The following is a 72,089-nucleotide window of genomic DNA, read 5'->3' on the forward strand; positions in this document are numbered from 1 at the left end:
GATATATAACCATTCTATCTTATATCTGCAGGAGCGTCACCACACCAAGGTCCAGTACCAGCTGAAGTCTGAGCGGATCTCCCTGGCTCAGGTGTTCAGTAAGATGGAGCAGGTGGTGGAGGTTCTGGGGATCGAGGATTACTCTGTCAGTCAGACCACTCTGGACAACGTGAGTCAACACGGACACTGACACTCTGGCTTGTTTAGATTGAAACACATTACCATAAAGTTGGTAATATACAGTGCCAGTCACAAGTGTTCACCCCCTTGGATGCTTTATCCTTTTATTGCTTTCATGAATCAATCATGGTCAATACAATCTGGCTTTTTTCACACAAAAATGTATCGGCAAAAACTCTTTAATGTCAAAGTGGAAACAGATTTCTACAAACTAATGTCCATGAAACAAAAATATATGATCAAAAATAATTGTTTGCACAATTATTCACCCCCATTACCTTTTTAAATGTAATGGTCTTATTCAAAAGAGGTCCGACCAATTGGTGCCAATAGTCTCACAGTTAGTGAAATGAGGATCACCTGAGTTTTGTGGGTGTCTCAAGTTATTGAGATATAAAGCAACTGTGTCTGGAGGGTTCAGAGACTGGTTGATCAGTATTCCTGGCTACCATTACACCATGAAGACAGAAAAACACTCTGTGCAAGTCAGGGGGTGGATACAAAAACGTGTCCAATGCATTGAACCTCCCCTGGAGTTCAGTGAAATCAATCATCAAGAAATGGAAGGAACATGGCACATGTGTGAATCTGCCTAGATCAGGCCGTCCTTGTAAACTGAGTGACCGTGCAAGGAGGAAACTAGTGAGAGAAGCCACCAAGACCACTACGACACTCTGAGGGAGTTACAAGCTCCAGCTGCTGAGATGGGAGAGACTGCATACAGCATCTGCTGCCCGGGTTCTTCACCAGTCAAAGCTTTATGGGAGAGTGGCAACGAGAAAGTCGCTGTTGAAGAATATTCATATTAGATCTCGACTAGAGTTCGCCAGAAGGCATGTGTAAGACTCCCTGGTTGAGTGGAAGAAGGTTCTTTGGTCTGAGGAGACCAAAATTGAGCTTTTTGGTGATCAGATAAAACGTTATGTTTGGCAGAAACCAAACACTGCACATCACCTAAAAAACACCATCCCCACTGTGAAGCACGGCGGTGGCAGCATCATGCTGTGGCGATGTTTCTCAGCAGCTGGCCCTGGAAGGCTAGTAAAGGTAGAGTGCAGAATAAATGCTGCAAAATACACACAAAACCTGAGTTTTTTTCCAATACATTTTTGTGTAAAAAAAAGCCAAATTGTATTGACCATGATTGATTTATGAAAGCAATAAAAGGGTCAAACATCCAAGGGGGTGAAGACTTATGATAGGCACTGCAGGTTGCACCAGTATATGAAATGCAGTCTGAGAGAAGAGGGTTTAATATGTGGAGACTTCCATTGTGTACAGCAACGTACACTTTCTATGCAGATGAAACCGTACGTTGGTCCTTTGTTGTACCTTATGTTTGTCCTGCATGGCTTTGTTAGCTGTGAGGTACGGACAGATCCACTGCCCAATAAGCAGGGACTCCCTCCGTCCCCCTCTGACCTGGTCTGCCTTGCTTTGTATCCAGCATGCTTGGCGAAGCAAAACCACTGCACCAAAAGAGTCCCTCTCTGCGTTTCATACTTGTGCATTGGTCACATGGGTGTACAGGATGCAGCTCACTTCTTAGTTGAATAAAGAGGTATTTCAATAACCTTGCACCCTCATACCTTACTGACTTCCTCAAACGTCACTCCCCATCTCGCCGCCTCAGATCATCAGATGCCAATCTCCTGTCCCCTATCCCCAAGACCAAGCACAGCACTTTGGGGGACAGAGCCTTTGCCATCGCTGCCCCCAACAACATTTAAAAACTACAACACACGACCTCTACACCCGCCCCACCTCTGTCTTTGTTCTGTTTTATTTATTTCCTTTTTTTTTAAATTTAAATTTAAATTTTATATGTATTTATTTCTGTTTATTTGTTTATTTCTTTTTATTTCTTTTATTTATTTATTTATTCATTTTTGTCTATTATTTATTTATGTTATGTTATTTTATTTATTTATTTATTTATTTATTTATTGATTGATTTTCTGTAAAGCGGCAGGTTGAGTACCATGAAAGCTGTATACAAATCCGATCAATTATTATTATTATTATTTAAAGTGTGTCTTTTCTTCTACACAGGTGTTTGTCAACTTTGCCAAGAAGCAGAGCGATAACCTGGAGCAGCAGGAGGCGTCGCCCCCGGGTGGTGGACAGTCACCCCTGCAGCGCATCCTCAACCTGCTGAAGTCTCGACCGGCCAACACGGAGCTGAACGCGCTGATCAGCGAGGCGCCTGAGGAGCTTGAGAGCGATGATGATGAAGGACTCATCAGCTTTGAGGAGGAGCGAGTGAGTGGATCACACCTGAATGTTTTATTTTTTATTTATGATATTAAAGATCCTGCATGAACTACTGATAAAACACAAAGGTCTTTCTTGGGAACAACATATCGTGCACAGCAGACATCAATAAAAGCAGCCGTGCGAGTGAATTACACTTTAATGTGGAAACACAATCAGGCGCCAGTTCTTGTCGGACGTCTCTCATCACTTCGGAGACGTGCTGCACAAATTGTACAAATGGAGCGAGTTGTACACTCAGACTGAGCAGGTTAACACAAAATATTCTGATGTTCAAAGACACACAATGTATCCACCTCCAGTGTGAACACAACAGCAGGATTCAAACTAGAAGGAATCATACAGGTTTTCAGTTTTTTAAACCCTCTTTGGGGTTTTTATGCATTTATTGCCAACTTTGTCACATGGTGCGAGCAGAACCACCTCCAGCTCAATGTGACAAAGACCAAAGAGCTGTTTCCATCCAGGGGGCCAGTGTGGACATTGTGGAGGACTACAAGTACCTGGGGGTGTACTTAGACAAAAAGCTGGACCGGAGCAGGAACACCGAAGCCGTCTACAAGAATGGCCTGAGCCGCCTCTACTTCCTGAGGAGGCTGAGATCCTTCAACATCTGCAGGACGATGCTGAGGATGTTTTCTGAGTCTGTGTTGGTCAGTGCTCTCCTGTTTGCTGTGGTGTGCTGGGGCAGCAGGCTGAGGGGAGCAGATCCAAACAGACTGAACAGACCTCCTCTGTAAGGCCAGTGATGTTGTCGGGGTGGAGCTTGACTCTGACGGTGGTGACAGAGAGGAGGACTCTATCAAAGCTCCACAGCATCATGGACAACACCCACCACCCTCTCTACAACGAGCTGCTGAATCACAGGAGCACATTCAGTGAGAGACTCATTTCCCCTAAATACACCACAGAATGCCACAGGAAGTCATTCCTGCCTGTGGTCATCAGACTGAACAACTCCTCCCTCTGATCACTGAACTATATTCTGTACACTGTGCAATAACCGTATAATAACCATGCAATACTCTGTGTAATAACCCTGCCACTTTAACATCCTTTTATATATCTCTTTCATTCACAGCCCTTTGTACATCGCTAACTCTAACTATTCTGCACTTCTGTATATACTTTATTATTATTTTATTTATTCTATTTTATTTGATCTTTATTTTATTTATTCTATTTTATTTGATCTTTATTTTATTCTATTTTATTTTATCTTTCTTTTATTTATTCTGTTTTATTTTATCTTTATTTCATTTTATTCTATTTGAATTGATCTTTAATTTATTTTATTCTATTTGATCTGATCTTTATTTTATTTTGTTTTATTTTATCTTTACTGTATTTTTTCTATTTTATCTAATCTTTATTGTATTTTATTTTATTTTTATTTTATTGTACTCTATTTTATCTGATCTTTATTTTATTTTGTTTTATTTTATCTTTATTGTATTTTATTCAATTTTTTCTGATCTTTATGGTATTTTATTTGATATTTATTTGATTTGATTTGATATTTTATTTTATTCCTTCTTCCATTAATATTTTGACTTTCTTACATACTGTTTAATAAGAGCTCTGTGATGACTGAGTTTCCCTTCCCGGGATAAATAAAGTATTTCTGATTCTGATTCTGACAAAGTGGTGCGTAGAACAGGAAACTGGGAAAAGAGAGTCGGGAATGACATGGCAGGAAAGCTGCAGAGCTTGGACAATGTCATTTAAAACAAACAATAAACAGTTTGTCATGTGGTTCATATATTAATATTAGGAATGCACAGTCCAGCTTTAAAAGTCCTGATCCGAGTCCAGGACCTGGGCTTTGGGTAGACTTGCTCATTTCCTCTGTAGTGTCACCATTTAAGCTCTTTGAAACCTGTTTTTGAAAAGTGACATATAAATAAAGTTGTTTGTTTACTCTTAACTTATATATATATTTTGTGTGTGTGTTTTCAGGTGCAGCTGTCCTTCAACACAGACACACTCTGCTGAAATGAGCCCCAAACAGCGAGGAGAGTGACAGAAGCGTGCGTCTGTCTGAGCTCTGAGACGCAGATCAGAGCTGCAGATTGAACCCTGAAGAAGCAGCGTGAGCAGAAGAGCAGCAGATCTGTGTTTTAGCCTCAAAACCATCACCGAGGGGGGACTGAGGGGGTTCACATCTGACTATACGGACACAGACAAAGACCTGAAAGATGCGGAAACAGAGATTTGAAGACTTTGTCTTGGAATGTTTCATACTTGTGTTTTTTAGAAGAATGTATCTCTCTGGATGTTGATGGAGACGTCTGCTTTTACCCCACAGGTAACTCTGTCATACGGCCTGATGTAACCTGAGCGGACCCTTGTTCCTGCCTTGAGAGCATGCTGTGATGAAGTAGTAATGTAAAACAGTCTATTTTTCTGTGGCAAGAAGAGTGATTTATTTTGGATATTGAAGAAGCTGCAGACGGGCGTGTGAGGTTTATTTTGCACTAACAGAGGACTCGAAGGTGTGCGAGCTGTCGGCCTTTTCTTTTCTAAATTGATGTCAGAGACAGAGAAAATGTAACAGCATGGTTATTGTCCTGATGGTGCCTCCCCTTATAACACTGTACATTTAAACTTTCTACTGAATGCTCTCTTTTGTGCGTTTAACATTTCATTCAGTCGTGGAATCTGCCAAGAAGATCCTCTTTAAACCGGACACAGTGTAAAATATGAATTACTCCTTGTAACAGTCTGAAAGTGGACTCTTCTTCCCTGACAATAACTGCACTACCATCACTGTGATACTAAAGGGAACTCTCAGATCAGGAGGAACTGTTAATTAACTCATGTTTATTCTTTTCAGATGGTTTTTAGTGCATTCAGCACGCTTTGAGTCCACTAATACTGACCCACTCTAACAGAAACCATGGATGTTTCTCCAGCCGTACGTTTGAACCTCTCTCTCTCTCTCTCTCTCTCTCTCTCTCTCTCTCTCTCTCTCTCTCTCTCTCTCTCTCTCTCATGACTTTCTGTGATGATTCAGTTGTAACTTGTCCCGTCATGTCAATGCTGTTTCACTTCTTCTTCTTTCACAGCTAACTGCAGTCATATTTTTGCTGATTATCATTGCACTGGTGAGCTGTTTTCCTACCTGAAGGGATTATCATTAAATGAGAAAAACAGACCTGATATTTGTTCTTTTTCTTCTCTGAGAAAAGCAGGATGGGGTGCTACATTTTTTTTTTTTGAACAATTTTTTATTTAAAGTTGTACACATAGTATGTTACAGAGTCTGTTTAGAAGAAATTAAATGAGAAAACATTAGAACTCGGCAGGCATTTCCAGGCAGGCAGTCATAGATAGGTTCCTAGTTTTGGTCTCATCCACACAAAGAAACAAGGAGGGAAAGACCCCCCCCTCAAGTTACTCTATCATAATTGTTTGGCAGTTGAAGGTGCTTAATTACAGGAGCCCACAAAGTTAAGAACAAATCCAATCTACAGTGAAGTTTTGCAGTTATCTTTTCCATCAGATAAACTGTCTTTAATCTCTCTTTCCATTGGTGAAGGGTGGGAGGTAGTGGTTTCAGCCAGGTCAATGTTATCATTTTCCTGGCTACTAATAAAAGGACATGCAACAATTTGACTTTCTTTTTGTCCATAGCTCCCTCTGGGACTAAACCTAATATGTAATATCGTGGATCCAATGGCAAATCAACCTTCAAAATAGATCGAACTTCTATTTGGATCCCTAACCAAAAGTTTTTTAATCTCGGGCAATCCCAGAAAATGTGGGTATGGTCTCCCACTTGCTTACAGTTTCTCCAACACAGGTTTGACCTATTTCTATCATATTTTAATGTAATCACAGGAGTTTTAAAATATCTCAATTTTAGTTTCCAATTAAATTCTTTCCATGTAGGACTGCTCGTGATTTTATGTCCTTTTTCACAGGCTTTTTCCCATTTTTCATCCTCAATGATAACGTTCATCTCAATCTCCCATCTCTCTTTTATGTCCAGAGAGTTTCCAGAAGGGTGTGTCTGTAAACATTTGTAAATATTTGAAACTATTTTCCTGGCACTCTTTTCATCTATGCATTTTATCAACAAGTGTTCTATAGGTGTGGGTGGTTGTTTCAGTGTGTTCCACTCATTATGTGACATCAAATAATTTCTTAACTGTAAATATCTATAGAGGTCATTGGATAGTAGACCAAATTTATCTTGTAATTGTGGGTGCTACATTTTTGATAGAATTTTGGGATATTTTAAGACTATCAGAAAGATTTTTGCCAACTAGTGGGAAGAATCAAGTTTAATTTAACACACATATCTTTGCTTTCTGCCTTGTGCAACATTTGAAAAAAATCAGCGTCTCTCATCACTTCAGAAATATCAAAACATTTTTGTTTGACCAACTCAAAGTCCATCCAAACTTTTTCTTAACAAACTTTTTCAAGACATTAAACGAAACAAACAAAACATTCCCTTTGTCGTCATAAGACTCCAAACAACTTCAGCTGCACAGACACTCAGCGTTACCAAGGAGCAGAAGGAACATTAGAGGTTAACAATTCAAGACTTTACTCTTCATATTGCAAAGGTAACTTGACCAGAGTATAATATATTTAAGAGATCAAAGTCGTAAATCAATGACGTAAAAGCTGGAAATAAACGAAAAGTCATAAATTAACATGATTGCCGTACATTTATGAGAATAAAGCTTTTAATTTAGAAAATACAGGGCCCGATCTACTAAAGGTTTGCGTGTATAAAAACATGTGCAAACTTGATAGCGCACACAAAGCAGATTTACTAACCAGGAGCACCGAGGATTGCGTCTTTCATATGAGCAAAATAGCACTCGCTATCCATTTAGCGTGTTTGCCTTCATGAATATGCAGAATACATGTAGATCATCAGAACGTGCAAAATACTGGGAGGAGGAGATGCAAATGTAATCATTTAGCAAACGCAATGTGATTTATCAAACCTGAAGCAGATGTATTTGCGTCTATATTAAGCACGTTTGAAAGGCATGTGCAGACTGGCACAGCGTTACGCACACATGGCTGTGGTCACTGTAACGCTCATCATAACTTTACAACATGCCTTCAACAGCGGGGCTTACAAGCATTACTACAGTTTTTACACACAGCTATGTCATTTTGAAGTCAATCAAACGGACATGAAGTCTAACAAACCAAGAGAACAACACAAATAAATAAATAAATAGAACAACACAAATTCAAAGCAGTTCAGCACCACGGATAGCGACCGCATCATTCTCAATCAATCAATCAATCTTTATTTGTATAGCGCCAAATCACAACAAACGTTATCTCAAGACGCTTTTACAAACATAGGAGGTCTAGACCACACTATGTCAAATTATGAACAGAGACCCAACACCAAGACAGGGTAAGACTCAGTCTGACCCCACCTTAATCCACCATGAGCATTGCACATCGCAGTATTTAGCTAGTTACAGTGGTGAGGAAAAACTTCCTTTTAACAGGCAGAAACCTCAGGCAGAACCAGACTCATGTTAGACAGCCATCATGCCTCGACTGAGTTGGGTCTGGAAAGACAGATAGAGGGGAGTAAGAGAGAGAAGTGATAGTGATGAGACGAGTCGTAGAAGCTGTTGCCGCTGGAGTCCAGCACGTCCGTATCAGCTGGAGTCCAGATCGTCCACAGCAGGAGGACGTCAACGGCAGCTCAGAGGAATCTACGAGACAATGGAGCTCAGGGACTCCAGAAAGGTCTATGGTTAGTAACTTTAATGGGACAGGCAGAGTTAAAGTAAGTGATGAAGGGGTTGGGGGGAAGAAGGTGAGCTATGATCCCAGTGTGTCAGTGTGCCAGTTCCCCCGGCAGTCTAGGCCTATAGCAGCATGACAAAAGCTGGTCCAAGCCTGATCCAGCTTAACTATAAGCTTTTCTGACACCCTCTTTGACTTTTTCATATAATGAGAGCACAGTAGGTCACTGTATCAACAACTATAAAGTTTAGTATAATTGGCACAGCGGCTCACATGCTCAAATACAAACAAAAAATCAATATGAAGTACTCGGCCTACTCACCACTGTTTGAAGGAGCCTTAAGCTCCGCGGACTTGTCCACGATGCACTGTATGTCCATTTTCTTTGCTCTGTCATTCTCAATAGAAAACATGACATGTCCACTCTGTCCCACCGTGCTCATCAAGGGGTTCTTAGTTAGTTTTAACTTGGAGAAGAGCGCTCAGAAGGTGCAACGTTGACGGGAAGAGTAAAAAATGAAAGCAGGGACAGGCCTCATCAAATCGCTCTCTAAACTCCATCAAAACACTGAATGCGATTTGGAGTAGAGTTGATGCGTTTAATTCATCGGCAGATCTTCTGTTTTTTCTCACAGCATTCACCTTTTCACAGATGGCCTCCCAAATCGCATTTCTAACGCTGAGATGTCTCTGCAGGAGTTCACCGATGTGTTAATTTCCCTCCTCCACCAAGACCTCCAACTCCATGGCTTCAAACTTCATTTTTTGTTTGCGGCCACTCTGCTCTCTCAAACTCTCCATGGTGACAGCCGATAGCACACACAAAATCCTCGTAAAATAGGGCAGTCCTCACCATGTTTGCACTTGTTATCATTTGCGCACGCAGTCAAAGTAGGTCACCGGCAACACGCCAAGAAATAACACGTGCAAAATTATTATTTGAACACGCAAATTAGCGCTCGTTATTTGGGATCTTAGTAGATCAGGCCCTAAGTTTAAAATTCCTCAGGTAAAAGTCATATATTTGTGAGATTAAAGTTACAAGTTTAATGAACAAAGTTGTAACTTTATTGCAATTTGGTTGTAATTTTAAAGCACTTTTAGTTGCTCTTTGCATGAATCGTGCTTTATAAATGAACTTGTCTTGCCTCGCCTCATTTTACAAGAATAAAGTAAGTTTATGAGAATTAAATAATGTATGAGCTTAAAGTCAGAAATGTATCAGATTTAAAAAAAACACATGTACAAGAGTAAAGTTATAAATCAACAAGATGAAAGTCAGATTTATCAGATTACAGTTGCAAATTCATAGAATAGAGTTGTAAATGAACAAGATTAAACTTGGTTATTTGTAAATTCATTCATTCAGTTATTATGTGGGACAATGAAAAGGGCACACTCAATCAATCAATCATTATTTGTATAGCGCCAAATCACAACAAACGTTATCTCAAGAGTCTTTTACAAACAGAGCAGGTCTAGACCACTCTATGTCAAATTATGAACAGAGACCCAACACCAAGACAGGATAAGACTCAGTCTGACCCCACCTTAATCCACCATGAGCATTGCACCTCACAGTATTTAGCTAGTTACAGCGGAGAGGACAAAGTACGGAGCCCCTAAAGTGACATGTGCAGAATTTTTTTTTTGGAAAGTATCTCGTGCGCACGAGATACTTTCCAAAAAAATAATTCTGCACATGTCACTTTAGGGGCTCCGTAATAAAGTTCCTTTAACAGGAAGAAACCTCGAGCAGAACCAGACTCATGTTAGACAGACATCTGCCTCCACCGAGTTGGGTCTGGAAAGTACAGGTGTACAGGTGCAGCTCAAAAAATTTGAATATCGTGAAAAAGTTCAATATTTTTTGTCACTCAAGTCAGAAAGTGAAACTCATATATTAATTCATTACACATAGAGTGACATTTCAAGCCTTTATTCCTTGTTATTTTGAAGATTATGACTTACAGATAATGAAAACCAAAATTCTGTGTCTCAGAAAATTAGAATATAACATAAGATCAATGAAAAAAGGGCATTTTAAACAGAAATGTCAGGCCTCTGAAATGTATTTTCATTTCTATGCACTCAATACTTGGTTGGGCTTCCTTTTGCATGAATTACTGCATCAATGTGGCGTAGCATGGAGGCGATCAGTCTGTGGCACTGATGGGGTGTAATGGAAGCCCAGGTTGCTTTGATAGCGGCCTTCAGGTCATCTGCATTGTTGGGTCTGGTGTCTCTCATCTTCCTCTTGACAGGTCAGGTGAGTTTGCTGGTCAATCAAGCACAGTAATACCATGGTCACTGAACCAGCTGTTGGCACTATTGGAAGTGTTGGCAGGTGCAAAGTCCTGCTGGAAAATGAAATCAGCATCCCCATAAAAGCTTGTCAGCAGAAGGAAGCATGAAGTGCTCTAAAATGTCCTGATAGATGGCTGCATTGAATGTGGACTTCAGATAACACAGTGGACCAACACCAGCAGATCACATGGCACCCCAAACCATCACTGACTGTCGAAACTTCATACTGGACTTCAAGAGATGTGGATTCTGTGCCTCTCCCCTCTTCCTCCAGACTCTGGGACCTTGATTTCCAAATGAAATGCTAATTTTCATCTGAAAAGAGGACTTTGGACCACTGAGCAACAGTCCATTCCTTTTTCTCCTTAGCCCAGGTAAGACGCCTCTGACGTTGTCTCTGGTTCAGGAGTGGCTTGACACGAGGAATGCAACATTTGTAGCCCATGTCCTGGATTCGTCGATGCATAGTGGCTCTTGATGCGCTGACTCCACATTCTTGAATGGATTTTGTTTGACGATCCTCTCAAGACTGCAGTTATCCCTGTTGCTTGTGCACCTTTTTATGCCACACTTTTTCCTTCCACTCAATGTTCTATGAATATGCTTGAATACAGCTCTCTGTGAACAACCAGTTTCTTTAGCAATGACCTTTTGTGTCTCCCCCTCCTTATGGAGAGTGTCAATAAAGGTCCTCGGGACATGTGTCAAGTCAGCAGTCTTCTCCATGATAGTGTCCCTACTGAACCAGACTGAGAGACCATTTGGAGTCTCAGGAAACCTTTGCAGGTGTTTTGAGTTCATTAGCTGATTGAGGTGTGACACCATGAGTTTCCAATATTGAACTTTGTCACAATATTCAAATTTTCTGAGACACTGAATTTTGGGTTTTCATTATCTGTAAGCCATAATCTTCGAAATTACAAGAATTAAGGATTGAAATATGTCGCTCTATGTGTAATGAATCAATATAATATATGAGTTTCACTTTGTGACTTGAGTGACAAAAAATATTGAACTTTTTCACAATATTCTAATTTTTTGAGCTGCACCTGAAGTAGTAGCTGTTGCCGCTGGAGTCCAGCACGTCCGTATCAGCTGGAGTCCGGAACGTCCACAGCAGGAGGACGTCTACGGCAGCTCAGAGGAACCTACGAGACAAGGGAGCTCATGGACTCCAGAAAGGTCTATGGTTAGTAACTTTAATAGGACAGGGAGAGTTAAAGTAAGTGATGAGGGGGTTGGGGGGAAGGGGGTGAGATAGGATCCCAGTGTGTCAGTGCGCCAGATCCCCCGGCAGTCTAAGCCTATAGCAGCATAACTAAGAACTGGTCCAAGCCTGATCCAGCTCTAACTATAAGCTTTATCAAAAAGGAAAGTTTGAAGCCTACTATTAAAAGTAGAGAGGGTGTCTGCCTCCCGGACCCTGACTGGTAGATGATTCCAAAGGAGAGGGGTCTGATAACTGAAGGTTCTACCTCCCATACTACTTTTAAAGACTTTAAGTACGCCCAGCAGGCCTGAACTCAGCAGCCAGGATTCTCATGCATAAAAAGCCCTGGCAGCACATCACCCCACTCTCATTCACCTCCACTGGCTCCCTGTTAGGTACCGCATCACCTATATCCTCCTCCTCCTTACCTACAAATCCCTGCATGCCCTCGCCCCCCAATACCTGGCTGACCTCCTCCACCAACACACTCCATCCAGGAACCTACGGTCTGCGGATCTGGGTCTCCTCTCCATCCCCCGGACTAAGCTGCAGACCTTTGGGGACAGAGCCTTCAGTGTGGCAGTCCCTACTCCGTGGAACTCTCTCCCTCCCGACATCTGCAGCGCCCCAACCCTGGACAGTTTTAAAGAAACAGTCAAAACGCACCTTTTCCTCCTCAAGGCCTTTCCCCGTTAGATATCCCCACCTACCCCCCAGACCCCCTACCTGACCCAGGGAAGCCACCTTGGGTTTCTTGAAAGAAGCTATATAAATATCAATCAATCAATCAATCAGTCTTTATTTGTATAGCGCCAAATCACAACAAACGTTATCTCAAGACGCTTTTACAAACATAGGAGGTCTAGACCACTCTATGTCAAATTATGAACAGAGACCCAACACCAAGACAGGATAAGACTCAGTCTGACCCCACCTTAATCCACCATGAGCATTGCACCTCACAGTATTTAGCTAGTTACAGTTGAGAGGAAAAACTTCCTTTAACAGGCAGAAACCTCGAGCAGAACCAGACTCATGTTAGACAGCCATCTGCCTCGACCGAGTTGGGTCTGGAAAGACAGATAGAGGGGAGTAAGAGAGAGAAGTGATAGTGATGAGACGAGTCGTAGAAGCTGTTGCCACTGGAGTCCAGCAAGTCCGTATCAGCTGGAGTCCAGATCGTCCGCAGCAGGAGGACGTCTACGGCAGCTCAGAGGAATCTACGAGGACAGGCAGAGTTAAAGTAAGTGATGAGGGGGTTGGGGGGAAGAAGGTGAGCTAGGATCCCAGTGTGTCAGTGTGCCAGTTCCCCCGGCAGTCTAGGCCTATAGCAGCATGACAAAAGCTGGTCCAAGCCTGATCCAGCTTAACTATAAGCTTTATCAAAAAGGAAAGTTTTAAGCCTACTCTTAAAAGTGGAGAGGGTGTCTGCCTCCCAGACCCTGACTGGTAGATGATTCCAAAGGAGAGGGGCCTGATAACTGAAGGTTCTACCTCCTATACTACTTTTAGAGATTTTAGGTACAACTAGCAAGCCCGCATGTTGGGAGCGTAGAGTTCTAGAGGGGTAATAGGGCACTATGAGCTCTTTAAGATACGAGGGTGCCTGATTTTTAAGGGCTTTGTAGGTTAAAAGAAGGATTTTAAATTCTATTCTACATTTTATTGGGAGCCAGTGTAGAGAAGCTAACACTGGAGAAATGTGCTCCCTCTTCCTAGTTTTAGTCAATACTCGAGCTGCAGCGTTTTGAACTAGCTGAAGAATCTTTAGAGACTTATTGGGGCAGCCTGATAAGAGGGAGTTAAAGTAATCTAACCTGGAGGTAACAAATGCATGGACTAGTTTTTCTGCGTCGCTCTGAGACAGGAAGTGTCTAATTTTAGAAATATTGCACAAGTGAAAATAGGCTGACCTTGAGATTTGCTGAATTTGGGAGTTGAAGGATAAATCTTGATCAAATAGGACTCCTAGATTCCTAGCAGAGGTGCTGGATGCCAGACTAAAGCCGTCTTCAGCATAACTATGAAAATTAATAGAGTGCTTCCTCATGATGTTACCTAGAGGAAGTATATATAAGGTGAAAAGAATTGGTCCTAGCACTGATCCTTGTGGAACTCCCTGACTAACCCTAGTCTGCACTGAGGACTTTTCATTAACGTGAACAAATTGAGATCGATCTGTTAGGTACGATTTAAACCAAGCTAAAGCAGTCCCTGTAATGCCAATTAGTTGCTCTAATCTCTGTAACAGGATTTGATGGTCAATCGTATCGAATGCAGCACTAAGATCTAATAAAACAAGTACGGAAAGAAGACCACTGTCTGAGGCCATTAGTAGATCATTGGTTACTTTTAACAGTGCAGTCTCTGTGCTATGGTGGGCTCTAAACCCCGACTGAAAGTCCTCAAACAAACTGTTGCTCTTAAGAAAGTCCCAGAGCTGAACTGACACCACTTTCTCCAGGACTTTAGAGATAAAGGGGAGGTTAGATATCGGCCTATAGTTAGATAAGGAGCCTGAATCAAGAGTGGGCTTTTTAAGGAGAGGTTTAATTACAGCTACTTTAAATGATTGAGGTACATAGCCTGTCAGTAAAGACATATTAATCATACTTAGTAAGGAACTGCTAACTAGTGGAATTACTTCTTTTAGCAGCTTAGTTGGGATTGGGTCTAAAAGACAGGTCTATGGTTTAGCTGAAGAAACTGTTGAAACCAGTTCAGGATGGTCAATGCGTGAAAAACAGTCTAGGTATACATCTGGCTTTAACGCCGTTTCAATGATCCCGCTGTTGGTAAAGGGTCCTACACTAGTTAAAGGTAAGAGGTTACTAATTTGATCTCTAATCTTTAAGATTTGATCATTAAAGAAGCTCATAAAGTCATCGCTGCTGAGGGCTAAAGGAATACATGGCTCAGTGGAGCTATGACTGTCTGTCAGCCTGGCTACAGTGCTGAAGAGGAACCTAGGGTTGTTTTTATTCTCTTCTATTAGAGAGGAGTAATAGGCAGCTCGAGCATGCTGCAGGGCCTTCCTATATTTATTAAGACTATCCTTCCAAAGTGAGCAGGTTTCAGTTGTTTTATTGGAGCGCCATAATCTTTCTAGTTTTCTAGAGTTTTGTTTTAGTTCACGGGTTTGAGCATTATACCACGGAGCTAGCCTCTGTCGTCTAATAGTCTTCTGTTTAAGAGGAGCGATTAGGTCTAGGGTAACCTGCAGAGAACCTGTAGTATCATCTACAAACTGATCTAGCTGAGAGCTGAAATATCAGTTATTATTATTATTATTATTATTATTATTATTATTATTATTATTATTATTATTATTATTATTATTATTTTAAATTCTATTCTAGATTTTATTGGGAGCCAGTGTAGAGAAGCTAACACTGGAGAAATGTGCTCTCTCTTCCTAGTTCTAGTCAATACTCGAGCTGCGGCGTTTTGAACTAGCTGAAGAATCTTTAGAGACTTATTGGGGCAGCCTGATAAGAGAGAGTTACAGTAATCTAACCTGGAGGTAACAAATGCATGGACTAGTTTTTCTGCGTTGCTCTGAGACAGGATGTGTCTAATTTTAGAAATATTGCGCAAGTGAAAATAGGCTGACCTTGAGATTTGCTGAATTTGGGAGTTGAAGGATAAATCTTGATCAAATAGGACTCCTAGATTCCTAGCAGAGGTGCTGGATGCCAGACTAATGCCGTCTAAGGTACTTATATTATTAGAAAAAGTCTCTCTGAGGTGTTTGGGGCCAATAACAGTCACTTCAGTTTATTCTGAGTTTAGCAGTAAGACATTTCTGGTCATCCAGGTCTTTATGTCTTTAAGACAAGCTTCTAATTTAGTTAACTGATTGGTTTCTTCTGGCTTCACTGATAAATATAGCTGACACTATGATTCATCTCCATGTAAAACAACATGAAGGCTGATATCAGAGGAGCAGCCAGCCGCCTGAAATGTGGACTGTGGATCATATTCAAATAATAAGAATAAGAATAAGAATAATACATTTTATTTATAGGTGCCTTTCTGGACACTCAAGGTCACCTTACAACAGACCAACAGTAAAAAACAACACTCAACAGTAAATAAATACATAAATACACCAGAATAACAATACAATACTAGAAAAATGAAAGTGAAGTCATGATGAAAGTGAAGATGAAGTCATCCCAGTCCCATAGAGACAGATTAAAGAGAGTAGGCTTGGTGGAAAAGGTGAGTTTTGAGGTGGGATTTGAAGGTGGTGAGAGAGGTGGACTTTTGTACATCCTGGGGGAGAGAGTTCCAGAGGCGGGGGGCCGAGCGGCTGAAGGCTCTGGACCCCATGGTGGTCAAGCGAGCAGGTGGGAGGGTGAGTTGGATGGAAAAGGAGGACCTGAGACTACCGGTGGGTATTTTGGTATGGAGGAGCTTAATAAGGTCCTGAGGAGCTCGGTTGTTGATGGCCTTGAAAGTGAGAAACAGAATCTTAAAGATGATGCGGTATTTGATGGGAAGCCAGTGGAGCTGCTGCAGGACAGGTGTGATGTGGCTGCTGGAGGGGGGTCTGGTGAAGATGTGGGTAGCAGGATTTTGAACCAGTTGAAGTTTATGGATGGATTTGTCAGGTAAACCAAAAAGAAGGGAGTTGCAGTAATCTAGGCGGGAGGTGAGAGACGGACGCAGGCGAGAGATACTGAGATGGAATTATGCTGACCGAGGGACATTATTGATGTTGGACTGGAATGACAGTGAACTGTCGAGGATGACACCCAGACTCTTAACGTGGGGGAGGGGGAGACGGAGGAGTTGTCAATGAGGATGGAGAGGTTGCTTGTTTTTGAAAGGGTGGATTTGGTGCCAATTCTGCTTTATCCAACACTTTTTGTTCACTACATACTTTCAGCTGTGTTCCTTCATAGTTAATACGTCCTCAAAATAAATCTACTGTGAAGAAGAAAATAAAGAAAAATCATTGAATGAGAAGGCGTCCAAACTTTTGATTTGTACTGAAATATGGCTTGAAATATCTTCTGAGGTCTGGCTGGAAATGCAGTTGGCTCCATCCCACTCAGACCCTGAAACAGGAACCTGCAGCTTCTGCACATAATACAAATGAATCAATGAGAACCCAAGCACACTAAAAGCCTGCTTTGTCTGATGGAGGCACAGCCACAGACTGTATAAATAATGGACGTAGTCTCTGTGATGTCACCCGTCTGTTTCTGAGTGCTGTTTTGAAGCCTATTGGTAATGCTGAACTCATCCTAACTTAGTGTGAGGTAAAGAGGCAGGGTTCGAGCCTCATAGCCAACAGTCACAGAATAACAAGAAAAGGTCCAAGGCTCATTCTTTAAAACGCCTTTATTTCCATGTGCACCTTTAAAAGAATCTTCATCACTCTTTGGCACCAAACCTTCATTAGCAAGTCAAACAGATATTAGGACAGTAATAGGCCCTTCAAGATGTTCCTCCACTAATAGGTGGTGGAATTAGGAACAAGCAACAAAGTAGCTTGAAGTAGTAAAAGTAGTAAAACAACATTAAGTTAATTTAAAATGCAATAACAGATGCTCATTTATCCAGCTTTATCATTTCATAAACACGTAAAAAGTACACCTCATTTTTATATTGTTCTTATTTAGACTCTGCCCTGAGAGGCGCCTTTAAATAACATGTATTAATGTTATTAACCAAGAGAGAAAAATAAAGAGTAATAGCTTCATCCCAATCCTACTAAAATACATTTAAAATCAGTTTTCAGGGTTTCATCGTGACAGATATCTAGGAATAAAAGTTTTTATATCATACAGCCTGTTTGAAAAAATGCTAAATTTCATAATCACATGTTGGTAGATGAAAATACATCCCTTGTTGGTTTAGCAGCAGTGATGTGAGGATTGTCTGAAGAGTCAGTCTTCATCTACATCATCGAAGGCCACGCCGGTCGCTCGCAGCTTCCTGCAAAAACACATCAACAGTATTTAGTTTACGTTGACACAGGAGGAATAGTTCCTGTCGGAGGGTTGGGACGGACTCGCGTGTACTTTTTAGCTCCTGGGTTGATGAGTGAAGCTCCTGGAAGTCGTTTCTTCAGCGTCACTGATGGAGCTCCGTTCTGCTGCCGAGGCTCGAAGTCTGAGGAGAAAGTATCAACTCTGTCAGAACTGACAACACGATCAACCATTCACAAGCTGCATCTGTACGATGGAGCCAGATTAGAAGGTCATACAGGCCTGTCGAGTCGTTGTTATACAGTGTCCTAACAGCATACAAGCACTGGATATCAAACATGAACAAACGATGGGCGGAGTTCAGGGAACAATAATGTCAGAAACATTAGAGAAAAGTTTCTCCACTATGAGGAGGGTTACGGCTTTAGATCACAAACTAATCTGGAAAAGTGGCGAAGCTACATTTTCAGGCCCTGTTTGTGTGTAAGCAACGTCTATAAATGAGACCCCTTGTCCTTGAATGAGAGTAAATATGAAGCATACAGAGACATTTAAAACAGATTGAACAGGCACTACTACTGAGCCATAACCTCACTGAAAAACAGCCTTTATATATGTTCAAGAACGTACCTGTGGGCCTCCTCTGGGGGGCTTTCACTGGACTGATGGATGGGGACACACCTGCAGGTCAGAACATTAACAGTCAGTAAAGGGACACACCTCGGTATTATTCCTAGATCAACAAACTACCTGAAGTGAACATTGCGATTAATGTGGTGGTGATCAATATTCTACTTGGACCTTTATCGTCTGCGTAACTTTACTTGTGATAACAGTGCGGGAGGCATGGGGAAAGATTCTGTGGAGGATCAGCTGCTGTACAAGTGGAGACAAACTCCAGTGTTATCTTTACACAAGAAGTCCATGAAGAGATCCCCTGAGAGCAGACAGCTCGCAGAGCTCACTGGCTGCACATAGGACTAACAAGGGACTTCCACCAGATCCGTGTCCAGTCCGTGTCTGGTCCGTGTCCAGTCTGTCTCTGATCCGCTGCGGTCCTGCTCCGTGCTCTCTCGTCCGTCAACACCCACCAGTTGCGTTTTGGCACGGAGCAGGACCTCCGGACAGCTGGAGTCATGTGACTGAGGTTTCCCCCGAGGTAATCACTGAATCAAGGATTCTCCTCCTGCTCTCCTCATCCATGTTGTCTTTCTGGTCCTCTGAAAACCTCTGACCTGTTGACTCTAGGCCTGGCTCCGCTCATCATGACTTTGGTTTGTTGTTGTAGTTAAGTGAAATACGATCTGGTGATAACACAGAGTGTTTTATTCTGAAAATTAACCGGATGTTTTCATTTTGTTTTGGTGAAACCTGACTTCCTGTCCCGCTCCATCTGCTCTGTTGAGATTGATGCGTCGTGCTCCGGCATCCGGCAGAAATAGAAGTCTTGTGTATCTGATCCGGAGGACTCCGACCTGCAGGATCAAATGTTACGTCCAGAGCAAGAAAATGTAGGTTTTGCTAAAAAAAGTTATTTGTTTTCCTAGCAATACAAAATAGATAATACATGTGAAAGTGTGAAATAAGGACCTGTGTCATTGAGTAAATAAGAACTTGCTCGTACACACATTTTTTTGTTCAATTATCTATCAGGTAGAGAAAACAATGTGTGGTCTTGGGTTATATTCAGCATTCAGGAAGGTGTTTCAAGCATGTATCAATGCAAACCAGCTGGCTACAGCCAAAGTACTTGATCGAAGTCCGGTCCATCTCCAATCCGTCACAGCACCGGATCTGATAGGTCTCTATTCTAGAAAATGTGTTAACTTCCACTGGATCCGCTCCGTTGTGTTCCAGCTGCGTCTCTGATCCAGCAGGTCTGAGTCCTCCGGATCAGATACACAAGACTTCTATTTTTCCCAGATGCCAGAGCACAACGCATCAATCTCAACAGAGCAGATAGAGCAGGACAGGAAGTCAGGCACCGAATATAACCCAAGACCACATATTGTTTTCTCTACCTGATAGATAATTGAACAAAAAAATGTGTGTACAAGCAAGTTCTTATTTACTCAATGACACAGGTCCTTATTTCACACTTTCACATGTATTATCTATTTTGTATTGCTAGGAAAACAAATAACTCCAAAAAACTGTATTATTATTTTTTTAGCAAAACCTACATTTTCTTGCTCTGGACGTAACATTTGATCCTGCAGGTCTGAGTCCTCCGGATCAGATACACAAGACTTCTATTTCTGCCGGATGCCGGAGCACGACGCATCAACCTCAACAGAGCAGATGGAGCGGGACAGGAAGCCAGGTTTCACCAAAACAAAATGAAAACATCCGGGTAATTTTCAGAATAAAACACTCTGTGTTATCAGCAGATCGTATTTCACTTAACTACAACAACAAACCAAAGTCATGATGAGCGGAGCCAGGCCTGGAGTCAACAGGTCAGAGGTTTTCAGAGGACCAGAAAGACAACATGGATGAGGAGAGCAGGAGGAGAATCCTTGATTCAGGGATTACCACGGGAAAACCTTGGTCACATGACTCCAGCTGTCCGGAGGTCCTGCTCCGTGCTGCGTTCTGAAAACACAACTGGTGGGTGTTGATGGACGAGAGAGCACGGAGTCAGGCCGCAGTGGATCAGAGACGGACCGAACACAGATCTTGTGGAAGTCCCTTGTCATCAAGGCGTTGTGCCCAGCGGAGATGCTCAGTTGGAGGCTGCACAAGGTCTCCATGATGTCCTTTTTAGCGGGAGCAATAACAGCATCTGTCACTACAGACACAGAGAACTTTTTACAGGACATGACCCCATCATTGGATACAAAGCAGACTGGAGGAAAGTCATTGCAAAATATATTTCCTAGACTCTCAAAGCTGCTTGCCAGTATGTCTGCAGACTGACAACATCAATGCCATCTGAGCATGTGTTTTCTGCTGCCCCGACCAACACAAGACCATGTGGACTTATTTTCTCAGCAAGAACAAGAAGGCAGGAGTTTGAAAAGTTGTTTAATTATTATCTAGTTCAAATTTTAGTCAATTTGTATTTATCTATTCATTTATTTATCTAATTATTTTAATTATAGCATCTAATTGTCTTTTAATGGTTTAATATTTTAATGTTTTATTGTCTTAGAAATGTATTTTATTTTGGTGAGTTTAATGTCCTGTGTTGAGTTTTAACATCTTATTTTTCCTCCAGTATTTCCTCATTAAGATATTATGAGTGTTTCCTCACTTCATTCAGCAACTTCTTTTTAGTTTTCATTTATTTTATTATTATTATTATTATTATTATTATTATTATTATTATTATTATTATTATTGTAATCACTGTTATTATAATCATTATCATTATTATTGTTATTATTATTGTTGCATATATTGTGTTCTTAACCTTGGGATTGTGGGGTGGGTTTGGGGTTGGGGCTGGGATTAGGGTTTTGAGGGGGGTGGGGTCTTTTTATCTTTATATACATCTTTTTCTTAATTGATTCTATTTTAAATTGATTTCATGTACAGCACTTTGTGTTGCAATGTCATTGTATGAAAGCACTTTATAAATAAAGTCTGATAAAGTTGTGCACACAGCAGTCTGAGTACTCCATACAACTGGTGGTGGAGAGAGGTTACACATGCTGAACAAACATTCATTTAAAAAAAGGTAAAGCTGATATAACTAGCTGAGTAGATAATGTTACTTCACAGCCATTAAAGGATCCTCTGGTTTACAGTCTTACGTACACTCACTGTCCGTCTGCGTGAGGCTATCGGCCATCCTGAACAGCAGCTCCTTCAGCTCCTCCCTGGCCTGAGGACCCTCCAGACTGTTCAAGGTCACACTGAGGTCACCTGGACCAGAACCCACGCAGAGATCTGCACTCGAGTCATGAATCACAACAGACACTTTACCACGACTACAGGCAACTCTGAGGGAACCAGAGAGGGACAATCAGCATGGATTCATCGTTAACAGTCCTGTCTGTAAGATGGGACTGGATCTTATCCTGTCTTGATGTTGGGTCTTTGTTAATAATAGAACATAAGGCGTTCTTTGACCAGAGGAACTTTACCCCGGAACTACGTGCGTTTTGACCGGTGGACCCCGGGTCTAAATTTAGTTCAGGGGTAGATAATCTCCCCCCTGAGAAGCCCCTTCTAGGGGGGTAGTACTTTTCAAAGGTCCCGGGACTTTCGGGGAGCGGGGCCTGCAATGCTGAACGTGTCTGATTGGTAGATTAATCTCAGTGTTTTTATTCCTCCCTCCGTCCACAATAACATCACACACATCTGTGATTCACTTGATTTCTCTTTCTTTCATTAGTTTTGATTTGTTCTATCTTTTTTGTATGTGTGTGTACTTTTCAAAAGAAGAAGCTGTGATTCTCTTGATTTAGCAGCTTGTAACAGTAGTCTTCTCTCAGCCCACCGTGAATGTGTCTCTCCCGGTGTTATGGTTTTAAAAGTGACCCTGTAAACTGGAGACCTTCAGCTGAACATGTCAGTGTTTGTGGAGTTTACACAGCTGTTGAAACACAGAGGGAGTTCCTGGGAATGCAAACTAGTTTAGTTTTCATTAAGATTTCAAAATATCCTCATCAGATATTTAATGATCGTCTAAAGACGTTTATGAGGGATGCATCCGGCTGAAAGTCTCCAGTTAACAGGGTCGCTGTTTGAACCAAAACACCGGTCCATCTCTGCCACGGCTTTTTGAGTTCAAAAGGATTTTAAAGCCGTGTTGAAACGTCTTTGCTACTCGCGCTTATCTCCTCTCACGTGTTGATTCAGTGAATCCATCTGTGATGAAATATAGCACCATCTAAAACAGACCAGCTGAGTCTCTTCATGCTAACAGGCTAACTGTTGTGTTGCTCATAATGATACCTGCCTGTCTGTCTGCTTCTATGGTGTCATCTGTGATGAATGGCACTCCTCTTTGTTTTACTGCCCTCTACTGGTCTGGTGGTGTAGTGCATTTACTTTTTTTTTTCTCCATACGTCACTGGCCTGATTTGCACAATCTACCCGGGACTTCAGCCCGTGGTCGAAATGCAGACAACAATGGGGGCACAGGAACCTTTTAGTTCAGGGGAAAGTAGTTCTGGGGGCTAAGAGCCTCGGAACTCTTGGTCCAAATGCACCTATAGAGTACTAGTCTAGACCTGCTCTATTTGGAAAGAGTCTTCAGATAACATTTGTTGTTATTTGGCGCTTTATAAATAAAGATTGATTGATTAGTATAAATGTGCAAGTGTTTTCCTGAGGCGCTTCACAAAGAGGGGTCTCACCTGAGGTTTAGGAGGATATCATCTGTAGATTTGAGGGCAAACTTGTGTCTCTAAAAAGAACAAGAGTAATCAGAATATGCCAATCAGAACCACCAGTGTTGCACAAAAAGAGGATGAGGATCCACAGGGGACCAGAGGAGACCAGGGAGGGGGCTCTGCAGGGTAAACTTACTAATTGGTCCAGTGTGTCTGTGGTGAACTCGGAGCTCCAAACATCTGCAGCATCCGTCAAACTGCAGCAGATAAAAACAAATACATGAAAACACAAACACGTCCATACACGTCCATACACGTCCATAAATGTCCATACACGTCCATACACGTCCATACACGTCCATAAATGTCCATACACGTCCATACACGTCCATAAATGTCCATACACGTCCATACACGTCCATACACGTCCATAAATGTCCATACACGTCCATACACGTCCATAAATGTCCATACACGTCCATACACGTCCATACAGGTAGTTGAGAAGAGGCTGAGAGAGTCCAAAAGTGGATATAACACTACCACATGGGGTGAAGGGGAAAGAGAGCAAATAACGTATGGATAAAAATGGTTTCATAACAAATAAATTCCTCACAAGGTAAGAACTACATCTTTCCTCAGTACCTGTCACCCATGTTTCAGTGACATCATGTTTAGTCTCCAGTCAGCCTGATCAGAGGAGCTGTCAGGGAGACTTGGCAGGACACAGGTCAGAGGTCTGTTTTTTCCTCCTCCATATGAAAAAGGATGACCGATTTTTGTACTGTATCTATTGAGCCTTCAGGTAAATAAACTTGTGCATATATATCTCTTTTCAAGTCCTTCTGACCACTCAGAGCGATTTGACTTCAAAGCAATTTAAAAGTTGTGGCAGAGATCGGCCGGTGTTTTAGTTTAAACAGCGACCCTGTTAACTATTTTGAAATCTTAATAAAAAACTAACCTTGTTTGCATTCCCAGGAACTCCCTGTGTGTTTCAACAGCTGTGTAAACTCCACAAACACTGGCACGTTCAGCTGAAGGTCTCCAGTTTACAGGGCAACTCTTCAGACTGTTACACACGCTGCATTTAGATTTATATTTAATATCTAGATTTATATGTAGCATTTAGATTTAGATTTAACATTTATATTTATATTTAATATCTAGATTTATATGTAGCATTTAGATTCATATTTAACATTTAGATTTATATTTAATATCTAGATTTATATGTAGCATTTAGATTGAAATTCACCATTTATGTTTATATTTAACATTTAGACTTATATTCAGCATTTGGATTTATATTTAGCATTTATATTTATATTTAGCATTTAAATGTATTTAACATTTCGACTTATGTTTAACATTTGGATTTATATTCAACATTTATATTTAGATTTCATATCTAGATTTATATTTAGCATTTATATTTATATTTAGCATTTAAATGTATTTAACATTTCGACTTATGTTTAACATTTGGATTTATATTCAACATTTATATTTAGATTTAAAATTTAGATTTAGATTTATATTTAACATTAAGACTTGTGTTTAGCATTTGGATTTATATTTAACATTTAGATTTATATTTCATATCTAGATTTATATTTAGCATTTAGATTTATATTTAACATTTAGATTAATATTTAATTTCTAGATTCCTATTTAGCATTTAGACTTATATTTAGCATTTGAATTCAACAGTGATTTTACCTTAAGACTTTTAAAAATTCACTCTACATTTTCATGACGTTTTGGAGCTAAATGTGGAGAATTTTTGCTGTTATTTTCACCGTGCTCAACTTTACAAACAGCGTCCCATACTCTTAGGCCTACTCCAAACTGCATTTGAAAAGTAGGTAATATTATGTTCTCCAGCTTAATGTTCATCGTAGGATGAATTAAAGACTACATATTGCATTGTCACTTCCGCTGTCCAATTCGGCATACATTTGACATAAAGGAAACTTTACACAAGTATACTTCTACATGTTCAGCATTGGTTCAGAGGACAGATGTCACCGGGTGTTCTAACGTTCAGTCATCCCTCCCTACCCACCTATGCGTGTAACAACAATCACGGCCGTTTATTTGATAGATATTATTGTATTGAGAGACACGCCTTCTGATATCTTTAATAAAAGAAGACTATAAAACAGGGATTCCTTATTCCTGCACGTACTCTCGTTGTTAATCAAAAGACACGAACTGCCGAGGAACAGCTGAACTGTGAGGGGCATGTTTCGACAGAGCAGCAAAAAACAACAGAACACCTACTCCGCGTTTTAACTTCAGTAGAAGTAGAGCACTGTAATGAGCCAGACTGCATCGATACTAAGCAGTAATTGAACTGACCCCAGCAGGTTTCTTCTTCTTCTTCCCCTCTAAGGAAAGCAGCACTGAGCTGTTTAACATTTATCTGAACATTTCCAAACTCTCACTCAATCACTCACCAAACATTCAATACTCCATTCTTCCTCCTCGCGCAGCAGATGAATCTGGTCTGGCTCTTTTTATCCACCACAGTGAAGTATGATGTTTGGATTACATCCATGTTTCCTCACTCTGTTTACTAACAAGGAAGGGCTTCACAACCATAGTGCACAACCTGCATTTCTTCTTCTTCTTCTTCTTATCTCAATTTAATGGCGGATCGCAACCAAATTAAAAAGGTGCATACCGCCACCTACTGCACTGGAGTGTGTAACTTCAGAGTGTAGTACTTCAAGTAACACTACACCATGCAGACACGAAAACAAAAAAACAAACAATGAACAGAAATGAAGCAACTAAGTAATATAATGTATTACTTAGTTATATTACTTTATTACTTATTATATACATATTATGTATATAATAGTAACAAATAAATAAATAACTACTACTAATAATGACAATATAAAATAATGATATTAATCTAATAAAATAATAACAAATAAAATAAAAATATACAAATAAATTACTACTAATAATGACAATATAAAATAATGATGATAATAATAAAAATACTAAAATAATAATAATATTAATATTATTATTAATAATAATAATAATAATAATAATAATAATAATAACAATAATAATAATAATAATAATAATAATAATAATAATAAATAAATAAATAATTCAATAAATAACAAAATAATTTATCCCACAATGTAAACCTGTTTCTTTCAGATAAACTAAAAGAGCCCAATAGCATTCTCCCATCACTCCTCCCCAGAATCCCCTTCAAACTCCAACGTTGCTCCAGCCCAAATACTCTACCGCGTAACCTTTTTACACTCTATAACAACATGTTTCACATTCTCCTCAACATCACACACATCACAGTTCACTGAGAAACATTTGGTCATTAAGTACAGAGTCGATTTAATCCTGTATGACCCAATCTTAATCTGGCAATCATCACCTCCTCTCTCCTACTCCTCCCTTTAAAATCAGTAACATCAATGGATTTCTGGATACTATAGAAATGCCTACCTTTTGTATCCTCATCCCAATTTTTCTGCCACACATCCCTTACTGCCCTCCTTATCAGAGATTTGGCCTCTCCTTTTCCAAAGGGAACTTTCAGGGTATTTTCATCATTTCATTTCAAAGCTCTTTTGGGAACCTCATCAGCTCGCTCGTTACCCTCTACACCTACTGTATATGAGCGGGAACCCAGTAGAGCTGTCCAATACGGAGTCTTTGTATTCCCAACAATAATAAATACAACTCCACCAATAAATCCCCTCGGATCGTTTCTGATCCATTGCATCCCTAATATAACAGCAGTGAGTTCTGCTGTAAACACAGAGAAGTTGTCAGAGATTATTTTACATATAACAACATTATATTCTGGTATAAACACACCAGTTCCTACATGTCCACTCTCTGGCTCTTTGGATCCATCAGTGAAAATAGGTATATACGTAGTTATAGTAGGTATTGTTCAAATATTCACTAACTAGATTTCTAATGTTATCCAAACTGTGTTTAGTCCATACCTGCTTCTGTTTCACAAGCTGTGAATCCACATTAGGTGCAGGGAATACCCATGGAGGAACACTACTCCAAGAAAGATTTGGTCCAAACTCTAACTTACCAATACCATAGTCTTCTGCCAACATCATCATCATCATCATCTTCTTCTTCTTCTTCTTCTTCTTCTTCTTCTTTGTAGTTTATTGGCAGTTGGCAAACCAGCTTATAGGTGCATTACCGCAGCCAACTGAACTGTGTGGAACAGGAGATTTAAAGGCAGAAAAATAATTAAACTAAACTAAACTAAATTAAACTAAACCAAACTAAACTAAACTAAACAGAACCAAACCAAACCAAACCCAATCAAACCAAACTAAACTAAAATAAAATAAAATAAAATAAACAAAAACAAAACAAACTAAACTAAACTAAACTAAACTAAACTAAACTAAACTAAACTAAACTAAACCAAACCAAACTAAACTAAACTAAACTAAACTAACCTAACCTAAACTAAACTAGACTAAACTAAACTAAACTAAACTAAACTAAACTAAACCAAACCAAACCAAACCAAACCAAACTAAACTAAACCAAACCAAACTAAACTAAACTAAACTAAACTAAACTAAACTAAACTAAACTAAACCAAACCAAACCAAACCAAACTAAACTAAACTAAACTAAACCACACCACACCACACCAAACTAACTAAACTAAAGCAAACCAAACTTAACTAAACTAAACTAAACTAAACCAAACCAAACCAAACCAAACTAAACTAAACTAAACTAAACTAGACTAAACTAAACCACACCACACTAAACCAAACTAACTAAACTAAACCAAACCAAACTAAACTAAACCAAACTAAACTAAACTAAACTAAATAAACTGAACTAAACCAAACTAAACCAAACCAAACCTAGCTAAACCAAACCAAACTAAACTAAACTAAACCAAACTAACTAAACTGAACTAAACCAAACTAAACCAAACCAAACCTAGCTAAACCAAACTAAACTAAACTAAACTAAACCAAACTAACTAAACTGAACTAAACTAAACTAAACCAAACTAAACCAAACCAAACCTAGCTAAACTAAACCAAACCAAACTAAACTAAACTACACTACACTAAACTAAACTAAACTAAACTAAACTAAACTACACTACACTAAACTAAACCAAACTAAACCAAACCAAACCTAGCTAAACTAAACCAAACCAAACCAAACTAAACTAAACTAAACTAAACTAAAGTACACTAAACTAAACTAAACTAAACTAAACCAAACCAAACCAAACCAAACCAAACTAAACTACACTACACTAAACTTAACCAAACCAAACCCCACAACACCAAACTAAACTAAACTAAACCAAACCAAACTAAACTAAACCAAGCTAAACTAAACCAAACCAAACCAAACTAAAATAAAATAAACTAAAATAAACCACACCACACCACACTAAACCAAACTAACTAAACCAAACCAAACCAAACCAAGCTAAACCAAACCAAACCAAACTAAACTAAACCAAACTAAACTAAACTAAACTAAACTAAACTAAACTAAACTAAACTAAACTAACTCAACTGAACTAAACTAAACCAAACTCACTAAACTGAACTAAACTAAACCAAACCAGACCTAACTAAACTAAACCAAACCAAACCAAACCAAACTAAACTAGACTAATATAAACTAAACTAAACTAAACCAAAATAAACCCAACTACACTAAAACAAACCAAACTATACCAAACCAAACTAAATTAAACTAAACCAAACAAACTAAACTAAACTAAACTAAACTAAACCAAACAAACTAAACTAAACTAAACTAAACTAAACTAAACTAAACCAAACCTAACTAAACTATACTAATCTAAACCAAATCAAACCAAACTAAACTAAACTAAACTCAACCAAACCAAACCAAACTAAACTAAACTAAACCAAACCAAACCAAACCACACCAAACTAAACCAAACCAAACCAAACTAAACTAAACTAAACTAAACCAAACCAAACTAAACTAAACCACACCACACCACACCACACCAAGCTAACTAAACTAAACCAAACCAAACTTAACTATACTATACTAAACTAAACCAAACTAAACTAAACTGAACTAAACTCAACCAAACTAAACTAAACTGAACTAAACCACACCACACCACACTAAACCAAACTAACTAAACTAAACCAAACCAAACTAAACTAAACTAAACTAAACCAAACCAAACCAAACTAAACTAAACCAAACTAAACCAAACTAAACTAAACTAAATTAAACCAAACTAAAGTAAAGTAAATTAAACCAAACTAAAGTAAAGTAAAGTAAACAACAAATACAACAAAAATATTTTAACTTAACCACAATCACTTCTAAACTTAAGTATCCCGTTGTAGATTTTACTTGCTGCTTTCCCTAAAAACCCTGCTAATAAAAGGTGATTATGCTTTGACCTCTTTAAACATTGACAAAAGTAATTCCTCATGTTACTACATCCGATGCAATCAAGCAAAACATGTTCAACTGTTTCAGGTTGATTACAATGTGCACATTTACCTGTTGGGTGTTTGCCTATATTCTGTGTAACGTGTGGTTGAGACCTGTGTGACCTCTTCTCATGTGAGTGATGACACTTTCTTCCCTTTCGATTCCCTCCCTCCATCCTTCTGTCACCGACTTCTTTTTGAATGTTATAGGTGCCTCCCTGTGTCCACATTATCCCAGTGCTCTTGCAATACTGACTGTGCATATTGAGTGATAAACGTTTTGGTTTCATTTTTTCTTTATATGTATTTTTATTAGGTTTTTCTGCTGTATACATCAATCAAAAAATGCATGTTACCCAGTTTATATTTTAACAGACAAACAAGAACACATCGTACAATGACAGGACAATTCAGTTGTTGCAGCAATCCAGACATAAGTACAATCAAGAATAAATTTAAATAAGTAAAATAAAATAAGTTGTCTTAAATAAGAAAACAGGAAGGACAAATGAATTAGAAAGAAGATATGGTACATGAAAAAAAAAAAAAAATATATATATATATATATGTGTGTGTGTGTATGTGTGTGTGTGTATATATATATGTAAACAAAAAATAAAATAAAATAAGAATAAAAATTAAATTGAATAAAATTCTAATTATTTCTAACAAAGAAATCTTGAAATGATTTTTTACAACTTGCCCTTTGAAAAATATATTACATTAGTCTTCAAGAGAGGAAATAGAATTTACAAATGATAGCAGGACCCCAGGCCTTTTTACAATTATCTAAACAACCTCTAGTATTATACTTTATTTTCTCTAAATAGAGGAAGGACATTAGGTCTTTTAACCAGAAATTTTCAGATGGTGTTTTTTTGCTTCATTTTTGGTCAACAGAACTTCGAGGTCTATTTGTTTCAACCTTAGGGCCTGATCTACTAACAGCCCAAAAAACGAGCGCTAATTTGCGTGTGCAAATAATAATTTTGCATGTGCTATTTCTGGGCGTGTTGCGGGTGATCTACTAAGACTGCGTGCGCAAATGTTAACAAGCAGGGTGCGATTTGTGAAAAAAACAGAGGGGGGGGGGGGGGATATCTAAAAAAAAATGTCATGAATTCTGGTAAGCCTACATATTCCTTTTTCTGAAACAACCTCTCTCCAACACATTAAAATGTAGCCATTATGTATTTTAATTAGTTAATGTATTCACATAAGTAATCAGTTATCACAAAATTACAACAGATGTCAAAACATAAATTATATTCATATGATATTAATCATTTTATTAATCTTAGAATAATGAACTTAAAGTATCTAACATTAGTTATAACATTTAGAATTAAATTAACAACTTTAGAACATACAACCCTAAACTATTCTAACAAGTGCCATGCCAGTGTAAGATGAGATTTCTCACCAAATTGTCCTTATTTAATTCTAATTTTATTTGTATCATTGAGTTCTTTAGTGAAGTTCAAAAGACGTATATTTCATATATTGCACTGCCTCTTTAAGGTTGCTCAGGGTGACATGGTTTTGAGTTGAAGTGAAGGTGTCACATGAGTTCGATGTGCTGTTGTCCTACGTTGATGAAGGGTCATTAAAGGCATCACGACCCACAGCAGAAGTTGTCCCGTGGTCTTTCTTCCCCACAGCCCTCAAGTGTGATTTAATGAAGTTTCTAGTTAACCCTGTTGAAGTTGAACAGTTCTGAAGAGATACTTAAACAAGTTACAGCGTTACACTCATTTTGTCATTCAACTTTTTCACAGTTTTAGCCATCCTCCCGTTAATATAAGTTGGATCAATGCGCGTTCCTCTCTCCATCCATCAGAGGCTCGACACAACCTCCTACCACCAAGCTTTGGCAGTAGGGAGAGGAGGGCGGAGGCATAGGTGAACGTAAAGCTGCATCTTCCACCTGTGGAATCTCCAGAGATGCTGGCAGCTGGATGTCGTTATCCCTCACATTATCTTGACTTTTTCAGTTCAATTTTTGATGAAAAAAATGAGGAAATGCTTTGTTTCCGTTTCATGTCAGTAGACATCTCACATTACGTTGCCAGTAAACTTAAAACGTAGCCTAAACTATATTGTTTCTATTTCTATTTGTTCACTTGTCAGGAGGCGGGTCGGTTGGCACCATCTGCTGGCGGTAGGAAATGAATTAATATTACCAGATGGGGGAATGAGACGTATCCCCCCCAGAGATAAAAACTGTACAACCAGAGGGGGGGATGTAAAAATCAGAGGGGGGGAAATCCCACATGAACAACAAGTCGGCTAATGGAGGTGGGAAGCGATGGCAAGATGGGCTGGAGTTTTTGTGTGATGAAAACTGATGAAAAGACCAGAAGAAAACTGTTCAGGGAGGCTTCCAAGAGGTCTACAGCAACATTAAAGGAGCTGCAGGGATTTCTGACTAGTACTGGCTGTGTACTACATGTGACAACATATCTCCTATTCTTCATATGTTTCTGCTATGGGTAGGGTGGAAGACTTTTCTTATAAAGAAAAACATCCAAGCCTGGCAACATGTTTCAAAAACATACATGAAGTCTCCCAAAAGCATCAAATGTTTTATGGTCTGATGAAACCAAGGTTGAACTTTTTGGCCATAATTCCAAAAGGTATGTTTGTCTTAAAAACAACACTGCACATCACATAAAGAACACCAGACCCACAGAGAAGCATGGTGGGGGCAGCATCATGCTTTGGGCCTGTTTTTCTTCAGCTTGAACCCGGGCCTTAGTCAAGGTGAAGGGAAGTATGAACAGTTCCAAACACCAGTCAGTTTAACACAAAACCTCCAGGCCTCCGTTTGAAAGATGAAGATGAAGAGGAATTTCACCTTTCAACACGACAACAAACCAAAGCATACATCCAAATAAACAAAAGCATGGCTTCACCAGAAGAAGATTAAAGTTTTGGAATGGCCCAGCCAGAGTCCAGACCTGAATCCAGTTGACTGTGGGGTGGTCTGAAGAGGGCTGTGCACAGGAGATGCCCTCACTATCTATCTAAACTGGCTTACTGACGCATATTATCTATAAAATCTACTATTAACATACATTTGCCTTGATTTTACTCATTCAACAAACAATTGAAAAAACTTAAACCCATGCTTATAAAAAAGGAGGAAAACTTTGCATAATGCAAAAACTTAGAAAGAGCAGGTGGAAACCATGATAACTCCATTTATTAAATTTTAAGTGAATTCAGTTTATTGTTATGAAAGTTTCAGAGGCAGATTTACAGAAGCAGCACAGTCTATCAAAAAAACCCCAGCAGTAACACATCATTCTATGCCTTTCCCAAATCATTTGCCCCAGCCATGATAACATTGTTTACATTGCTGTAAATGTGTAAAGAGAGGCTGTGAAAACTTCATCCTCTCTCAAAAACCTTCCCCCAAAAAACACGAAATACATTTACAAACATTTCTTGGTTGTCTCTGGATGCAGCTGTGTCCCAGACTGAATCACCTCTCATCATGGTTCATGAGTTCCCTAGACAAGTTTTGAATTAAAGCTCCTAGTCTGTGCTGATTTTGACTCCCCCTGGGACTAAGCGGTATTTGCTGATTTTGTCCTCCACGTGTGACAAAAAATCTCCCTCTGTGTTCTGTCAACACTTGCCATGTGAAAAAAAGCAGCACCAGCAGTGTGCAGTTACCCACTTGGTTCAACACCCAATCCTAGCCAGTAATTTCAGACATTAAAAATAACAACGTAGAGATAGTCAATCTTAAAAAATATACCAAAATACACTGTGAATTAAAATATCAAACATATACACAGGACGGATCAAAGTTTATTCCTGCTACTGCATATGCAGGGTAATAACGTGTGTAAACTATGGTTGCATTCACACCAAAACCTATAATCGCTTAATAGATGAAATTCAATTAAATGAAATTCACTCACTGTACAGTGTGTGCCGATATAGAAATGATCGATCCAGATTACACTTGTTTTCTTAACCAGGCTGTAAACCTGTTTATTTCTGCTGTAAAGATCGTCTTCTTTGAATTGGTGTGTACTGTATGTGGTTTCCCGGACTTCCAGAGCATTTGCTTCAATTCTCATGGCCGGAGGTTGCCGCTTGATTACAACCAATAGATGGAATCAAGTGACAGACAACGGTTGTCATAACTCAGCAGACAATCCTGCTCCCTCTCTGTCCTCACAGTGAGCTCCTGTTTATTCCTGATCCTATAAAAACAGCGTGTCCAATATATTCCAGATCAATGAACCTCTGCTGGCTTGTCACATTATACGTAGAGCTGGGCGATATTGAAAATGATGTTATTACGATAAAATATTTCATATTAGCCGTTATAGATAAATATCACAATAAATATCAAATCATGGATTTAGTTTTCTGATGAACTTCTTGAATCCATCATTTTGGACTTTGCTAACAGGAAGCAGGTCTTTAATGTAAAATGAGATTTTTGTGAAGTTTTAGTTTGTAGATTATTTTTTTGTCAGATTGAGGTTATTTCCATAATTTGATTTAAATTTACAACAAAGATATATCAAATTGTGTACTGTGTATCAGTTTAGTAGAGCATTGTTTTAAGTTGTGCTGTCCCCTTTAAGATTACTAAGGGTTACAAGGAGAGTGATGTTTTTTCCCACAGTGCAGTGAATGCATCACGGTTATTCAGTGTTCAGTTGTCCTACGGTCACGGTGAACATTAAACGTGTTCACAGCAGAAGTTGTCTCTGTGCTCATCCTTTACCCACATCCTGAAAGTAGATTTAATGAAGTGTATGAAGTTAATAGTTAACACAGAGTCGACTCAGTGTCAGACTAACAACCCTGCTTTGAGCTGCTAGGTTTTGAGTTTTCTTTGCTGTCGCTTGTTTCGGCTATGTTTACATTCTGCTGCAAACCTCTTTAAGCCCCGCCTACCTCTCGCCCTGCAACATGATTGGCTGGTCAATGCTGTCTTCTTCTTCTGTCTAATGTTGGGTGGGAACTAGCATTTATGGCTCATTTGCGCCCCCCTTTCCAGTGGTTTATTTATATCACATTTTATCGAACATTTGTTATATTTATATTGAGAAAAATTATATTGCATAATTATCATTATCGAATTATCGCCCAGCCCTAAGCATACGTCACCTGATGATCTGCACTCTGACTGGTTTTAGCAGAGCCAATGATTCTCCGGAGTTCAGATTTTTCAACTCTAGCAAATATGTGTGTAATTAAGTTAATTCATATAATTCATGCTACCCAATTCCTGTCATTCCCGCCACCCAACAAGAACTCACGAATACTTGTGTCTCCACATTGACTTTCCATGTGATTCACTGGCACAAATGACTTCATTCCCATTTGGTGTGAACGGCCATTAGCTTACTGTAACTGGATGTACTTTAAAGCTCCTGTGAAGTTAAGCTCATTTTGAAATGTGTTGAAGTTAACAGTGATGTCTCTTTATGACCTACAAAAGAAAACAAACATCTGAGACCAGTCTGAAAATCTTTATTGTAACTTGAATTCCTATAACCACTGACAGGGATCAGTGTCAGACGAGATGGTTTATAGCACACTGAAGAAGTAAAAAGGAGCTTTTTCTTCAGCCTACCATCAATCATCCAGTTTGACACGTTCTCTCATGCTGCGGTTACAGGCATTGTTGCTGATGGTCACATTTGCTTTTGTAGGTAATAAAAAGGCATCATTCTATATTTCAGTCTAAGCAGCTAAAAACTCCTCACAGGAGCTTTAAGTATGTAAAGAATAAGTCAGTAAATGTTGTCAGTAGTTGTATTTATGTGAAGTAAATTTCACTGCTAAGGTGTGAGCTGCTCCTGACAAATCAGAGACCTGATGAAGCAGTGGAATTCTCCAGAGCTAAAAATGTGTCACAGGGCCCTCTGATGGATGCTAGGGGTGAAACAGAAATGTCTGTGTACCAGTGATCAGTGTTTTGTGGATTTAGTCACTGACTGTGGGCCTGAATCCACTGACAGAACCTGCGTGAGTATTTATCAGGGCTAACCGTTGAAAATGCTCTTCCGGGGTACCGCAGACTTTTCCACAGGTGCTCCAGTCTTTTCTTCCAGCCGTAGACGGTAAAAATATCTATAATGCCCACAAAGTAGCGCAGGTCCGCACCATCAATCACATGAACAGCATTTTTGCAGTTTGGTAGCAGCCTGCGATGATGCTCCTGAAAGTCCTGCAGCTCTGAGTTACTCCTGGTCATGGTCTCTGAGCTGTTTATCTCCTGGAGAGGGATCTCTTCACCTGAGCCCTCACCTGCTGCTGCTGCCGCTGCCTGAGGCCGGCCAGCCTCAGAGTCTGTAACATCAGGTGACACCTCAGCCATGTTCTCCTCCAGTAACGGGACAGTGGGGGGGTCTGCGTGTGTCGGACTCTCTTCAAAGTCAAAAGACCTTCAAAGGACAAAAACAAACCACAGAAGACAATCAGAAGTCGCTCTTAGACTCAGCTTTAAACTCTGATTGTAGTGAAATGAAACCTTAAAGCTGGGGTTGGTAGTCAGATTTAGATTCACTTTTTTTTATACTGGTTAAAATGATCTTGATGTTCCCATGGTAATAAATACATAATGTGTTCTTAACAAATAGGTTAAAAAAAAGCTTCTATCTACAGCAGGAGTAAACCTGGGAAAACACCAACCAATCCCTGCCATCAGGAGCCAAATGATGAAACCAATCAAATCCTGTCCTGCTGTTCTGCCCGCCTCCTGCAAAGCGTACATTTCCCAGTTGTGCACTCCCCGTCCCCTGCCTCTACTGACTGCCCCTCTCGCTCTACCTCGGGCCTGTCCCCTTTGACCCGATGAGGTGCTTTGCTCAGGACTGTAGTCCGGATCAGAGTCTAAAAAGCTCTCATCACCGGGGCTCTGACAACCAAAAGAATTAATGACATTTAGTAAGTCCTACAGAAAATGTAGATGTGTTGTAGCGTCCATCCGGACACTGTGGGGGTGACAAGCCAATTCATAAACACGTTGAGTTTTAAGAACCGGTCACTGTCGGCCGTTACCACGCCAACCAACAAAACAACAATCAATGTTTGAATGAATGAAAAACTTCTCCTGCCTGTCTCTCCTCTCTCCCGCTTGCTGTGAGTTGTGAGCACTAACAGTAGCCATGTTTGTTTGTGTCTTTAACTTTCACGAGGACCTGTTTCAGTCGCGATCATATGGTCATGAATCAGCTGCGCTCGTACATGTGAGTGGGGGCGTCGTTTTGGAGGAGCTTCGAGGGGAGGGGGGGAGGGGTTAGACAGAGTCCTGAGGAAATGCTACATTCAAATTCATGCTAGTTTTCCATGACTACCAACCCTAGCTTTAAGACAAGACTGGGACGTGTGTGGGACACACTGGACATAGAAAAAGAAACATCTGCAGAACTGAGGGCGTGGAGGGAGCCAGCAGAGTGTGAAGGTCTATACAAGCAGCAGCCTCTAGTGTTGAAAAATGAAGCCAATGTTGGAGTCATAATTCTGCCACCAGTTAGTTCAAGAATATACCGGATAACTTACTTTGTGGTGCGGACGACAAAGTTAGCCAGAGAGTGTTTCCCTTCCAGTTCGTCCCGGTGCAGAGGCTGATGGGCCAGCAGGAGGCTGTAGTCTAACACATTCAGCTCCTGCAGGAAGGCAGAGTCCACTTTCACCTGACTAGCAAACCAGGATTTCTCCGGACCTGCAGGGAACACATTCTGTTAAATGTGACCTGTTTGATTTTGTTCCACTGACACTTAAACAGCTTTAATATGTTCAACTACAAACAGAGTGAAACAGGACTCCTACCCAATGCAATGTGTTGTCCCTCAAAGTTATTGTCCTTCAGCACTTTGAGGATCTGTTTCCCTCCTGTGTCAGGGTTCGTCCATCGACCCACCTCACAACCTTTCATGTCGTATCTGCATGAGAGGAACAAAACAGCTTTTTTACACTCATAGAAATATAATCACTACCACGGACTGTATAAAGAAAAGCAGACAGCCTTACAGTTTGAAAAGTGAGGCCACTGCTGAAGTGTCCATTCCCTGTCAGTATCTAATGTCTCCACAGGTGGTAAAAAGCAGACAGTGGTCTAACCTCTCTGTTGATTTATTCCCTCAATAACCGACAAGTTTATGATCTCAATCTTTAATTTGTATTCTTCTTCAGTTTGTAACTTAAGGTCACATTTAGTGTCAAATCAACCCCAGCATCTACAAGCTACCGCATATAGACGCCCCTGATGGCTAACTTTTCTGTATTCGCAGGCTGTTTTCGAAACTGCCTACTATTCTAGCAGTACAGACTGATGTGGTCTAAATTCAGTATGTAGTATGTGAACAAGAGCAAAATCTGCAGTATGTCAAAACTCCAAATGTCTATTGATTCAGGAAAATTTCTCAGTCTGCAGTGGACCAGTCTGCCTCGCATACTGTTTCCCACAATGCACAGCACTGATGTTCTGCTTTTTCTTTTTTTCTGTGTATGACGGGGGGGGGGGGGGAACTCAGTTTTTAGGTGCTGTGAAAATTATTAAATTCATTATAAACCACTTATCTTTTGAAATCATCAGTGATGCATAAGAAGCAGTTTATCTGTCAGTTTGGTTGTTGTTTACTTCAGCTTTCTGAAACCAGAAATCCAGCGACACCTGACCCAGCATCCTGTAGACCAGATCCAACAGAACAGTCAGACTACAGACTAAATTCAAACAGTAGGTACCGCCTACTAAATTCTGTTTCAAATAGTAAACCATGGTTGTGTCTTTGTCACTAACGCAAACAGGGTAAAAATCCTCAATGAAGATGAGACAGATGCATGGAGCGAGCTGGTTCATAAAGCACACCTGCTGCAGGTAGAGACCAAGCTAACACTCAGCCCCTCAAATAGGAACTCAGCCTGTCACAGGAAGGCATCACTTTTATTTCTAAAGATTAGATGCACAGCGGGGGAAACATGGATTCTTAATTTTTGGCGGTCCGCCACTAAAGTTTTCCACTCATCATCGTCTCATCTGCAGAAACCTAAACATTTGTTTGTCAGAGTTGTATTATCAGTGATGCACTTTAGCTCGTCATAGTCTCGTTTTTGTCATGAAAAAATGAGTTGTTGCCGAACATTAATCGTTGTGGGTGTAGGGGCATATAAGGCAGTAGGGCTCCCTCTGATTGTCCAAATACATTGTCATGCAGAGGGTGAATGCATGGCACACAGAGTACAATCCATCCCAGTTCAAGCAGACTTTTGCAATTTGTATATCGCGCATGTTGATATCGCGATGACATTGAATTTTAGATATATTGTGCAGCACTAGAGGAAACAAGTGTTTTCTTAACAGTCTTTAGACCTACCTACGGGGGAACTGGCGCACTAACACACTGGGATCCTAGCTCACCCCCTTCCCCCCAACCCCCTCATCACTTACTTTAACTCTGCCTGTCCTATTAAAATGACTAACCATAGACCTTTCTGGAGTCCCTGAGCTCCCTTGTCTCGTAGGTTCCTCTGAGCTGCCGTAGACGTCCTCCTGCTGCAAACGTTCTGGACTCCAGCTGAAACGGATGTACTGGACTTCAGCGGCAACAGCTTCTACTACTCGTCTCATCACTATCACCTCTCTCTCTTACTCCCCTCTAGCTGTCTTTCCAGACCCAACTCAGTCGAGGCATGATGGCTGTCTAACATGAGTCTGGTTCTGCTCCAGGTTTCTGCCTGTTAAAGGAAGTTTTTCCTCACCACTGTAACTAGCTAAATACTGCGATGGTGGATTAAGGTGGGGTCAGACTGAGTCTTATCCTGTCTTGGTGTTGGGTCTCTGTTCATAATTTGACATAGAGTGGTCTAGACCTCCTATGTTTGTAAAAGTGTCCTGAGATAACGTTTGTTGTGATTTGGCGCTATACAAATAAAGATTGATTGATTGATGATTGACCTACCCTCTAATAATAATAATAATACCTAAGTTTTATATAGCACTTTTCAAGAACTCAAAGATGCTTTACAAGAGAGACAATAAATAAATACAATAAAGACATATAAGATAAGCGGTAAAGAACAAAACAATGCCTTACTGAAATACATTCAAGCTGATGAAATAGGAAAGGGAATTTCTAGATTAAAAGCTAACAAAGCAACAGGGACGGACGGTTTCCAAGCCGAATGGTACAAGGCTTTCAACAACCAAGTACTACCCATGCTTGTCCACTGTTTTAACCTTGGAGGTGTACCACCATTATCATGGTGGGAGGCCATAATTTCCATTATTCCAAAGGAGGGTAAAGATAGAATGAATGTTGTTCATTTAGGCAGATTCAGTTCTAAACATAGACTATGTAAGTTATACGCCTCAATGCTGGTTTAAATAGTGCAACACACCAGAACTAGTGGATGAAGAGCAGACGATATTAGATACATGTGATGGATTATATGTGCAAAGAGAACAGAAGTGCTGTGGTAATTAGATGGATGCTGAGAAAGCATTTTTTAATATTTTATATTTGGCGCTGAGTAGATTCGGATTAAAACACAACTTCATTAACTGTAATAAAAGCCTATACTCTTCACCAAATGCCAGGATGAGCGTAAATGGACACCTCTCCAAAAGTATTGACCTGGAGAGAAGCTGGCGTCAAGGCTCCCCCTGAGTCCCGCCCTTTTTGCTTTGTTTGTTGAACTCTTAGCACAATCAGTCGAACAGGCTCACATGATAAAAGGACTAAAGCTAAAGGGGCATAGAGAAAAAGATTTGTTTATATGCAGAGGACTTGTTACTGTTTCCCCACTGACCTGAGGGAATCTGGTTTGAAGAATGCAGATCAGTATAATTTCAGAGACAATGTAGACTGCTAATGTGAATTGCTTTTGACACAGACTTTAAGCCGGCAAGGACTGATGGGAGGTTTAAACATTGGTATGAAGCTGGTATCACTTCTTATTGCTCAATATCCTCTACAGGTCAACTGGACAGCTTTAACAAAATATCTGATTTATATCATCGAGGAAAACACGACTTCTTTTGGTACTTGCAAATTAGAGCTTATTTCAATAAGGAAGGTCCCCTCCTGTTCATCCTTTACATTCTCCCCCTCGGTCACATCATATGCCACCATGGACTTCAATTTCACTGCTATGCCGATGATACCCAGTTCTCCATCTCCGCAAAAAACATCACTCCTGCCATCCTCTCCTACCTCACAAACTGCCTCACTGACCTCAAAAACTGGATAAGCAACAACTTCCTAACATTGCACGCCTCAGATCCTCTCTCTCCACCTCTGCTGCAGAAACCCTCCACCACGCCTTCATAACCTCCAGAATGGACTACTGCAACAGCATCCTTTACGGCCTCCCCTCCACTGACCTCCAAAGATTTCAACATGTCCAGAATTCAGCTGCCCGGTTACTCACCCACTCCCGCTCCAGAGCCCACATCACACCCATCCTTCAGCACCTCTACTAGCTCCCCAAACAGCACCGAATCCACTTCAAGATCCTGCTCATAACAAATCCCTCAATAACCTCGCCCCCTCATACCTGACCGACCCCCCTCAAACCTTGGGGGATAGAGTCTTTGCCATCGCTGCCCCCACTCTCTGGAACTCTCTCCCTCCAAACATCCTCAACTCTGACTCACTCCAATCATTTAAAAACCACCTCAAGACCCTCCTCTTCAAAAAAGCTACAATATATGACCTCTCTCTCAATTAATGTCACAATTTACCATGATTATAAATGAGCTAGCACTGATCTTAGCTGATAACCTTGTGTTTGAGAACCACTCCCTCTCTCCAGCTTCACCCTCTTGTCCAACTATGGTCACTTATGGTCTAAAAGCTAAGATGGCCACAGCAAAAATAAATCTTCAACCCTTTAAACTGTAATCCATTAGCCAATGTTTTTATGCCGTGATTACTGCATCAACTCCTTTTTACATTTTGTATGAGAAATACATGTGAAATAAATAAATCAAGAGTATACCTGATGTTGATCCTCTCGTCAGGGTAAAATACACTCTGCATCACAATGAAATATTTCTGGAAAGCAGACAAAAAACACTTTACAGTTAGTGCTGGTGCTGTGAGGCTCAAACAACCTGCTTTTCATCACATTGTTGAATTACCTTAATTTCATTTGGAATTATGATCTGGTGGACGCCTGAAAAGAAGAAAGAAGGAAGCATTTCATGAAATTGTACTACCTGGCTGTGTTAAATACTTGATTCTTATTGTTCAAAACCTCATAACAACATTTTCAACAGCCTGACCCACTACCCATCAAATCAAACAACCTGCATTAATGAGTACATTTCATCCCTGCCTGTTGACACTGTGGCAAAAATGTCAAGTTCCGGAAAGCATTTAAAGTTTGCATGAAGTACAGAAAAAGCAGCATTAAGTGGAACTCCTCTCACCCAGAAACCTCACTAAGAGTGAGTGAGGATATTTTTCCAGGTGGTCCATGTATGCCTGCAGGTTGGACAGCAGAAATCTGATCTCTCGTCTGCTCTGTGTCTTCAGGAAATATCTCTTGTCATTCCTAAACAAAAAAGAAACCCTCATCAGCACAGAGGAATGAGAATGTCCAATAATTCTTCAACACCCCAGAATCAAGAGTGCGGATGGTTTGATCCGACCAAATGTTTGGTCTGAAAAAATCCAGAATTTTATTTTCAGTGCCTTCATGTCTTTGTGATTGTAGATCACAACATCATACCATGACTGCAGTATAGGCATTCGTTTACATCTGAGACCCTCACCCCTTTTCAACAAGGCACATTTATACACATTTATTGAACATTTCAGCAGCTTATCAGTTTTATGACCGTTATCACAGGAGCACACCCAACTTCAGTAACATATCCATGATTTTATTCTGACTTCGGTCATTTGTCGAAGGGTGGGTTTACATTACCACCCCTTATGAGATTAGAAATGGAAAAATGGCCCAACGGGGATAAAAATAACTTGTTCAAACAATTAGATCAGGATAAGAATAGCGATTGGGTTGGAATTCTAATTGGAAATAAGGGTTTGATGTATTCCTTTTGTTTTCTGATTAAACAGCCATGTTTACTCCAGTCACGTTTACATCAGTATTTGTCCATTCTCATTGAAGATACTGGTTCAAGTATTTATATAGCGCACCAGGTTGATAACAACCAAGCCTCACTGCTACTGAGTGCGTGGAGGAGGAGACAAGCCCACTAGAGTTGCAACCAAGAGTTCCAGGTTTTTTTAGCCCCCAGAACTACTTCACCCTGAAGTAAAAGGTTCCTGTGCCCCCATTGTTATCTGCGTTTCGACTGGGGGCTGAAGTCCCGGGTAGATTGTGCAAATCAGGCCAGTGACGTATGGAGAAAAAAAAAAGTATAGCACTACACCACCAGACCAGTAGAGGACAGTCAAACAAAGAGCAACACAACAGTTAGCCTGTTAGCATGAAGAGACTCAGCTGGAGCTGTTTTAGATGGTGCTATATTTCATCACAGATGGATTCACTGAATCAACACGTGAGAGGAGATAAGCGCGAGTAGCAAAGACGTTTCAACACGGCTTTAAAATCCTTTTGAACTCAAAAAGCCGTGACAGAGATGGGGCCGTGTTTTGGTTTAAACAGCGACCCTGTTAACTGGAGACTCTCAGCCGGATGCATCCCTCATAAACTTCTTTAGACGATCATTAAATATCTGATGAGGATATTTTGAAATCTTAATAAAAACTAAACTAGTTTGCATTCCCAGGAACTCCCTCTGTGTTTCAACAGCTGTGTAAACTCCACAAACACTGACACGTTCAGCTGAAGGTCTCCAGTTTACAGGGTCACTTTTAAAACCTTAACACCGGGAGAGACACATTCACTGTGGGCTGAGAGAAGACTACTGTTACAAGCTGCTATATCAAGAGAATCACAGCTTCTTCTTTTGAAAAGTACACACACATACAAAAAAGATAGAACAAATAAAAACTAATGAAAGAAAGAGAAATCAAATGAATCACAGCTTCTTCTTTTGAAAAGTACGAAAATCAAAGAAACGATGATCGATTTTGTCTCATGCACGAAGAACTGGAAAAGTCTCCGACTCATTGTACTGTACATCATCATCACCTATCACCGAGGTTCATGAAGCTGATGTCAGGTTGTCACCCAAGGGGTACGAAGGCAACTGCTCAGGCAAGTTGTGACATCTGTTGTGCATATGTATCAGCGCCTCGAGCATGGATCATACCCCTTGTAGAAATACAGCGGTCAGGTAAAGCTCCCATGTGTATTTGAAAGCTGCTTGAAATGTTATCTGATGTCTGGCCTTCATTAGCTGAACACAGGGCAAGTCTGTCACATCTCTGGGTTGAGTTCTTTGATTTGTCTCTCCTTGTGTTTCTTGTCCTGTTTTATTTTGTTGCTTACCCTCGTCTCTTGTTTCAGGTTTGTTGACTTCCTGTCCCCTGATAATCCTAATGTACTGCACCTGTGTCTTTTATCCCCGACCCCAGTGTGTATTTGTGCCCTGTCTCCCTTTCCTTCTGTGCTGGCTGGTGTTGTACCTCGAGCCAGAGTTCCAGCCTTTTCCCTGTGATTTTACTCGGTTTTTTTCCTAAGATTTTTGCCTCTCGTCTTTGGATAGCTCTGCCTGTCTCACTGCCTACCTGTGTATTGAACTTGTGTGGTCAAACGGACATTGAATTTACGAGTCCTGCCTTTGGGTCCAATTATTGGCACAATTTAACAAAGTCTATGTGTAACCAAGGGTTTTGCTCACGTGATAAAGAAATCTGCCTTGCTTTTGGAGTTGCTGACAAACTGGAGGTAGCAGTCGCCTGAGCAGAGAGACGTCATGTATTCCTCCTCTGAGATGTCCAATGAATGTCTCAGTTTAGCAAAGACAGGTGCTGCAAACGTCTTCATCTCAAAACCCTGGAAGACAAATGTGACGTGTGAGATATGAAGATAGCTAACAGGCCACACTGCTTACAATGAAACTCAAAGCTGGAACAGGCAAAAACTCTTAACTCTAATTCATAAAATAACTCATCCTGGTCTGACAACAAGACAAACGTTAACAATTATAAATGAAAGAAGACTGCGTGCCTCATGGGTGTGAGTTTCCTCTGCCTTGACATGTTCAGCGATGAGTGTATCCTGTAAACAAAAGGTGAATTTATGTCTTCATTTTGTTTCATGTTCGTAATCCAACCAGCTGCTGAGAATCAGAGGGTCCTTTACCTGAACAGATGTGTCTGCAGTGGTCTGAATGGACGCCTGCATGCCTTCTTTGATCTTGGCGGTCAGATGGTAGTACTCATGCTCTTGGTTGATCTCAAACACTCCCAGCATCCTCCATCTCTGCCTCAGGTGCCACCATCGTCTTCGCCTGGTCTCCCTGGAGGCTCCAGCCGCTCTTCTCTTCGCCATCTGAGACAAAGACACAGAAACCAGTCCCACAAGCCGTAAATACTTCACATGCTCTGTCGCCTCCCCTGATGCTCCACCAAGGAACTTTGACTGGATTTTGGTGCCCTTGTGGACAAAGCAGTACCTGACTGCTTAAAGTCTTGATAAAAGTTCAACATTTTTATCCTGATGGTCTTGAGTGGTTTGTGGGTTCATAAAAAGGCTTTAGTCCTCTAACAGGAGCTGACTATTACATGTCAGGTAACATTATCATATCACTATTTCAACAGACTGGAGTTGTGTTTCGACCAAAGGCTGGAAAGTCTTTGTAGGGAATCATGTAATGCTAAAAGCACGGCTTTTATTTCATCATTTATTGAGCAAGCAAACAAACAAAATGGATAACGTGGCTAACATGAACATGATAGGAAAGCGGGGTGTATGAATAAGATAAATTAAGCATAAAATTTAAAAAAAAAATATGATAAGATATATATAGGGGTTGTATCACATGATCATTGCCATCACAGTAAAAATAGAATAGCTTCATTTGAAGTCCCAACGCAGGATTAATCTGACATTTGGGAAAGTCAACAGCACAGAAGGCGGCTCCCAGAGTCGTGCAGCAAACTGCCTGACAAACCCCGATTTTCTAAATAAAGTTAGGGTTGATTTGACTCTTTTTGAGGACAAACTTTGCTGCGCCTTGAAGAACCTAGTCAGAGATGAACACTAGAGGATCAGTGAGACTGAGTTAGTAAAATGTACAGCCTGCTGTGCCATGCTGCCACTTCTACATATTGATGGCAGCTAAAAATCCAAGGGCACCAGAGTTTCAACCGACTAAAGTAGACTGGGCATTCACAATATAAATACTGAGTTGATGGGTCATCGACCCAAAAACAGACACAGTAAGTGGTGGTATGTGATCCACCATTACATACAGAGAAGAAGTACAAGCAGAGCCACAACAAGCAGATGAGAGAGTAAAAATGGCGTCACTGCTGTGGATGATTTGACTGTTTCAGAGAACATGATGACAACCTTCAAAGCTGGGGTTGGTGTTCAGATTTAGATCCACTTTTTTTTATACTGGTTAAAATGATCTTTATGTCCCGATGGCAATCAATACATAATGTGTTCTTAAAAAAGAGCTTAAAAAAAGCCTCTATCTACAGCCGGATTAAATCTGGGAAAACACCAACCAATCCCTGCCATCAGGAGCCAAATGATGAAACCAATCAAATCCTGTCCTGCTGTTCTGCCTGCCTCCTGCAGAGCGTACATTTCATGTTTGTTTGTGTTTTTAACTTTCACTATGAGTCCTGAGGAAATGCTACATTCAAATTCGTGCTAGTTTTCCGTGACTACCAACCCTAGCTTTAAAAAACAAGCTGAAAAAACCCCCGCAGTTATCAGGCTTCCATCCTCACTATACTCTGAAACTCTTTCTTTTCCCTTCTTCCAATAGTTATGAAGCAAAACAATTCTTATCAGAGTTATTATATTATCGGAATTATTAGTGTCAGTGATATGATGAAGATGGACGTAAAAGAATAGTTTTTATTCCGCCCACCGTCCAAAATAACATCACACACATCCGTGATTCACTTGATTTCTCTTTCTTTCATTAGTTTTTATTTGTTCTATCTTTTTTGTATGTGTGTGTACTTTTCAAAAGAAGAAGCTGTGATTCTCTTGATTTAGCAGCTTGTAACAGTAGTCTTCTCTCAGCCCACAGTGAATGTGTCTCTCCCGGTGTTAAGGTTTTAAAAGTGACCCTGTAAACTGGAGACCTTCAGCTGAACGTGTCAGTGTTTGTGGAGTTTACACAGCTGTTGAAACACACAGGGAGTTCCTGGGAATGCAAACTAGTTTAGTTTTTATTAAGATTTCAAAATATCCTCATCAGATATTTAATGATCGTCTAAAGAAGTTTATGAGGGATGCATCCGGCTGAAAGTCTCCAGTTAACAGGGTTGCTGTTTAAACCAAAACACCGGCTGATCTCTGCCACGGCTTTTTGAGTTCAAAAGGATTTTAAAGGCGTGTTGAAACGTCTTTGTTACTCGTGATTATCTCCTCTCACGTGTTGATTCAGTGAATCCATCTGTGATGAAATATAGCACCATCTAAAACAGAGCCAGCTGAGTCTCTTCATGCTAACAGGCTAACTGTTGGGTTGCTCATAATGATACCTGCCTGTCCGTCTGCTTCTATGGTGTCATCTGTGATGAATGGCCTTCCTCTTTGTTTTACTGCCCTCTACTGGTCTGGTGGTGTAGTGCATTTACTTTTTTTTTCTCCATACATCACTGGCCTGATTTGCACAATCTACCCGGGACTTCAGCCCGCAGTCGAAACGCAGACAACAATGGAGGCACAGGAACCAGGGTGGTAGTTCAGGGTGAAGTAGTTCTGGGGGCTAAAAGACCCCGGAACTCTTGGTCGAAATGCACCTTAAGAGAGTAAAATATTAAAACAGTCTGATGTTCTGCAGAATGAGACTTTACAGTCGCCACTTAAAGCTGCTGATGTGGATCTGCTGCAGCTATGTAGTCTCTTTATGTGTTTGCTGAAAAGTTGAGGGGCAAGACCATTTAAACATTAAAACAGAAACGCACACGCGCACACACACACACACACTTGCAAACATAAAAGCTTTTCATCACCTCAAACTGGTATCATCGTTTATTGTCTGTTTGTGTAATACTTATGTAGTCTTCCCCTGATAACTTTAATTGATTATTGTTTTCCAACACTTCTCAGTCTTTTTTTTATGTTCTGTGTAATGTCTCGCACTTCTCTTGCAAATAAATAATATAAAAAACCTGAGCTGCAAGTATTCAGTGAGGAGGACAGAAACCCTCAAGTTTTAACACAACAAATCCTGAAGTCATCAGAAACGTCATCGTCGCAACAAAGATGTTTAAAGAAATACAAAGTAGCAGCAGCTAGCATTAGCTTTGAGTGCTGTGGACATGTGAGAGCTGCAGAGTCTATCAGAGCTGACCCAAAGCTAAACCAGTTAAGGATAAACTCAGTGAGTGTTCAGCCCCTGATGATCACCTCCCTCCAGGTAGAGACCGAAGATTTCAGCATCTAATATCTGGACCAGTATCCTGAGTCTCCTCTGCAGACTCTACCTGCCCTGTATGATGTGGTCTCTACACACACTCACAGTCTGATCCACAACAACGTCAGGGACACGAGTCTGAACACGGACAGTTTCTGAAACTGGACAGTTTCTGAAATCCCTGAAGGAGACCACAATCACACACATTACATGTGTTATACCTGAGCACACTAAAATAAACTGAACTAGCAGAGAGAGGAGAACGGTTAGCTCACCAAGCCAAGCAGAAAGCTAAGATGTTTATAGATGGCACTGAAATCCCATAACAAGCCTGAATCTATGTGTGTATGTGTGTGTTGATATATTTTCAGGGAGCCCTTACCTTTGGTTCTTGTTTTGACAGATGGTAAAACACCCAAAATGCTTACAAGAGATGTCTCCTCGTACGTTTTGTAGGGGTAAACCCTGTCTTTGTGCGTGTGGTGATCCCTCCTCCTCTTCTTAATCCAGTTCTACATTCCAGACAGGTTAGTCAAGCTCTGCAGGGTGTGTTACACACACACACACACATACACACACACACACACACACACACACACACACACACACACACACACACACACACACACATACATAGAAAAAGGTGTGTAGTGAAGGCGTTACTTAGTGTGCATTCAGAGTTAAGAGCTCATATTACACATGAACAGTTCCTGTGGTAACAATATTTCTTTAGTTAGATATGTGTGGGCCCACAGACTGGTGTTTTTTTTATAGCTCAGCTTCTCTGACAGCAGAGGCATGTCTGGAGGCATGACTTGAAACATGAATGTCCAACCCATGCCAAAATCCTGAGCTGTGATTGGCTATCTGACCTGACTAATGATCAAATCAACCATTTTGAGTAGCATGAGTACAAAACATGGACGCAGTCCCAGTGACATCACCCACTGAGGCTGTTTGAAGGTCAATAAAGGCATCACCACTTTTCACAATGCTGACAACCTCATTTTCAAGTAACAGGCAAAGAGGTGGAGCTCAGGCGGGTACTTTGACGCCTCGCTCACAGCTAGATCACACCTCACTGTTAAATGGCCAATGGACTTATAGAGCGCTTCTCTAGTCTTTCTGTCCACTCAAAGCTCCTTTACTCGTCACATTCACCCATTCACACCACATTCACTCTCTGATGGTAGAGGCTGCTATAGTAAGGGACCATCAGTGTTAATCTCATTTATACACATTCAAACTCCCAGAACAACAGAGGGAGAAGTTTGGGGTTCAGTGTCTTGCTCAAGGACACTTCAGCATGTGACTGCAGGAGCTGGGATTCAAACCATCTCCGATAACAGACTTTTCTACGTACACTGAAGGACTGTTCCTCTCAAATACTGCTCACTAATGTGTCTAAATCTGTGTCAGTCAGCACTTCTCCTTTGCCCAGATAATCCATCCACCTCACAGGTGTGGCATATCAAGATGCTGATTAGACAGCAGGATTATTGCACAGGTGTGCTTTAGGCTGGCCACAATAAAATTGCATATTTTTGGTCAACACTGAGGCTGTTTTCAAAACCCCCTACTATTCTAGCAGTACGTACTGATTTTGTCTAAATTCAGTGGTCAGCGTGGTGCAGTCTGTGGCCTTCGTTACTGTTCAACAGTCTGATGGCGGTGGGCACAAAGGAGCACCTGAAGCATTCAGTCTTGCACCGTGGTGGAATGATGCGTTGACTGAACAAGCTCCCCATCAGCCACAGCTCATCATGGAGAGGGTGAGAGGGATTATCCAGGATGGCTCGCAGTTTGTCCATCAATAGGCTGCTACTATTGGCCTGGTATGGAAGGGGACATATGGAAATGGGTAAGTAAAGGTATCCGGTAACCATACCAGTCCACAAGCTTAAGAAATTCTGGATGACTTTTCCTTTAATTAGATCTATTTTTTTTTCATCAAGTGGAAGTCATAATCTAATGGATCAATTTTCAAATGTCTATTTAGCCTAACATGTCCTCTTTACTTCATGTTCTTGCATGACACAATGTGAATAACCTGCATTAAATTGTAATCATCTTCAGATTGCTCAGTGCCCAGATTGCCAGGCCAAGCGCTCAAGCCTCAAGGAAAAAAACACAGTAAAACCCATTAATGGTAAAGTATATTTTGCAACTGCCATCCCGTACAGCTAGATGTGATAAAACACCACATACCTGAAGAAGAGTTGAACGTAATCTAACTTTGACAGCTGACTGAACCTTTCGAGTTGGGGGGAATGGACCTTTTGAAACTTACTGTGATTGAGGGTGGTAATCAATCCGTTTGTGTGATGGTTGATTATTTCACAAAGTGGGCAGAGGCCTACCCTCTGAAGACTAAAACTGCAGAAGAGGTATTCTTGACTTTGTATACAAGTTTGGTACACCTCAGAGGCTGCTTACAGACCAAGGTACAGAGTTTAAGAACAAGGTATGAAACTAATGACACATCTCTTGTTTCTCTGCAAGCTAAAGCAAAAGCTGACTCGTTTTCTAAAATGGAATTTCAGATCAACACAAAGCTATGCAAAACGTGAAACATCAGGAGAAGCTTCTGTTCCCCATATCACCCCCAAACCAACGGCCTGGTTGAGAAGCTCAATGGAACAATTCAAAGGTAACTTTTCAACAACATCATGTTGCCTTTGCAATACGAGCTCCAAAGAATACATCACTTGCATAAAATTGCTTGCTGTTATGTAATGTGTGGCACAATTCAGGTCTCTCAACAAACTTGCGAGGAAGGCTCCTCATAAGTGGGACACGTTCCTTCAAGCCACCATGTTTGGCCTAAGAACGAAAAAACATTTAACAACGAACTACAGTCCCTATTTCTTATTATTTGGGAGGAAGGCCAGATACCCATCAGAGGTGCCAGTCGGCTGCAGTACGTGACTCCTTCTTTTTGGGAGTTACGGTTAGCTATTCTTGTCCTATTCATTAAACAATGTGTTTTTTCACGTCAGGTTACAAGAGAGAGGGCAGAAGAACTGGTGCAGAGGGAAGAGCCATTCAATGGACTGGACCACCAAGAGAAAGTACACTGCTCAAAAAAATAAAGGGAACACTTAAACAACACATCCTAGATCACGATTAATGAAATATTCCAGTTGAAAATCTTTATTCATTATACAGTGGAATGTACTGAGAACCAAATAACATAAAAATGATCAATGGAAACCAAAATCATTAACCCATGGAGGTCTGGATAGAGAATCATACTCAAAATCAAAGTGGAAAATCAGATCACAGGCTGATCCAACTTCTGTGGAAATTCCTGATATGATGTGACAGAAGTTTGATCCTTGAATATAAGTTTTAATGTGTTGATTTTATCATGGGAGCTTGGCCTGCGCTCTGACTGATTATGAGGTTATGTAGGATAATAACTGTGAGAACCGGTTAAGTCTTTACTCCACACTTTTCTCATTAACACAGTAAAAACCTGCAGGTGAGGAAGATGTGATCAGTGTGTGAGAGGCAGCCGGTGTCTCTGCGCTCTGTGTGCTCTGTAAAGCAGTCTTTATTAAAAGTATAATGACACTCAGTGACTCTGCACAGCGTTAGACACATTGAAAACATGACTGTCACTTTACACCGCGGCTGATTTATGTCTTCTGATGTTACTTAGATTTTTACCTCTCGACGAACACGTTAGGATACGGCCCGTGTGTTTCCTGTACACTTTGGAGAAATGTGACGGTGAGACAAAGCTGATGAAATATTTGATGAAGTTTAAGACAAGCATTTATCTTTTAATGACAGCTTATTAGAAATGACTCACCACAGACACACATTCAAATAGAATATGCAGATTTTAGTGATGATGGTGACGCAGGTCTGTTAATGTTGTTATTCAATGAAATGAAATGTGTGAAAGGCATTAAAATATAAACTGACTTCAGTTCACCCTCTCACCAACTGTGTCACCAATTCCCCCTGCCTCTAAAATGAGCGTATGCCTGGGTCAGAGTTTGCTTACCTGTAGTCACATTGTTAGCCCCAGTTCTTTTGTTGACTGCTCAAGAATGAACATCAATTCGTTCAGGTCTCAGAAAGCATTTATTGTGGTCACATGTAAAGCAGTGGCGCCTGGTGGAGTTTTGTCCAGGGGGGGCTATAACTCCAAAATAGTACATGTTTGCTTGCTTTTTGGTAAATGTCTGGGGTATCACACCAGTGTATTTACATACACGTAAACAGCAAAAGCAACATTGTAATGTCATGTACTGTTCTAACTTTTGTACATAAATTTTGCTCTTCTTTCCTTGAGAGAAATAAATTTCTCAATGACTCTATGGTTAAAGTCAGGGATGCTTTTGACAAGTTTCTTCTCCATAGAGAGCATGGCCAATGCATTGAGACGATCCTGTGACATTGTGTTCCTGAGGAAGGTCTTGATTCTCTTCAGTGTTGAGAAGCACCTCGCAGATTCAGCAAGATTCATTTGATTGTCTTGCTGCATCACCTGTAATAGATAAGTGACCATGGTGATGGTGTCTCGTGACTGTAGTATTCAGGCTGCCACTGGTGCAGTAGGCTAAATAGCTACAGTAGATCATTGATTAATAAGATTTGTGTTTACCATGTGTATAAGCTGTGTAAGCTAATCATTGTCTCAGTACTTATTTAAAGAGGTGTAGATATTATTCATGCATCACCAATTAATGTGTGTAGTAATGACATTACATGCTCGCCAGCAGAGGGCACTGTTACACTGTGTATAATACTTGTTAACAAATAATCTGTCAATTAATAGCATTACTATTCCTGCCAGTTTAACTTTTCTGAAAAGTTCTTTAAATCAGAAATACCTTTCTTTATCCATGCTGGGTCAGATCCTGACGTTTGGAAAAGGAGGCAGGGAAAGCAGACTAACGCATTAGCATCACTGCATGTAGTTAGCCTTGTTGCTAAACCAGGTCCTGGAAAAAGACGGTGTATTGTCTCCTTCTGTCTTTGGACTGATGATTAATGTTGATGTTTGGCTGATCAGGTCCACGCTCTTTCACGTGGAGCTTCTCCTGATATGTTCTCCTCTCAAAAGGTGATGTTTTGAGTGACTTCACTGAATTATTTACTTTCTCTCCCTTCATTTTGCGTCTCTGTCCGATCGTCTCCTACGCCCACGGCTCGAGCTGTCAATCAGCCGCGCTTGATGACAGACGGCTGTGACGTCGGCCCCATGACAGGAGGGTGGTGGTATGTAAATCAAGCTGCATTCAGCTCTGGGCGCAGGGAAGGTGCGCCCCGACATGGCCCTATCTCTTGTACTGAAGAGGAGCTACTGCGCATGTACAACTTTTAACGAGAGTCTATGGCCAAAGATTTCTGCGCCCCGGAGGAAAACCGGAGAAAACCAGTCTATGGGGAAAACCCATGGGGAACATACGTCACCAATCAGACAACACAGATGAACGAAACAGCTTTGCTAATAATTATTTAACTATACAATATTAATCTTGCTCATTTTAAAATATATATACATACAGTTCAGAATATAATTTTATTATTTAATTATTATTATTATTATTTCTTTTGGAGGTGGGTGTAGGGGCGGCGCCCTAGCGCCCCTATTGGCCAGCCGCCACTGATGTAAAGAGTACAGCACTGGTTTCAAATTGACAGAGCTCCCGCAGGAATTCGGGCAAAATGAGCCCTGAGGCCAGGATATAATACTCTTTTATAGAGTAACATCTTGAGAGGCGTTCAGTGGGGTGACAATACGCAGCCGTCTCCTATTGGCCTTAATTTCTAACATGTATGTATCGGTAACACTTTACAATAAGGGTCCCTTAATCAGCATTAGTTAATGCATTATTAAGCATTAATTAACAGTTTAATAATAGTTTAATAATCGTTACAATGTATTACCTAACATTAACTAACACATTAGTTAGTGCATTAATAAGCAGTTAATTAATGTCCACTGCTCAGAGTTAATTAATACATTATTAAGCATTAATAAAAGTTACAAAACTTAATTAGTTAACCATTAGTTAATGCTTTCTGGACCCTTATTGTAAAGTGTAACACATGCATCACTTAAGTAACACATTATAAATGCTAAATTGCCTCATTAGCATCAGCATAAGCATGAGCGTGTGCATCACTTTTAAGTGTCCTCTGGAAACACTTCTGTTGTGTTGCTGTCTATTTGCAGTGCATTTTTCTAATGTATTGTGTTGTGGTCTTTGCATCGCGTTTTCTAAATGCTGCGCATGTGTTGTCAAATTGATGAAGATGTTTTCTTAATTTGCTTGTGTTTTGTCTTTTTGCATGTGTTTTCTTAAGTTGCAGTGCTGTGAGCTCTCAGGGCCACCGTACTTCTCTGTGCCAGTTGAGATGTTATCTGTGATTATCTGTTTTATTCTAAATAAAATGTGTTGAATTCTTTATATGTGTTGCTTCAACTACATTTCAACTCATTTTGCTTCAGCGTATGCGTTACCTAAGGGATACATGTGTTACACTTTACAATAAGGGTCCAAAAAGCATTCACTAATGCTTAATTATGGTTAAGTAATGCTTATGAGGCAGTTTAGCATTTATAATGTGTTACTCAAGTGATGCATGTGTTACACTTTACAATAAGGGTCCAGAAAGCATTCACTAAGGGTTAACTAATTAAGTTTTGTAACTTTTATTAATGCTTAATAATGTATTAATTAACTCTGAGCAGTGGACATTAATTAACTGCTTATTAATGTATTAACTAATGTGTTAGTTAATGTTAGGTAATACATTATAATGATTATTAAACTATTATTAAACTGTTAATTAATGCTTAATAATGCATTAACTAACGCTAATTAAGGGACCCTTATTGTAAAGTGTTACCTATGTATCAAATGATACACATGTCTTCTAGACAAACCATCTATTGTTCACTAGTGTTCATTAGAAATATGATGTGTGTGTATCTTGCTTATCGGCTTGCAGCTGTCCTTGAAGCAGAGCTTGATAACCACAAGTTTGTTTCCTGCGTTATCAGCTGACGTTAACACAGTGCTCTTAGCTGACCTACTTACAGTACATCTAGAGGTGACATAATACAATGAGGCCTTTACTGGCCATAAAAACTCTATAAAGTATATAACTATTTCTATAGGCTATAACATATTAACAAATTAGTCAAATTATCACAACATTTTCCCGTCAAGTTTGTTTGTATAAATCACAATTTAGGCAAAGCTTTTTGGAAAGGTTTCAGGCCCCTTTTTGTGCGTAAGCAACGCTTATAAATGAGACCCCAGGACAGTAGGAGCACTGGCAAAGCAGTAGTGATGTGAAGTTCAGCTATTTTCAGAGAGCCGGCTCTTTTGACTCGGCTCCCAAAGAAGAGCCAGCTCTTTCGACTCCCTAACGGCTCTTAATTTAGGATCTTTTGTAGCCGTATATTTTACATTAACTTTGCAAAAAACGGATGGTTTGTCTCTTGAAAACCCTTTTACGTAGTGTTTTTATGAGAAACCTTATAATTGCCTAATTTTGTGCATTTATTCTTTTCCAAACCATTCTTACTTTTTTTTAGTATTTTAATCAAACTTTTTTATTGAACAAATTACCAAAAAACTGCAAACATATCCACAGAACAGAACCAGAACCAAACTCAAGAAACATAATGGAATGATCCTATATCCTCACATGTGAATGAAAAGTCCTCAGTGCACACCAGGGTTAGTCAGGGAGTTCCACAAGGATCAGTGCTAGGACCAATTCTTTTCACCTTATATATGCTTCCTCTAGGTAACATCATGAGGAAGCACTCTATTAATTTTCATTGTTATGCTGATGACACTCAGCTCTATTTATCAGTGAAGCCAGAAGAAACCAATCAGTTATCTAAATTAGTTGCTTGTCTAAAAGACATAAAGACCTGGATGACCAGAAATGTCTTACTGCTAAACTCAGGAAAAACTGAAGTGATTTTTATCGGCCCCAAACACCTCAGAGAGACTTTTTCTAATAATATAAGTACCTTAGACGGCATTAGTCTGGCATCCAGCACCTCGGCTAGGAATCTAGGAGTCCTATTTGATCAAGATTTATCCTTCAATTCCCAAATTCAGCAAATCTCAAGGTCAGCCTATTTTCACTTGCGCAATATTTTTAAAATTAGACACTTCCTATCTCAGAGCGACGCAGAAAAACTAGTCCATGCATTTGTTACCTCCAGGTTAGATTACTGTAACTCCCTCTTATCAGGCTGCCCCAATAAGTCTCTAAAGATTCTTCAGCTAGTTCAAAACGCCGCAGCTCGAGTATTGACTAAAACTAGGAAGAGGGAGCACATTTCTCCAGTGTTAGCTTCTCTACACTGGCTCCCAATAAAATGTAGAATAGAATTTAAAATCCTTCTTTTAACCTACAAAGCCCTTAAAAATCAGGCACCCTCGTATCTTAAAGAGCTCATAGTGCCCTATTACCCCTCTAGAACTCTACGCTCCCAACATGCAGGCTTGCTAGTTGTACCTAAAATCTCTAAAAGTAGTGTGGGAGGTAGAACCTTCAGTTATCAGGCCCCTCTCCTTTGGAATCATCTACCAGTCAGGGTCCGGGAGGCAGACACCCTCTCCGCTTTTAAGAGTAGACTTAAAACTTTCCTTTTTGATAAAGCTTATAGTTAAGCTGGATCAGGCTTGGACCAGCTTTTGTCATGCTGCTATAGGCCTAGACTGCCGGGGGAACTGGCACACTGACACACTGGGATCCTAGCTCACCTTCTTCCCCCCAACCCCTTCATCACTTACTTTAACTCTGCCTGTCCCATTAAAGTTACTAACCATAGACCTTTCTGGAGTCCCTGAGCTCCATTGTCTCGTAGATTCCTCTGAGCTGCCGTAGACGTCCTCCTGCTGTGGACGATCTGGACTCCAGCTGATACGGACGTGCTGGACTCCAGCGGCAACAGCTACTACGACTCGTCTCATCACTATCACCTCTCTCTCTTACTCCCCTCTATCTGTCTTTCCAGACCCAACTCAGTCGAGGCATGATGGCTGTCTAACATGAGTCTGGTTCTGCCTGAGGTTTCTGCCTGTTAAAAGGAAATTTTCCTCACCACTGTAACTAGCTAAATACTGCGATGTGCAATGCTCATGATGGATTAAGGTGGGGTCAGACTAAGTCTTACCCTGTCTTGGTGTTGGGTCTCTGTTCATAATTTGACATAGTGTGGTCTAGACCTCCTATGTTTGTAAAAGCGTCTTGAGATAACGTTTGTTGTGATTTGGCGCTATACAAATAAAGATTGATTGATTGATTGATTGATTGATTGGCCGCATGGCCGCAATGCTGACCAATCAAAACAAAGCTCTGCCATGAGCAGAGCTGGGGCTGAGCACTTAGAGCTAAGCAGCGAAAGGAAAACACTGGGAGCCGTCTCTCTCTTGATGTGAGCTGGCTCTTCTGATTCTTCGGATTCCGTTGTATGGTGAAAATATATATATATGAAGCACAGTTCAAACAAACGTGACCAGCTTGGGCTGAATGAATGTGGGAGGAGCGCACAGTTCAGTGGACCTGCGCTCGACAATGCAGCCCGGAGGAGTCAGCACAGATCCTCTGAACTTTCAGCACAGAGCGCCTCGTCAGAAGTTGATACAATGAATATAAAATTGTGTATTGTTCGGTTCAGAGGACGTACCGAACTGTAACAGATACACATATTGTTGCACCCCTACCACTTATGTCCCACTTCTGTTTCCCACTCTTGTTTAAAGTGGCATCCCACCAAGAAAAAAAGACAGTAGAAGATGAGTAGCCAAAGTCATCTTTGACCTTTGACCTGTTCGGAAAAACATGTTTACATGACTGGTTGTAAGCTTTGAAACTACCTCAAAAAATGTTTTTGTTTGATCAACAAATTGGTTATTTTGTTTTTCCTGCCGATCGATGATCTTTAAACTTTCACGTGTTCACGTAGACTAACTACAGGGACTTACGCTATCTATTGTGTTATATTTTAATGGTATAAACGGTGTATATCAAGAATACCAATACCTTCATTTTGATACCGGTTCCTTCCATTTCTTAGCGCCGCTCGAGTGGCTTCTTGTTGCTGCAGCTCTCTCTTCGTTGTTCTTTTTTCATATCTGTTTAGTTCTCTTTGTATTTGGAATCTGCCATGACTTTTAATGACTCATTTGTTGGCCATAGACACCAAACTGGCTACGTTTGCAGTGGTGTTTTTACTATTTTTGTTCCTGTGTGTCCGGAGATCCCGCGTGTATCCATGGTAACATTGTTTACATACTAGATCAGCTGTTAGCAGCCCATAGCATGTTGATGCTAAACGATGTTAGGCCCCATGTTTCCTGCGAGCTGAGGAGAAGGAGGCAAGGACGACGTGCTGGTACTGAGGTGCAAGCTAAAAAAGACGACATGGACCTGTCCTTCCACCCACCGTTATGAGGAATGTAAGATCTATCTACAATAAGGTGGACGAGCTAACCCAGCACCAGAGGGAATACTGGCAGAGTAGCATCATGCTAACAGAGCTAACATCGGACACGAATGCCACATTGGAAGGATTTCACCTGCTGTGGGCGGACAGGATACAGGAGAGCAATACTGAACTAACTGGGGAAGAAGGCGAGCTCAGTCCTGGACCCTGTGGAGGTGGTGGCTGACAGGAGAATTATGGCCAAGCGGTCGTCTCTGATGGACATTTCTTTTCTATATATATTCTTGTTGAAATTCTTGTACTGTACACCTTCTTGTTTGCTGCTGTAACTTAGTGAATTTCCCCGTTGTGGGACGAATAAAGGAGGATCTTATCTTATCTTATCTTATCTTATCTTACCTTAACGATACCTTTTTCGATACCAACTTAATAAAATCAATTGTAAATGTTAATTTGTTTATAATAAAATCTCAATTTTTTTTAAGTTAACATTTATTTCTGAATATATAAACTTTGACAAATATATATCAAAACAACATCCAACTGTTTGTAGGCCTATATATAAATTTCTTTTAACATGAAATGAACAGAAACAGAATTATATAGGTGATTAGACATATTAGCTGACACATGCTCGTGGCGTCTAAATACACAGATATATGGAAGGGTGTGCTCAGAGATTGATGCAGAGTAATAAGTTACAGTATATGTGTATATGTCAGAGATGGTACATTTATCAGTTGGAATTTTAAGATGTTAATGTTAACCAAGGTAGGCCTAGACACAGTTCGCCCAGTCCAGCCTTAATGGATGATTTCTTTTCTATAGAAGATGTTTTTTGTGAGTTAACTTTGATAACTATAAGAAGAGTGACAAAGTGTGTATTAAACTTGTACTCATTCATCAGATTGACAAACATGTCATCCCTCTTATGGAAGATGGGCATTTGGCCGAATTCGGTCCATCATTTGGGGATGATCTAGCATTGGTCAAACTTCTGCAGAAATCAAACACCACTTCAGAAGAGGAAGATGGGTCTTTTTGAAAAGCTCCGTTCAAATCTCCAGATGAGAAAAGAAACTGCTTCAAGTCCAACTTCTACAACTACAGGTCAAGTGATAAACACTGAATCTCAAATCCCTGCAGCAAAAAAAAAGAGGGAGAGCAAGTCATTGAAAAATTGAAATAGGATGGCAGCACTCTGAGGGTGGTGTAGTAAAACAAATTAAAGCTAAACAAGGAGGGGGCACAAGGACAGTAGTTATTGGAGAAGACTGTGGCATGGATACTGTCCTAGAAAAAGGAAAGAATTTCTTCTTCCCAAAAGGAACCTCAACCAAAGGCCATGAATCTGACTTTAAGTTTGAGGTGTGGATTACAAACACCACCCAGTCCATGAAAATGTGACCGTTGGTTTTGTCTATGATAACCTTGGCAAGGCCAGATTACGATTCTATCTTGCTACTTGCCAAAATAAAGAGTTACAAAAGGACAGCATCACTGACAAACCAGAAGATGATGTTGAAGAAATTACGGTGAAAAATAATGATGGAGAAAAACGGAAGCTGGAAGCTTATGCAAATGTAGAAGTGAGTGATGATGATGATGATTTTGAGGAAGTTGTGATAGTTTTGCAGATGATGACTCTTTAAGCACTGGGATGGAGGGCAGTTCACAGCACACTCAATTAATATCAGTCACTGATTCCCATGGTATCGCAGGTGCCCACCTTGTTGTTGGTGGCCTTCGTACACTGGCAGCTACAGCCCCACACGTTTTTCAAAGCACTGACCTCACATCAGATGAATCAGACTTTGAGGTTGCATTTGGCTCAGGTAATGAACTTGATATTGATCTAAATGACACAGAGCCATATGATTTTGAAATCCTGCATCAGCACCAGCCACCGACCACTTCACCCTTTTCTGTTGATGAGCCCCAACAACAGCCACCTACAGTGTTGTGTGCACCCAGTGAAGAAGGCCCACAACAGCAATAGCCAAAGGTTGTAACTATAAACCATGGCAGCTGCCTGGATGACATGATCAGCTGATTCTTGGATCCAGTAGTGCTAACACAACCACTGATTTTCAAACGACTTCTTCCTGATAATACAGAGGAAAACGGCACTGGTTCAGGTGTTGACAGATGTTTATAGTTCCTTTTGGAACAAATTTTATGATTGCTATACAGTAGGAACAACAGTGAAAGTCCCTTTTATAAGGCATGATCTCCACAGTGACACCTGGAAGGCGGTTGGAAAAATTCTTCTGAAAGGTTATCAAACATGCCGGTACCTTCCAATTATGTTGTTTCTCCCTTTTGTGGAGGAGATCTTGTAGAATGAAAAAAAAAAGATACCCCATATTTACTCAATAAAATTGAGGCAACAGATTGCATGCAACTTGCCTGAGTTATTATTTCTTTTTTTTTCATCCCCTTTGGTCTTAGAGCTATTTTACTTATTGATTAGTCTTATTATAATATATTGCCACATTACTACTCTTATTGATTGCTATTATTATTATTATTATTATTATTATTATTATTATTATTATCTTTCTTTTTTGTTTGTTTTTCTTCTCCCTTGTTTTTGTTCTCTTTTCTTCTGTTTACTCTCTCTGCACAAGTGTATAAATGTGTCCTTCCATGTTTTGTAATGTTTTTACTTGTTAGTATGTCTGTATCGAATACATATTTATACACTAATTGGTGAATTATAAAATAAAAATTAAAAAAATGATTACATGCAACAATATTAATTAGATACATTTGTGTTTGGAATTGAGTAAATATAAATTAAATAAGACCCTTTGTAATTATTCATTTATATGAGTTGATTATAATACAATACAAAGATTTTTTTTTTAATCTAAACAAAAATATTGAGTAGATATCAAAAAGAAAACTGTCCAAATTAGTAAAAAGCACTAATAAAAATAACTAATTTCTACATAAAAATTATGTATAATTGAGTAAAACTTACCTAGATATTTCTGTAGATTTGTTTAAAGCTGGGGTTGGTAGTCAGATTTAGATCCACTTTTTGTTATACTGGTTTAAATGATCTATATGTCCTGATGGCAATAATTAAATAATGTGTTCTGCTGAGTGAGACATGAGTTGACGTAGTGCTGAGGACCGGTTTTGAATCAGTCACCATCATATGGTCATGAATCAGTGGCGCTCGTGCATGTGAGTGGGGGAGTCGTTTTGGAGGAGCTCTGGGGGGGGGGGGGGTTAGACGGAGTCCTGAGGAAATGTTACATTCAAATTCATGCTAGTTGTCCGTGACTACCAACCCTAGCTTTAACATACTGAAGGCATTTAATTAAATATGAATATTACTTCTTAGAAATAACATCTATATTTTTGTAAACTACATTTTAAGGTTACCTGAGTCAATTTACATGAAAGTTAAGAATACATAAAATTAAAATAATATACTATGATGCTTTATGTTTGCAATAAGTAGCATTTTTAATTTGTATGCAAAACATAAAGATCTTATATAAAGGAAAAAAACTAAAAAAAAACTTACATACATTGTCCTACAAATACAAAAAAATGTTTGACAAATAAGATTCTCAGAAGACCCTTTATGGTCCTGGTATAAACCAAAATAACTGTTTGTCTTAAAAACAGAGCTCATAAAGTGCATGTGCCACAACATATAACGGAATTTACACTTATTAGAAGATTGTTTTTAAAAAGGAACGAACCACTACAAAAATCACTTTGGTACCAAACACAAACATGGCATGAAGACAACCAAAATACATTTGCAAAACTGTTTCGCGGTATCCCCAGTAAGACACTGACATATATCAACTATGATCTTAGGAGGAAAACAAAAAATCTTCAAAAGTTCAGATGCCACAAAATAAAACAGTATTTAGGGGAATTTGTACTTTGTATGCATTTTTACCTTCAGAGGCTCAGGTGCAGAACAACAGTGAGACACAGCAGACCAGCAGATACACAATAAAATATTTTAATAACAACAAAAGATCACAGTAAGCACTGGCATAAGAAAATGGAAACAAAATAGGGAGGGCAAAACAACTAAAAACTCTCTACACTACAAAGCTAACCCAGAGAGAGAACAGGGAACCCGGGCTGACAGAGGTAAGTATCCAGAGTTGCAAACAAAGCAGACAAGGTAGAGCATAAGCTAGTTCCACTGACTGTGTTATACGACGGTCCGGCTCCGAGTTGTGGCTGAAGTCAGGCTTTTATGGCAGAGGAGATGAGTTTCTGGTGGACCATACTGGTGATTGCCAATCGCCTGCACCTGTCTTCATACACACACCTCACTCACCCTCACCTGGGGAAAAAAGGAAAAAGGAGGGGGGAAGGGAGAGACTGCTACTAAGCAGAGCTGGAGGGCCTGACAGTGGGTGCATCTCAAAGCTCTAAACTTCCATCTTCGCATCTCTTCCTCGTGTCTTAGTCCCGCCCACCAGAGATGCGAGGAAATGAAACTAGAGGAGAGAGGAACGAGGAGATTTGTATTTAGAGAAAAGAGACGTCCATACCTCCAGTGCGTCACGTGAAGCGGCGTCGGTTTGTGGTGACGGCTTTAACAGCTGTTTGTGTCTGCACACATGTTCACTGTAATAACTCTGATCAATAAAAACAGTAACAGAGCTCTGTCTCTGTGTTTACCTGTTTAACACACACCTGTTTAACACCCATGTTCACTGCAATAACTCTGATCAATATAAACAGTAACAGAGCTCTGTCTCTGTGTTTATCTGTTTAACACACACCTGTTTAACACACACCTGTTTAACACACATGTTCAGCGTAATAACTCTGATCAATATAAACAGTAACAGAGCTCTGTCTCTGTGTTCACCTGTTTAACACACACCTGCACATGAAGAGTGCAAGAGCTCTGTTTATTCTGTCCTGAAGCATCACGGATCAATTCATCAGTAAAATGCCTCATTATTTAATTATTTATTACTTTAAGCCAAAATAGAAACCATGCAACTCTTTTCAAACCCTGTGCTCATTAATGATTAGCCTCATATGAAACTTTATTAACCTGACAGGAAATATAACAAGTGTTTTTACTAACAGACAAACTTTACTGTCAGACTTCTCTTCATGAAGAAAACAAGAACAAACGGGGAAACTAACAGTAGGAATAACTGATCATTGATATATATTCTATCTGGTATTAGACTCTATTACTCTATTTCATTAGACAGTGAATCTGACAAAAACAATCAGATATAACAATCCATCCTCTGTTATATTGAATTTATGATTTTGTGTTCAGTATTTTGTGTTTATAACTCACATCAAACACTTTTCAATCTCAGCTCATCAAAAACAGACGTATGTTTATGATCTGTTTCAGGGCACCCTTAGAGACTGTTTTAAGGTCTGTTTCAGGGCACCCTTAGTTACTGTTTTAAGGTCTGTTTCAGGAAACCCTTAGTGACTGTTTTAAGGTCTGTTTCAGGGCACCCTTAGTGACTGTTTTAAGGTCTGTCTCAGGGCACCCTTAGAGACTGTTTTAAGGACTGTTTCAGGGCACCCTTAGTGACTGTTTTAAGGTCTGTTTCAGGAAACCCTTAGTGACTGTTTTAAGGTCTGTTTCAGGGCACCCTTAGAGACTGTTTTAAGGTCTGTTTCAGGGCACCCTTAGTGACTGTTTTAAGGTCTGTTTCAGGAAACCCTTAGTGACTGTTTTAAGGGTCTGTTTCAGGGCACCCTTAGAGACTGTTTTAAGGTCTGTTTCAGGAAACCCTTAGTGACTGTTTTAAGGTCTGTTTCAGGGCACCCTTAGAGACTGTTTTAAGGTCTGTTTCAGGGCACCCTTAGTGACTGTTTTAAGGTCTGTTTCAGGAAACCCTTAGTGACTGTTTTAAGGGTCTGTTTCAGGGCACCCTTAGTGACTGTTTTAAGGTCTGTTTCAGGAAACCCTTAGTGACTGTTTTAAGGTCTGTCTCAGGGCACCCTTAGTGACTGTTTTAAGGTCTGTTTCAGGAAACCCTTAGTGACTGTTTTAATCTTGGTTTTAGGAAACCCCTAGTGACTGTTTTAAGGTCTGTTTCAGGAAACCCTTAGTGACTGTTTTAAGGTCTGTTTCAGGGCACCATTAGTGACTGTTTTAAGGTCTGTTTCAGGGCACATTTAGAGAATGTTTTAAGGTATGTTTCGGGGCACCCTTAGTGACTGTTTTAAGGTCTGTTTCAGGAAACCCCTAGTGACTGTTTTAAGGTCTGTCTCAGGACACCCTTAGTGACTGTTTTAAGGTCTGTGTCAGGGCACCCTTAGTGACTGTTTTAAGGCCTGTTTTAGGAAACCATTAGTGACTGTTTTAAGGTCTGTTTCAGGGCACCCTTAGTGACTGTTTTAAGGTCTGTTTAAGGAAAACCTTAGTGACTGTTTTAAGGTCTGTTTTAGGAAACACTTAGTGACTGTTTTAATGTTGGTTTTAGGAAACCCCTAGTGACTGTTTTAAGGTCTGTTTCACGAAACCCTTAGTGACTGTTTTAATCTTGGTTTTAGGAAACCCCTAGTGACTGTTTTAAGGTCTGTTTCAGGAAACCCTTAGTGACTGTTTTAAGGTCTGTTTCAGGAAACCCTTAGTGACTGTTTTAAGGTCTGTTTCAGGAAACCCTTAGTGACTGTTTTAAGGTCTGTTTCAGGAAACCCTAAGTGACTGTTTTAAGGTCTGTTTCAGGAAACCCTTAGTGACTGTTTTAAGGTCTGTTTCAGGAAACCCTTAGTGACTGTTTTAAGGTCTGTTTCAGGAAACCCTTAGTGACTGTTTTAAGGTCTATTTCAGGGCACCCTTAGTGACGAGCCGCTGCAGCGTCCAATCAGTGAGTGATATTCGATAAGGGGGCGTGTCTGTCAGAGAAAATCAGTCTCCTCTCTCCTCCAGCAGCGTTTAGAGCTTTGGGACGCAAGTTAAAATGGCGCATCAGTAACTACTTCCGGTTCAGCCAAGGAGCGAGGAGACTGCAGTTTAGAGCTTTGAGACGCACCCGGTAACCATTGTGCCTGATGTTAAGAAACATCCTTTAAGTGCCATGATAACATAAAACATAAAAGTGTCAGTGGTATTGTAAGGTACTGTAGCTAGAGTGGATTTTGGTGTTCAGAAAAGGAGTAAGTTATGGACAGGTACGTTTGAGTTGTCAGGTGTGAGAGCAGCACTGTCAATAATAAAAGAGGTTTAAAACAATAAAACAATAAAGACGTCCTAAAATGTCTTTGCTAAAAGTGGGTTAAAAGAACAGATAAAAACAGGGGAGGCTAAGAGTTCAGTACTTAAAATGGAGGAGCTTAAAAAGTCAACTTAAAAGAAGCAGCCGGCGATGTGCTCTGCTCGTCCGCGACCACCTCTGCCTGCTGTCTCCCTCGCAGGGTTTCCTCGTCGCTCACTCACTCGTTACCGGACGGAACTGTTGACACAAAGAAAGACTGCCAGTATCGTGTAGACTAACACAATAAGACAACTGCTGCACCATCCAACCAAGAGTGTTACTACTGTCCCGTAGGGATACTTACAGCGCAGGCAGAGTTCCTCAAACTGCTGCTGACTCTCGATCTCAATCCTTGGCGTCTGGATGTAAGTCCTGCTCTGCTCTCTCTTTCTCTCGTTTGCCATCCGTACATCACGTGCCTGCTCCTCTCCAATTCCGTCTCTTGCCTCTCACGTCTGTTTCCCCTTTTCCGCTCTTTGTTCCGTTCTTGTTGTGCTCTCCTTTGCCTTCTGCTCCTTCCTGCTTTCTTCTGTGTACCTGTCTTTTTAAACCCTCCCCTCAGCAGCCAATTGGACCAGAGTCCGGTCAGTCAGGCTCCTCTTTCGTCCATCAGACTGTCCATCAAAAGTGCATGAGCTTTACAGGTGCGGGGGATTAGTAAAATATTCATGATAAAACTACATTTCTGCCTTGTGACAGAGGAGCTGAAGCTGCTGCCTGGTTAATGACTCCAGCTAACTGCTGTACCTGTGCAGCTAATACAGCCAGTGCCTGCTGCTGAGCAGCAGCAGCCTGTTGCTGAGCAGCAGCAGTCTGTTGTATGTCGCTCTGTGTGGAAGCAAAAGCTGCCTCATGCTGCTGAAGAGCAATCTCGACCCTCTGAAGACGCTCCTCTGGTGTTCCAGTGCGCGCTGGGTCCATAGCTGGACAGATTGTACTTAAACGGGTGGTGTTAGAACCCAAAAGCAGCACACAAAAACAGAAAAATGCTAGTTGTTTCTCTTTATTGAAGAAACACTCACAGCAATACAAAAACTTGGCAACAGTACCGTGGGAGAAAAAGCAGAGAAAGTCTTCAAGGAGGCAGTAGGATCAGAATCAGGTATCAGTCCATAATAAAACACAATCTAAGTAGGGACAAGGCAGAAGACAAGTCGAAGACAGGCAGGGGGTCGGAACCGGGAAATCGATCAAGAAAGAGTGCTGGCAAGTGTTGCATGAGAACAAGAGTTCTTCTTCTTCTTTGGGTAAGGCAGGCTAGACGCAACAACAGCCTATTGCTACCCTCCTCAGGTCGATGAATTAAGTCCTTAGATCAATTCTTATATTTGTTTGTAAACTGGTTCTGTGCAAGAATTCCAACAGTCTCTTAACTTTCGCCCAGTTGTTCAAGTTTAGCAGTCAAACTTTCCATCAGGGTGCTTCCCTATCAGGGCCAGCCCACTCTTGAGCCCACAATGCCCGAGCCTCAGTCTAGTTATTACTACTGAATCTCTTCTTTTGCACTTAACATAATATTTTTCCTTTCCCACTGTACTCTGAATTTCAAAATACAACCTCCTCTTTTTTTCATTTTCCCATGCCATGCATCTTTAACTCACTTATTTATAATTTCTTTATACTCCGGTCCATAAGGCAAACACAGTCCAAAGCTTTTCATCTTTATAGCTCTCTTTGCCATGTTATCTGCTCCCTCATTTCCTTCTATTCACATGTGTGCTGGGACCCAAACAAATCCCACTTTACCCCCTGCTCTGTAAAGTCTATACAGAAGCTGTGTCTCAATTCAGGGTCTGCATTCTCCGGAGGACACAGCCTACGCGGTCTGCGGAGGTGAGTCCTTTGGAGGCACGTTCAAGGGCAGTGTCAACCGTTGTGAAATGAGACGGTCTGGCCTTCGGAGGATTTCCGGGTTGCGTCACCAAATGTTAACGCCCTTACCTTTATGTCAAGGTTTCTGCCGTCCAGGCCCACGAAAGGAGAGAGACAGAAAAAGAGAGAGAAAGGAAGACAGAAAGAAAGAAGGAAGAGAAGATCATTTATGGAGCCAGAGCTGTTACCTTTATGTATTTATTTTTAATTTTATGCTGGAAGAAGAGGAGAAGCGCCTCAGTCAGCTGGTGCATCTCCGGCTGAGAGGACCGTTGAGAGGTAAATCTGTTCTGTAAACCCACAGTAATATTATCATTAGCTAGTTAACAGTCAGGAGTAATGAATTTACCTATACATTACGTTAAATGGAGCGCCGCCTGCAAGCTAGTTCAGGCAGACAACTCGAGCCGCGCTTATCATACTGACACGTCACCACCTCTCCATCAGCTGATCTCAACATCCTCATTCGGCGGTCTATTTAAACGGCAAGTCTCCCTGTCTCTGCCTCTGCTTGCAGTGCTCCTGCTGTTTTGCTCAGTGCTGTGTGAAGTTTGTAATATCTTTAGATTGCTATTTGCGTCTTACTTTTCTTCGTGTGCGTTGCCGTGTTGCCGTCTCTGTTCGGGGATCGAGTCTCATTCCTCGACTGCAGAAGGGGTTTTGTTCCTAAAGACCGGGCTCCGGCTGTGGGGCTCCCCCTGCATCGACCCTGAAATCCCGTGGGCGATGGTCATCATCCGCTTACAAAGATACGTCAGACTTCATAAGAGAGAGATTCTGGCAGCACAAAAGCTTGTGAGCTCTAGCAACCCTTAAATCAAAATAAATCTACGAATTGCCTTGCTGAGTTATCGTTGCATATCGGGTGGTTGCTGGGGGTTTAAAATACTTGTAAGTCACTTGCAGTAACCTTATTAGTTGTCTAGTAGGACCTCGGTGCTTTGTGAATGACCTGAGGTGATGCATACCCAGGTCTACACATAATAGTCAGTAGGTAGTATGTTTCTCATAGAACCACGGTGCTCTATGGAAATGGCCTGAAGGTGATGCATACCCAGGTCTACACATAATAGTCACTAGGTAGTATGTTTCTCATGGAGCCGCGGTGCTCCATGGAAATGGCCTGAAGGTGATGCATACCCGGGTCTACACATATTAGATCCCTGCCAATTCGGCGTCGGGCTCCACTGCAGTTTTGGGGGGTTAGTCCTATCTCATTGCTCCTAATGTCTGCATTTAAATAATCTACGAGGAGTAATGAAGTCGGAGCCCACACGCCAAACACAATACTGTATGCTGCAATAAAGTTATTAAGTAAACGTGAGTTGTCTGACTGAAATGGGGCGCCGCCTGCAAGCTAGTTCAGGCAGACAACTCGAGCCGCGCTCATCATACTGACACGTCACCACCTCTCCATCAGCTGATCTCAACATCCTCATTCGGCGGTCTATTTAAACGGCAAGCCTCCCTGTCTCTGCCTCTGCTTGCAGTGCTCCTGCTGTTCTGCTCAGTGCTGTGTGAAGTTTGTCCCCACCTCCTCCCCGGCTTCCACCTGCGGGCTCCGAGGGGTTAGTCCTATCTCATTGCTCCTAATGTCTGCATTTAAATAATCTACGAGGAGTAATGAAGTTCGGAGCCCACACGCCAAACACAATACTGTATGCTGCAATAAACTTATTAAGTAAACGTGAGTTGTCTGACTGAATTACCGTGAAGTGACATTAAAGCTAGGCATAAAAACTATAGATGATTGGCATATGGTTAATGTCATTTACATGCATGAAAATCACTCACCTTTCGGCGAAATTCGCCGTTTTGAATCCAAAATAGGTGACCTACGTGAATCGTGTAGATCCGATGAAAAAATGGGAGGATGGGACTTATAGTATACCAGAAATAGTTTTGTTGGGACTTTGGTGTATACACAAGAGCGCGGAGCCATGGTGAGCTGCGAAATTGTGAGTGTGCCTGAAGGGAGCTTTGGATTCAACAAGACATCCCCCTATGAGCGCGACAGCGGTGAAATATTAGCTGCTACCTGATTGGTCTGTGAAGTGTACACGCAGCTTGCTCGTGCTGACCAGAGCGCTCGTGCAGACGACTGTCAGTCACGACTCATTCGCCGATGTGGACGTTTGCCGGTTTGGACATTCGGACTTTTTTGATTTGGAGGTTTGCCGGTTTATACGTTCGGACTTTTTTGATTCGGACGTTTTCCGGTTTGGACGTTTGGACCTTTTTGCTTTGGACGTTTGAGTTGTCGGATGCTGAGGGGACCGGCTTGAGGCTAAAGGTAACGTTGACTGAAGCTAACGAGCTAGCTTAGCTTTTCAAGCTAGCTTTTCGTGACTCAACAAATTAATGTTACATTACGTTAGCGAATTTTCGGAATTTGCCTGTCATGTGTCACAGGACATGCTATTTATATCAAAGAAGTAATGTTAGTGTAAGGTACAAAATTGGTGTGAAACCTGGCCATTCATACTATTATGGTCCTTTTCTTTATGTCACTTATCAACCTAGTATATTGTAACTGTAAATACTTTTGCTTTCAATTTGAAATCTAAGTATGTATTTAGGACTAATGTTATGGGTAAAAGAGATGTGCAGTTTTAGTCTGTGGGTTAGGGTAGGCCAGTAGTTTATTGTTCTGAACTTGTGAAACACTCCTTTTCTACACTTGGAAAAAATGTGTTTTCTTTAAATCAAAATTTTCAAGTGAACAGATCAATTAAGCTACAGTGTAAGTTAACCCTAATACTTGCAATGTATTTCCAGAATGAGTGTGTTAGGAGAGAAAGATGCTGTGGCTGTCAAACAACTGGATGCAGGCATCAAGTGCAGCTGGAACTGGTCTTGGCTCAAGTTAGAAGTCAAAGTCACAGTGAAAGGACAAGAGCTGTCATTTCATCTGTCAGACCAGTTCAGGAAGATCAGTAAGCAGGGGTTTGCACGGTGCATTCTCTGTCAGAAAGACATTAACTATGCTAACAAGGGCAGCCATGCACTGCAGGCACACTGTCAAACAGAAGTGCACAAGAAGAAGATGCAGGTCATAGCATCAACACACAGTGTAGCCAGCACCTTTCTTCAAAGCAGAGGGACAGCATTAACAAGCCAGGGACCAGAAATAATCAGGCAGCAGTGCCAGGCAAAGATCCCTGTATCGACTGTGAACCGCATTGCAAATGCAGAGGTAGGTGCAAGCCTGTTAGTCAGCACAGGCAACCTCACCATTTAGGCATAGAGTACACTACCAGTTCAGGTCACTGGCAGCATTATCACCTAAACATTGAATACACTAGATTAACATTTACTACATAACTTGCTACATAGCTTTAACAGCAATGAAAAGCTTCTGCATGTTGAGCTGTCGGGGGACTTTATGGATATATATAAATATATATTTACATATATATAAATAAATAAAGCATAAACATTACTAGATTGAAACTGATTAGTATTTATTAAATAGTTGTATAGATGTTAGGTATAGAAATTGTATTTATATGGATATTTATGTAGTATGTATATAGGTATGTATGTATGTGTAGAGGTACATATTATATTTATAATGATGTTTATGTAGTATATGTATGTTGTGTCTATATTGATGCTTTTATATTATATATATGTATATATTTTGTAGTGGCTTTATAGAATGCATAATATATTTGTATAGATATTAACGCAGAATATATTTTATATGACCCAGGAGAAAGGAATAAGGGGTAGGAATAAAAAAAATGTTTACTTCTTCCTACCCCTTTTTCGAACATGTATAAATACTTTATTACATTTTTTATTAATAGATGAATGGCATTTTTGTATAAATGTTCGAAAATAAATTCATTCATTCATAACTTGTTTTATGAATGTGTTCTAGGCAATGGTCCTTGGAGTGATCGCAGAGCATTCCCTCCCATTTGCTGTGGCTCCAGTTATTGTGGAGCTCGCCCAGACTCTTGCTCTGGACAAAGTGGGTTTACAGGGAATGAAGCTGTCGAGAACGGCAGCATCGTATAAGATGATCCATGGTCTAGGTATTTATATTTCTTTCTTTTTTTATTATTCTTTTAGCACATCATAGGAGCCAGCAGCAAACATTAACTTTATATTGTACCTATTAGAATTTGCATGTGACGACAAATAAATCTGTCTGACTTTGTGTAGGGCGGACGTACTCTGAAAGGACCTTCTCCGACCTCAGGAGATTTCCCTTTTCTTTAAATTTGGATGAAAGCATGTCAAACAACAACAAAAAGGTTTGTCTTAAATTTTACTATAGCCATTGAAATCCTTCCAATTTTGCTTGAGTGTGTGCCCTGTAAAAATGTTCCGTGGCAAATAAAACCTTTTGATTTTGAAGGTCCTCTCCATGCTCGTCTGCTACTTCCATGCTGACTTGAGGAAGGTGATGGTGGAGCATTTGGGGTCCTTAGAGGTCGTGAAGGTGAACGCTGCCAACCTTGAGAGGTTGCTCTGTGATTTCTTCAAGCAAAATAACATCCCTTGGAAAAATCTTGTGAGCATGTTGATGGACTCATGTTCCGTCATGAGGGGCAGCAAGACCGGTCTTGAGACAAGGATCCACCAGTACTGTCCAACCCTGCTAGACATTGATGGAGACTCCTGTCACCATATCCACAA

The 72,089-nt window shown here is 40.5% G+C and overlaps 4 protein-coding genes and 1 long non-coding RNA gene across 7 annotated transcripts in view; 3 read left to right on the plus strand and 2 right to left on the minus strand.

Moving 5' to 3' along the window:
• abca2 (ATP-binding cassette, sub-family A (ABC1), member 2) overlaps nt 1-5,616 on the plus strand; it is a 159,061-nt gene extending 153,445 nt beyond the window's left edge. Inside the window, exons 48-50 of one of the 2 annotated variants that reach the window (XM_034692383.1) lie at nt 32-169; nt 2,233-2,442; nt 4,414-5,616. In XM_034692383.1, the coding sequence (XP_034548274.1) occupies nt 32-169; nt 2,233-2,442; nt 4,414-4,449 (384 nt within the window). In that variant the 3' untranslated portion in view covers nt 4,450-5,616. The remainder of the gene's footprint in view (nt 1-31; nt 170-2,232; nt 2,443-4,413) is intronic. The other variant, XM_034692384.1, reaches the window with a different exon arrangement.
• Nucleotides 5,617-17,044: 11,428 nt separating this feature from the next.
• Nucleotides 17,045-25,591, minus strand: paxx (PAXX non-homologous end joining factor). 2 transcript variants are annotated; one of them, XM_034693002.1, is made up of 7 exons: nt 25,400-25,591; nt 23,134-23,194; nt 22,962-23,011; nt 21,421-21,599; nt 18,283-18,333; nt 17,746-17,836; nt 17,045-17,659 (listed from the first exon to the last, which is right to left on the minus strand). In XM_034693002.1, the coding sequence occupies exons 1-7, from the start codon at nt 25,498-25,500 to the stop codon at nt 17,611-17,613; spliced, it is 582 nt and encodes a 193-aa protein (XP_034548893.1). In that variant the 5' UTR covers nt 25,501-25,591; the 3' UTR covers nt 17,045-17,610. The 2 variants fall into 2 exon arrangements, with proteins under 2 accessions (XP_034548893.1, XP_034548892.1); XM_034693001.1 differs by having other exon boundaries at nt 21,415-21,599.
• An 8,867-nt stretch (nt 25,592-34,458) lies between these two features.
• LOC117819193 (phosphatidylinositol 4-phosphate 5-kinase-like protein 1) lies at nt 34,459-48,382 on the minus strand. The gene is made up of 10 exons (XM_034692440.1): nt 48,277-48,382; nt 44,651-44,839; nt 44,516-44,566; nt 44,187-44,341; nt 41,841-41,965; nt 41,550-41,584; nt 41,408-41,463; nt 37,238-37,350; nt 36,968-37,130; nt 34,459-35,850 (listed from the first exon to the last, which is right to left on the minus strand). The coding sequence occupies exons 2-10, from the start codon at nt 44,837-44,839 to the stop codon at nt 35,394-35,396; spliced, it is 1,344 nt and encodes a 447-aa protein (XP_034548331.1). The 5' UTR covers nt 48,277-48,382; the 3' UTR covers nt 34,459-35,393.
• A 1,262-nt stretch (nt 48,383-49,644) lies between these two features.
• Nucleotides 49,645-50,975, plus strand: LOC117819521. Its single transcript, XR_004632561.1, has 3 exons — nt 49,645-49,755; nt 49,971-50,544; nt 50,894-50,975. It is a non-coding gene; the product is annotated as an uncharacterized LOC117819521 (long non-coding RNA).
• A 20,679-nt stretch (nt 50,976-71,654) lies between these two features.
• The window catches only part of LOC117819281, a 1,890-nt gene continuing 1,455 nt past the window's right edge, over nt 71,655-72,089 (plus strand). The window contains exons 1-2 of the mRNA XM_034692562.1: nt 71,655-71,704; nt 71,809-72,089. The exon at nt 71,809-72,089 is cut by the window's right edge and continues 91 nt beyond it. Coding sequence (XP_034548453.1) covers nt 71,684-71,704; nt 71,809-72,089 — 302 coding nt within the window. The 5' untranslated portion in view covers nt 71,655-71,683. The remainder of the gene's footprint in view (nt 71,705-71,808) is intronic.

The sequence above is a fragment of the Notolabrus celidotus genome, chromosome 9 (assembly GCF_009762535.1).
Source record: "Notolabrus celidotus isolate fNotCel1 chromosome 9, fNotCel1.pri, whole genome shotgun sequence".
Classification (NCBI taxonomy): domain Eukaryota; kingdom Metazoa; phylum Chordata; class Actinopteri; order Labriformes; family Labridae; genus Notolabrus; species Notolabrus celidotus.

Excerpts from the sequence above, each read along its gene's own strand:
- paxx (XM_034693001.1), bottom strand. The coding sequence starts at position 25,500 with ATGGATGTAATCCAAACATCATACTTCACTGTGGTGGATAAAAAGAGC. Across the intron at positions 23,012-23,133 it reads CAGACACACTGGACCAATTA|AGACACAAGTTTGCCCTCAA; the intron begins GTAAGTTTACCC and ends TGTTCTTTTTAG. Across the intron at positions 17,660-17,745 it reads ATCAACCCAGGAGCTAAAAA|GAAGCTGCGAGCGACCGGCG; the intron begins GTACACGCGAGT and ends GTGTTTTTGCAG.
- LOC117819193 (XM_034692440.1), bottom strand. The coding sequence starts at position 44,839 with ATGGCGAAGAGAAGAGCGGCTGGAGCCTCCAGGGAGACCAGGCGAAGA. Across the intron at positions 41,585-41,840 it reads ACTCTTAGTGAGGTTTCTGG|GCGTCCACCAGATCATAATT; the intron begins GTGAGAGGAGTT and ends TCTTCTTTTCAG. Across the intron at positions 35,851-36,967 it reads TTTGTCGTCCGCACCACAAA|GTCTTTTGACTTTGAAGAGA; the intron begins GTAAGTTATCCG and ends TGTCCTTTGAAG.